At 42.7% G+C, this 71,244-nt stretch overlaps 3 protein-coding genes across 3 annotated transcripts; 2 read left to right on the top strand and 1 right to left on the bottom strand.

Annotated features, from left to right (window-relative positions):
- Nucleotides 1-2,370: 2,370 nt before the first annotated feature.
- On the top strand, nt 2,371-11,292 carry LOC104636762 (killer cell lectin-like receptor subfamily F member 1). The gene is made up of 6 exons (XM_010304007.2): nt 2,371-2,658; nt 7,189-7,287; nt 8,700-8,831; nt 9,416-9,567; nt 10,447-10,562; nt 11,020-11,292. The coding sequence occupies exons 1-6, from the start codon at nt 2,595-2,597 to the stop codon at nt 11,162-11,164; spliced, it is 708 nt and encodes a 235-aa protein (XP_010302309.1). The 5' UTR covers nt 2,371-2,594; the 3' UTR covers nt 11,165-11,292.
- Nucleotides 11,293-24,273: 12,981 nt separating this feature from the next.
- LOC104636761 (killer cell lectin-like receptor subfamily F member 1) lies at nt 24,274-36,428 on the top strand. Its single transcript, XM_075761743.1, has 7 exons — nt 24,274-24,423; nt 29,965-30,042; nt 31,195-31,293; nt 32,119-32,256; nt 33,262-33,410; nt 34,129-34,241; nt 34,900-36,428. The coding sequence occupies exons 1-7, from the start codon at nt 24,342-24,344 to the stop codon at nt 35,030-35,032; spliced, it is 792 nt and encodes a 263-aa protein (XP_075617858.1). The 5' UTR covers nt 24,274-24,341; the 3' UTR covers nt 35,033-36,428.
- An 8,152-nt stretch (nt 36,429-44,580) lies between these two features.
- LOC142602962 (C-type lectin domain family 2 member B-like) lies at nt 44,581-54,281 on the bottom strand. The gene is made up of 7 exons (XM_075761729.1): nt 54,153-54,281; nt 51,870-51,955; nt 51,540-51,767; nt 50,262-50,345; nt 49,363-49,547; nt 48,142-48,242; nt 44,581-46,465 (listed from the first exon to the last, which is right to left on the bottom strand). Exons 3-7 carry the CDS (start codon nt 51,604-51,606, stop codon nt 46,348-46,350), a joined length of 555 nt encoding a protein of 184 aa, XP_075617844.1. The 5' UTR covers nt 51,607-51,767; nt 51,870-51,955; nt 54,153-54,281; the 3' UTR covers nt 44,581-46,347.
- Nucleotides 54,282-71,244: the final 16,963 nt, after the last annotated feature.

Raw genomic sequence — 71,244 nt, 5'->3', positions numbered from 1 at the left:
TTGGATGTGTACTGCATATATGCATCAATTGCTTGGTTAATTTGGGGAAGGTGGAGGTGAGATGTTATTCTTTTTAGCCTGAAAAAGTGTTTTTCCTTTCCTTGGGTGGGCTTTCTGCAATTTTTATCTGTAGATATATGAATATATTTTCACTTATACTCCAAACTTTTGAGAGTGTAAAGAGGATTCAGTACAAGTGAAACAAAAGACATTCAAACAGTTTATTTACCAGATACATGACTTTTTAAAACTGGTTTGTTCCTGTGTAAGAAGATAATCCACCTGGGAAACAATTTCTGTTATTATTCCCATGGGTGATGTCTTGCTCATCTTTTTAAGAGCTTCCTGAGACAACCACAGGATCTACTGCCTTTGATTTACTGGAGTTTTACACAGCTTAGCAAATATATAAGAAAAAAAGAAAAATAATATAGACTGGTAACATTATTGTGGTGGCTTGACCTTGGCTGGCTGACAGATGCCCCCCCCCCCCCCAGCTGCTCTCTCATTCCTGCTCTTCAACAGAACAGGGAAGAAAGTAAAACAAAAAAGCTTATGGGTCATGATAAAGGCAGAGACATCACTTATCAATTACCATCATGGGCAAAACAGACTCGACTTGGGGAAAGTTAATTATTTATTACAATTTAAAATAGATTTGGTTAGTGAGAAATAAAGACAAAAAAGATTAAAGCAACACCTTCCTCTTGCTCCCTCTTCCCAGGCTCAACTTCACTGCTTTATTCCCGACTTCACTACTCTCATCACCCACCACCCTGAGCGGCACAGGAGATGGGAGTTATAACAGCTCCTCTCTGCTCCTCCTTCCTCCTCACACTGTTCCTCTGCTCCAGCGCTGGTCCTCCATGGGCTGCAGTCCTTCAGGATAAACCTGCTCCAGTGTGGGTTCTGTAAGTCCCACATACCTGCTGTGGCGATGGATGCAGAACAATCTAAGGCTTGTTTGGAGTTGTTGTGTCTTTGATTTGATGAGCTGCTGCATCTGATGAACATAAAAGCTATAGCTCAGAGCATGTAAATCATTCCAGGACTGTTCTAGAAACAGTTTAAAACTTCATATTCAAACTTTGCCTTCCAAGCATTTTCCGAGAAAATGATTCAGAAAGCTGGTAACACTGCAAGGCTTTGTCCGCACTGGGTATAGGAGGGTTATTTAGCATTGTGATGCTGCGCGGTTAAGTACGACCACCATGTAGAAACAGAATATATTTGTTGGTCGCTCAGCACCTTTTGTTTCATACTCATCTATCAGTCTCAAGTAGTATGTCCGTGTTTGAAAGTCTTCTCTGGAAATAACTTTATTTTTGCAGTATGTGGTTGCACTGCATACAGCTTGACCCTGGCTTTCAGGTACTAACCACAATATAAAAGCTGAGGTAAAGTTGCTTTTGTTTCCAAGCTTAAATGACCATTTCTAATAACCAGAAAGGTTTTGGTTAAGCAATCAGTGAATAATTTCTGTCTAGTGCTCTGGATGCGTTTATATTCCTCCAAACTGAGATAAGTGTTTAGGACACTAAGTATTTAATTGCACACTACAGCTAATGACATGATGGTCTCTGTCTCCCATGATGTATCACCACTAGACACTGTATGGCCACATTAAAAGTGAAGCCAGGATGCAGTCCTGACCCAAAGAACACTTTGGTGAAACCTGGTGAATTTGACAGCAGCCAGATATAATTATAACCATTTCAGAGAAAAAAACACTTTCAACTTTCTACTGAATCCTCAATTTCTAGGAAGAAATATTCCAGACTAGCACTTAAAAGATCACCAAGAACTTGCTAGAATCTCCAACTTCATTTTTTTTGGAAAAGACCTTGCATAGGATTTTAAAACTAAACAACTCCCTGCTGATGGAAAAAGCCCAGGCTTGTCCTTTCGAAGTGTAAGAAAGAGAAACATTGCAAATTGTAAGGTTTGAACAGATCTGCTTCAGTAGTTCCATGCCACACAAGTCTCCATTTAAAGAAAGGCATTAAGTCGCTCAAATCTACAAACAGTTGTTCAAGTGGTCAGGCACAAAGCAGAGCCAAGGATCAATATGTGTATTTACATGCTTTTTCCAGCTATTTAACGAGACATATGCACACAATCTTCTTATAAAGCAAGAAGCAATTCCCAGCATTTTAGAAAAACACAGGCATTGACACAGCTGATTTTAATGTAAGATAAATGAGAAAAGTCCATCAATCTGGTGAAATGGGCTTGTGGGGCTCAAATCTATTGTCTCATGTGCAGGAGCGTGTGTGCATCAAAAGACTCAATTTGACGACTCTGATATTGCATTGGAGAAAATGCAGTGTTAGAAGTATCTCTTAGAAGGCTCTGCAGTTTGTCAGACAGTGGAAGTGAAAAAGAAGAGAAAAAGAGTTCACTTGTCCGTGCAGTTCATACTGTTAAGTTCCTTTTCATAGACTTGCTACTGCATGGCTTCAGCTAAAAGCACAAATGGCCATCCGCTGTCCCCTTCCTGTTTATCATACTCATTTGAAGCATTTCCCTTAGCCTGGTGTGACACTAACAGTCAAACAGTCTTCAGTAGGAAGAAGTGATAAAAAGACCTTGAGATGGAGAATGAAGAGGGTTACACAGTACTTCATTTCAAAGGAAGGAAGAAAAACTCCAGTGCAGGTGAGCATATACTCATTTGTGCTATGCCTTCAGACTTGTTCTGTAAATAACAAATCTCTCCTGCTATATTCACCTATATTTGAGTTATCATAAGAAAACCCAAATGTGCCAAAATTTTAGTTGGTGTAACTGAAGTTGCCAATGATATATGGCAGTATACAGAGAAATATGATGGGAGGTAGACAAAATGCAGTACTAATAGTACCGCCAGGCTTGGAGTACCAGTGCTGACAGTCCCAGTACAAAATGGAGACTAGGAGACAGAGGCATGAGGAGATAGGAGGAAAACAGGAGGCAGTAGTTGTCAGCAAGTTTGGCAGCGGTTAATGGCTCGTTAGCCATTTAAGTTTTCTACTAGGTTTTTGTTTGGGTTTTTTTGTTTTGCTTTGTTTTGTTTTCAGGAATCACAGCTAAGAAGAATTTAAAAATAATTTCAATGAAAACTGTAAGAGAGATACTTACTGTGCAGTAAGCTTTTTTCAACAACTTCTGGGGATGTTGTCAAAAGTGTCAGGAGCAGCAAGGGAGAAAGTACAAAGATATATACTGGAAGGCTTTCAAGCTCACCCTTGCTAACCTTTATTTCTTTTAAGTGTACCAGGGAAGAGCTTCTCCAATCATAAATACCAAGTCCTCAGAGCAATTACACATCCAGTTTCCAAATGGTTAATTAGCTATGATGATCAGTTCCTGAGAAATCTGGGCTGCGCATTTATGTAAGAAAAATTTTTAATAGAAAAAAAGCAAGAGTCAACCTCAGTTACTCAGTATGGCAGGATAAATTGTGTGCAATTCTAGTGATGTAAATTGTGCCAGTTTGTCTATTATTACAACAACTTAGCTGAGAGCCTGTTCCCAACTGCAGTAAAAGCACAGAACCAGCAAAGTTGAGGAAAAAACCCCCAAAACTCCAGAAAACTGACCATAAAAGCTAATATTTATTTAACTAATACTTTTCTATTGTCTTAAAAATACTTGTCAAAGTGCACAAAAATATTGCTGTAATGGAGTAGATTGAATATTTCCATTTAGAAGAAGCAGAAAGTCAGACAAGGCATATGTGGCGCACATACAGAATAGTCCGTGACCGCAGAGCACACAGTGACAAAGCCAGGTTTAAAATGCTCTATCTATCTTCATCATCTACCTGCATGGTTGGGTAGCATGACACAAGGCAGCAGAAAGACTTCAGATAAGCAACTGAAGAGAACAGTGCTTTCATTTAACTTGTTAAACAACGCACTGCAAGCTGAGTCTCTACTTGTAGTGAAAGGTGTGTGCCTTGGCTTTAGACCAGACACAGACTAATCATGGTAGCGTGATATACCTGTGGAGTACAGAAGTGTATTCACTGGAGTGGTTAGACACGGTCGCAATATCTCATCAGCATAATCTAGTGCAATATCTGTGCTACTTCTTGCAGTACAGAAGGAAGACCACAACACAGAGCTACCCTTCCCCCCTTGCAGTCCCATCCGGTCTTGCCAAGTGGTGCAAGCTGCAGAGCTGTCTTGAGAAGCTGGGCAAACGCTGAGCTGTTAGCCCACGCTGCATTGTCAGCACGGCGGTATTGCTGCTACCAGAGGTCATGCTGGGTAGCTGAGCACTGGCCTGAGCATTTACACAAATCGCTGTTATTGTTTTGCCTGCAGTCTAGCCATTGTGCAAATCAAGGCAGAGTTAAGATTCACAGATATCCTAATTGCCTTTTTTAATGTCAAAATTACTGCATAGCACCCAAAGGAAGAAGGAAAACACACACAAATGCTTAACCATAATATGTTGCATAGCTAGCGAAATGTACTGCCTTCTGTTTACATATATTTGCCATCTGAATAGGGTGGCAATATAAAAACAGTGGGGATTAGCTGTTTGAATATTTAAAAATGACTGGTCACAGATACAGCATTTCCCAAGTAAGTATGGTTGAATAGACAAATGAGGAAAAAGATGTTTGACCTCTGTGCAAAATGATAATAGCTACAAATGAGACATGAAATGAAAGTATTAGTGGAAATGAGTTTATCATGTAGCACAAAGTTCAAGTTGTTTCATGATTTGAAATGAATGCTACATGCATTACGTTTTTGAAATAATAGTGTAGAAGCAGAGAACTTTTCAAACAGCTGATTCACATCTGATCTAGACCACCAGCATTTGTGGCTTTTAAAGGACACTTCTGTGGGGTACTTCCTGATCTTATTTACTACTTAGAGAACAAGTTCTCTACAAGGTACAACATGTTGGCACCCTGTTCTCTTTTCCAAGAATGGCCATTTCCATGAAACAGAAAATCATCCTGTTATTCTCTGACTTTATTCCTGGGTCCTAACTCAGCAAGTTCCCATGTAAAATCCTTTCTCCCATGAAGTTAAGTTTGGACAAAGAGAACAGTCTGTTATGCCTTGGTCTTTCTAGAAGAATATTCACAAAGTATTATTTCCTGAAAACACTGATGTTAGAAAGCTAGGAAGAAAAGTTAACATGGCATTTCCCACATAGCTGAGCAACTTCTAACTGTTCTCCTCCCTGCTCCAAGGAATCCTTTGAGGTATCATAGAACATCTTTTATGCCTCAGTTATTTTAAAGCGCTTTGCTGTATTGCAGCCTACATTACCTATATTACTACGCCTTCCAAGACCATGCTGACAACCTGCTGGAAAAAGTCCAGTGGAGGACTCCTGAGATAATGAGTGAGCTGGAGAAGTGACACAGGAGAAGAGGCTGAGATAACTGTCTTTGTGCAACCCTGAGAAGGCTGAAGGGAGCCTTACCTTTCTCTTTAACTACCAAATGGGAAGGTGCAGAGAAGACAGAACCAAACTCTTTTTCAAGGTGCACATTGAAAGACACAAGTTGGAACATAGAAAATTACAATTTGATACCAGAAGATTTTTCTTATTGTGGTGATGGTCAAACGCTAGGACATGAACCTGGAAAGGCTGTGGAATCCAGTCCTTGGAGATATTTAGAAGCTGGCTGGACAAAACCTTGAGAAACCTGCTGTAACCTGACCCACCTTAAACAGGAGTCTGAACTAGATGGCCTCCTGACATTTCTTCCAGCATATATTGTTCTTGATTCAAGATATGTAGAAATCCTGAAATAAAGTGAGTTAGCAAACAGAAACAGCAGTTGCACTAGGAATTTGTATGCCAGGATTGTGACAGTCCTACAAGAACAAATTTTAAGATTGTTGGGTAATACTGAGAAGGAAGATTCACCATGACTGTGCATTTCCAGGCTTTTCTGATTCTAATTAAAAGTAATTTTCTTTGAGTTGCAAGGGAGCTCATTTTTGTATCTCTATTCACTGATCCTAATGAAGCATCCAGGATGAAAACAACCCCTGTTTAATGCACTGCTACTTAATTTTTCAAACATTTTGTAGTAGTCTTCCAGGTGGGATTGGCTGAAGATCAAGGACTCAAGCTAGTCCAGAAGAGGGCCACAAAGCTGATCAGAAGGCTGGAGCACCTCTCCTATGAAGACAGGCTGAGAGAGTTGGGGTTGTTGGAGAAGGGAAGGCTCCAGGAAGATCTTATAGCAGCCTTCCAGTACCTGAAGGGGGTCTACAGAAAAGCCGGAGAGGGACTGTTTACAAGGGTGTGTAGTGACAGGAAAAGGGGTAATGGGTTTAAGCTAAAAGAAGGTAGATTTAGGTTAGATATAAGGAAGAAATTCTTTATTGTGAGGATGGTGAGGCACTGGAACAGGTTGCCCAGAGAAGTTGTGGATGCCCCCTGCCTGGAAGTGTTCAAGGCCAGGTTGGATGGGGCTTTGGGCAACCTGGTCTAGTGGAGGGTGTCCCTGCCCATGGCAGAGGGGGTTGGAACTAGGCAATCTTTGAGGTCCCTTCCAACCCAAACCATTCTATGACTCATTAAAAATAAAAAAAAAAAGTTAAAAAAGTTTTCCAAATTATAATGTGGAGTTTTCCAAACACCTTTGACTTGGCATCCAATGTACAAGTGATAAAACTAATTAGTGGGTCCTGGAGTTACAGAGTTTAATTTTCAGAGAATCTACTTGTCCTTTCTTGACGGATAATGTTGGTATTCATAGCCCTAGAACCTCATTTTTGTTCTTATATATATATCTTTCTCTGCAACTGTTAGGAACTTCAGTTCTTCATTTTTCACTAACTTTCTGAGGTTTTCTTTAGCAATGTTTGTTAAGTGTTTGCTGTGACATCTAACAGTCTTCATGATATCTGCAAGTGACATCCCCCTGCTATGAAGAAAGAGAAACTGTTCATTAGCCACTCAAAACCTCAAATGAAGTGGCAAACAGTGAAGACAGTATGAGAAAATTCAAGCCCCCCAAATGTTTTCATAAATGAAATTTTATTAGAAGCAAGAACCACCTGATATGCAGGAGGCAACCGAAAGGGAAAAAGCAACTGTGACAAAGCACAAGGCAAAGTGACAGTGATGGATGTTCTGTCTGAAAGATGTCTAGAGAAACCCAGATTTACGCCCTGGGTAGCAATTAATGCTCTGTTTGTAAAACCCTCTTATTTCTTGCAGGACGTCTCTCTCATTCTTCAGGCTTGCGGTATTTTGCTGCTTTCTCAGGATTTCTGAATGTTGTATTGCTGGGAGCTGTGATCACATCAATTCAGCAATGTGAGTGACCAAGTGAAATGTTTTGCTTTAATTCTTGTGAAATTGACAGGTATCAATCCTTAACTTTAACAGGTTTTGCAAATAAACTGTTTTGATAAGGTGACAAGACCATTCATGCTTTGTACTATTGTGTTTCTGATGAAGGCAGGAGGGAGTCATTGGCATTTTGAGGCTGTGGATCTGCAGAAGGTCGGTGACTTTCAGAGGACCATTGATGTTTAGGGTGTATGAAGAGGGCTGGAGTCTTTCTCACTTTCCAGTCCCCCAATCTGAGAGTCCCTTGTATTGCTTTCTAAAGCTGAACAAACCACCAAGGTTTCCAATGAAAGAATCCATCCATCCATCCATCCATCCATTCATCAGATTGGAAAAAGTCTTTTAGTAATGAAACAGAATTCCCTCCAGGTATATGGTACAACTGTAACCCCTGCTATCTCCTCCTTCCCTCACCCTCGCAGCCAGTCTTCACCTCCTGATGCCCTGCTTTGCTTACCTTAAGTCTCAGCCAGTCCTCCCCGGCATGTACAATGGGAATGTGAGCTGGACATCAGGGTTGGGTGAGATAGGAGGCTAGAAGATGGTACACATAGTTGGAAAAGACCTCTCTGAACAGAAATAAGAATGTGTGCCTCTAAGTTTATAAAAGTGGCCTTTGCATTGTCCACAGAATTTGTGCATAAGCACTGGGTCACTGCCAGCATTGATCATGTGTGTACAGAGCTTACCTATCCATCACAGATGTGTGCCATTATCCCTGAGCATCTAAACTTAGAGATCAGAGAGAAATGGTTGCAATTGCCCTGGTCAAGCAAGTTGAACAAGTTTTTAGGTTGCCATCAACAAGCATCTGAATCTTGACCAAGGAGTCTAATTTTAGTTTCCTCCTTTGGAAAATCTTGGCCTGGTAGTCCCAATGTTCAGCCTGCTTCTGGAAATCAAAATCACTTTGCACATCAAAATCACATGAGAACACAGGAGAAAAATGAGAATTCAGAAGCACTTCTGGGCATAAGTATCCTACAGTCCAGTTCTCCCTTTCTCTGGATGTGAGTCGTGCCCTCTCACATCAACCCATTCTTTTCTCAAATAAGCTCAATACAAATTCCAGGATCTGGAAAATCGAAGGCACAACCATGTGATTTGAAAGACAACTGTTGCATACCATGTTGTCAAAAGCATGATGATAATGGACTCCACACTGTCTTTGTGAAGTCAGTCACCTCATATATATGTTTAACATATATGATTTGGATGCTCGGCTCTCCATTTACCATTTACAGGAGAGCTGGAAGGATAAATGAGCAATCTGAGTTTCCACTTAAAGCTCCTATTATTATTGGAAAAGTACTATGGGGGTTTTTACACAGTTTACTTGTGAGCTTTACATTAAAATGCTGGATATTCTTGTCCAGGTGGCTTGCTATCAAGTGAAGTGTGGAAGCCCAGAGAAAATCTTTCTGAAAGTGACAGTATCTTTGAGAAAGATCTTCATGCAAACAGCTTACTGACTACATTAAAGGAAAGCTTATGCATGCATACTAATGGTAAGGAAATAAAGTCTTGCTCATAGTAACATAAATGGTTTGAACCTCTTGAAAAGATTAATGTAAAAATAAACACCTGGACAAAGGAATTGACCTTTAGATACTGGAATAAGTATGTTTAAATTGATAAAGATGTATGACTGATCTATTTTAGAGTTCCATCCTTGAAAATTTTAGCAAAAGATAGAAGTGGAGCAGTGTTACTGAAAGTCTTTGTTATTTCTCCATGGATGCCATTGAATTGTACTACTCCTAGTGATTTCAGCAGAGCTGGGATTTTTTTCCATGGCTTTTACCCAATTACTATGTAAAATATTTAGTACAATTATCCAGAGTTCTGAAATATTTAGAAGCATAGAAGGATCCCTAATCAAAGAATGACTATCCATATTACCACTGTAAAGCAGGGACATTGTGCTTTCTTAAAATGAGCTATACCATCACAATTTCTGCCCCGCCCTTGTTTTAAAGCTTCTTTATTCTCTTATTCAAAAGCTGCAGAAAAAGCAAGAGCCAATAATAATGATACTTGTAAAAAAAAAAAAAAAAGTGAGAAAAATCCCTTCATCCCAAACTCTTCACAGACTCTGCATGTGAACTCTGTCCCACCGGCTGGAAGCTGCATTATGGGAGATGTTATTTCTACTCAGAAACTCGTGACACCTGGGAGAATAGTAGAAAGTATTGCTCAGGAAAAAAATCTGAGCTCCTGATTATAGAGGATGATACTGAAATGGTAAGCTTGTAAGGCACTCTGTGGTTTAAACATTCTTTTTACTTATACCTTGTGAATCCACATACCATGGAAAGTATAGCTTTCCATGTATTTTTAGAAGCCATTTCTAGTCCAGCTATGCTCCTAAAAGGTATTGTCATTAGAAGGTGCTCTGATGATCGGCTTCTGCATGTTAAGAAACATATGTGTCAAACAGAAGACCAATAGCCTACATTTCATTTAAATAGATGCAATGATATGCCTAGAGGTTATCTTCAGCAAGAAGCAGCTGGTATTTGAAGGATTCGTGCATGTTTTATTCCAAATCAAACCTGTTCAGAACTAAGCTGTCATAAAGGCTGTTGCCTTTCTTTAGGGGATGGAGCTGTTTCTCTGTACTTTGTGTATTTTTAAATGTCAGCACCAGGTCTGTGGCAACAAAAGAAAACAGTTCTGTGGACCAAATTCTCCCTTTTGTGCACCTGATTTTGCTTAAAGGTGACCAGGTTTAGATAGTCACTTCTAGAGCACCCAGGAGGGTGAGCTGGCAAAATGATCTCCTCCCTTCTTTGTAGGGGTGAAAAAGAGAAGATACCTTCAGCTCCTGTTATTTAGATCAGCCTGATCCTCATCTAAAATGTGCTAGTGGAATGGGCCTGGGGCCAGCAAGGAGCCAAGGGTTAGCTCTTTGGTTGCTCCACTTACCATCATCAGTCACAGCACTGGTGTAGTTAATTTCCATGTGGTTATTTTTTTCCTTCTCGATTTCTTGGAAACATTCTCTGGAATCTTTGCGCATGAAAGCCTTGCTGGTTTTAAAATATTAAATACTACATTACTGGTGCTGGAGTTTTATGAAGTGTCTTTATTATGAGAGTTCAATGACATACCTCTCTCTAGGATTTCTTAAATAAACTGAAGGATAAAGACATTGGCTTTGTTTGGACTGGACTAAGCTTTGATGAGGAGGAAGGAAGATGGGTATGGGTCAATAATCCCAAACATCCAGGGCACAGGTAGGTTCATTCTGGAGTGAATCTGTGTTGGCTTCCATGACGCGTTCTCAACTCACTGTGCCTGGGCTGTTCAGCCATTAGACCCTGAGGAAGTAGCAGGGAGGTATCAGGGCCCATACTCCAGTTAGGCAGTCTATTCTGATTTTTCTCATCACAGAATTCTGATCAAAACATGCAGTTAAAAAAGTGAAAATCCTTGACAGGTCTCAGAAGAGAAACTGATTTTATTAGGAGGTGTCTATGCTATGTAAGCTTTTCACTTCCAGCTGTGTAACAAGTAGGGGAACAGAGAAAGGATGAACTTTATTAAACAAATAAAACCTGTCTGTATGTCAAAGAATCAAAAGAATGACAAGATAAAGACAAAAAAACCCCAGCCTTTGTGGTTTCACTCTTTGTACATGCAAACAATTTTTTTCAATGATCTTCATATCTGTGTGTTGTTTGGCTCTTGCAGTTTTACAATAAAAGGAAGGAAGAAAGAAGAAAAATGTGCTGCCTATAAGATGACAGAAATGCATGCTGATAACTGCCACTCCCTGTACAAGTGGATTTGCAAGAAGAGTGCAGTCCTTCTGGGAATCTCAGATATTGTAAAGTGAAAGTGAATACGGTCTTTGAAGGTTTCCACCACTTTCCAGTGGGTAGGATATCTGATGTAAAATGAAGGGGAAAGTGTTGACCTGAATTGTGATGAATCAGTGCATTGTGATTCTATTTGTCATTAAAGTCCAGGAAGATTTCAGGCTTGTGTCTCTTCTTTTCAGGATGATGGTATAAAATCTATGTGTCTGTGCATGCTGAGACATTGCCCTTAGAGCTATTAAAATAAGCAGCTTACTCATTTTAAGTAGCTTATAAAGTCAGTTGTGTAAACACAGGTAAAATAAGGGGTTTTTTTACCTGCCTGGCAACTAGATCATACAGCAGGCAAAAAGTTGTTGCTACTTAATTCAGGTGAAGAGGTGATAATCAGTGCTATGCACTTAAATGAGCCAGCAAATCTACCCACTGGAGGTCCAATATGGGAAGACAGCATAGCTCTACACAAAAGAAAGTCAACTCTGCGCTTGCAGCCCAGAAAGCCAACCATGTCCTGGGCTGCATCAAAAGCAACGTGGCCAGCAGGTTGAGGGAGGGCATTCTGCCCCTCTACTCTGCTCTCATGAGATCCCACCTGGAGTACTGCGTCCAGCTCTGGGGGCCCCAGTACAAGAAGGACATGGAGCTGTTGGAGCAAGTCCAGGGGAGGGCCATGAAGATGATCAGAGGGCTGGAGCACCTCTCCTATGAAGACAGGCTGAGAGAGTTGGGGTTGTTCAGCCTGGAGAAGAGAAGGCTCCGGGGAAACCTTATAGCAGCCTTCCAGTATCTGAAGGGGGCCTACAGGAAAGCTGGGGAGGGACTGTTTATCAGGGAGTGTAGTGATAGGACAAGAGGATGCCCCCTCCCTGGAAGTGTTCAAGGCCAGGTTGGATGGGGCTTTGGGCAACCTGGTCTAGTGGAGGATGTCCCTGCCCATGGCAGAGGGGTTGGAACTAGATGATCTTTGAGGTCCCTTCCAACCCAAACCATTCTATGATTCTATGATTCTAAGATCTAGTATTTTTTAAAAAAAGTTTAATTGCATGTACATCATTCAGTGTTACAGAATTTGGCAGTTAAAAAAACCATAAATACCTCTTCAATTTGGATGTGAGATTTAGTTGCCTGATATGATGTCTTTATTCCATTAGCATGCTAGAAATGGCAAAATCATATTCATGGGGCTACAGGGCTATAATCCTTCCTTTTGTTAGTCCACTTCACAGACACTTTTTACAAGTCAAAAATCGATGTTGTAATCCTTCTACATCTTGAGGCTACTGATCAGGACGAGGCAGCAGATCTCAGAGATGTTTCCTTTTTTCTGTCTGATCTTACCTTGAAATAACTTGTGCAGGTCTGAGAATAATCTGTAGTTCTTTGTTGTGTATAACCAAAACATACTTAACATTTTATTTTTATACCTAAGAAAAATCAGTATAATGATTAAAATGATGACTCTAGGATATAAATGCAACTCTTCTATTTGAGGAAGATTGCTCTAAGAGGCACTTCCACTGCACTTTGCACTGTGGATGTGGTTTAGTTGGTAATTTTTTTGGTGTACAGTAACCTCTCCCTTTGTGGCTTCTATACCACATGTCAGACTTCAGGTATAAGAGTGGGGTGCTCTAACATTTCTGGCAATTGTTTGAAAATTGTTGAAAATTACTTGGTAATTCCTAAAGGTATTGAGCCTAACATAGCACACAATTGCAGTGACTCCTGTGAGCTGAGTGTTGCTTCCATAGGTATGATGTAATCAAAACCACATCCTTCAGCAGATGTTACTTTAATTACACATCTGTTATCGGATAAATTATATACAATGAGGTAATTCACATTAATTTGTGGGCACTTGACGAACACACAGTTGCAATGGTGTTACACATTTTTAACATTATCTGGCTAGCTCCTTGATAACAAAAATTCTTTTTCATAAAATTGGTACATGGTATGCCATACTTGTATGTAGTTTTTTATATCTCTGTAATTGAGGAAATTCTAGTTTCCACCATGATCTGTTTTCTACCTAGCCCAGAAGCATCCATTTTTACATAGCTGTTTTATATCTCTGGCATCATATATAACACTACACAAACATGCAGTTGTCTCAATCCCAATGTTACAAATGTACACATAATAGCATACATTCTTCTAAAATAACATTTACCATTGTAATTATTTCCATACGTAATTGATTAAGCTTTGCTTTTTGTAGCACTTAAACTATTACATTTTATAAATACACAGCATCTCATCCACTTATGTTTATGCTGCATATAGAAACATCATATAATAGTGATCATGATTTCTCATTGAGAGAAACAGGGTTTCCTTGCTTGGAGATGGGAACACCTTACAATTGGTTCCATTTCCCCCCATTATTCATAGATGAATGTGATGGTCTTGATTTTAACTTCAGCTATAGAAATTGACTAAAAAACCCCAGTATTATACATTTTTAATTATATACATATACAACAATAAAAAGAAAGCAAAACCAGCTAAAGAAAATCAATGCAATCTATAAGTAGTGATACCCTTAGGGTTGAAATGTATTACTTGTTCTTCTGCACTACTCTTTTTTATCCTTCCTTGCTTTTCCATATGCAAGGTCCATACAACCATTGGGCACTCCTACTAACATCCTGCTTCACACTTACCTTCCTTCTCCAGTTCCACTGCTGCAGTTCACTGTTAGCAAATGCTACAGACTGGACTAATTCCAGTGTGTTATTATCCCCTTTCTCATTTCTCATAATGCTTCCTGGATTCCTTTTGCTAATTCTATCCAAGCAATAGTTGATCTCACTGCTTGATCTGATTCTGTTGCTCTGTTTGTTGCTCAAGCTAGATTCTTATATGTCAGGCAAGGGCTTTTCTTTAGTTTAACCATCCCTTCAATGCAAGTATCATCATTTAGGGGCCTTAACGTCTGCATTATTATACTAATCTGTTCTGAGTCTAATGTGATGGTGATTTGCTCTGTTCTGTTCTTGACCATATCTCTGGCCCTTTATGTTTTACCATGGCTTCAGAAACTAAATGTTCTCTCAGTTTTTCAGCTGGTTCTCTATTGTGGAGCTCTTTTTGCAATGAGGCAGATGGGAGTGGATAACCATACTCCTCCAGACTCTTCCTAGCACAATTGTTAGAATTCCTTGTCCTGGGTGGATCCCAATGTTGTCTAAGTTCCCCTTAACATCCCTTTCCTGCTTTATAGCTGTGTTTAATGTCCTTGGGCTAGGACATACACAACAACTGTAAATGCAACCTGGTCATAATTTGGGGCTTGTCTGCCTCTATTGTTTAGAAGACTATGGGCAGAGGCTGACAACTTTTTCCATGCCAAATACATTTCTACTGTAACAATTGGCTTGTGCTAATATATATAATACCATGTGATGTACCCACTTAGAATGATCATTTACTACTGCAAAGATTGCATCTGTATCAGTTATTATTCCATCAGTCCACCCAGAATCTGTAGCAGAGGCTCAAGAAGAATTCTCTTGATCAGTTGTGGTTAAACAAGTATTAGCATCTAACCTAAGAAGCCATTTAATGCACATGGTTTTTGTTTAAAGGATCTGCTTTTGGGGATAAGACTCTTAATTATTCTGGGGTCTGATGAGCACTAATCATTATTTCGTCCCTAATAACACAGTCTGACTCTGGCTGTGTATTTCTCCTTCTCTCCCATTTGTTTGTCCATCTTCTGTTTTTACAGTAACCCAGGCAGTGATGGGTGATACAGGTTTCACTTTGAACACTGGCAGCACCTCAGCATCAGAGGCATCTGGACTTTTAGCCTTATACTTCCCTGTGGAACGGTCACTATCTCCATCAAACCATTAATTGGTATCCCCTAAGTCAGCATCATCATGAGAGGGTGCTTTGGTAAAAGCCATGTCCATGTCTTGCTTTGCACATAATGTTGCTCTACAGCTTCAATTCCTTCTAGAGTTTTATTTTCTCAGTGTTTTAATTCAGCAGGCTCCTATTTCAGCTTTTAATTTCTTGCCTTTGCTTTTGAAGTCTGAATTTCCTGATCTAGCCTGTGTGTCACTGACCACATTGCCCTTATGCAATGTGATCTCTTTACAGGAAAGTTTTGTCATTAACACTTTAAAGTTTGCAAACTCTTAGTCAGTATCTGTGTTATGAAAATTGGGCTCTGACTGCTTGAGCAGCCCTGTTCCCCAATTCCAAAAGTTCTTATAAAATGGAGATGGAGTATAACCAAGATGCTTGCCACGAACATGTTAGCTGCATTCTGGGTCTTCTGTGATTGCTGGAAGCAGCTATCCACAGAAAGGCTTTCACAGAAAAGTTGTTTGCAGTCTTTGTTACACTCAGAGTCTTATTACGGTCCAAAAATAAACACACACCTTATATACAAAGTCAAGAAGTCATTGTTTGGCTAGATAAAGTTGTAATGGTCTAATCAGAAGATAACAAGTTATTAGTCCAGTTACAATAGTACTTCACAGTCCAAATTATCAGAAAAAGACTCATTAATAATACATTAAAATTACCGACATATACTTCCTAGTAGAGTTTTGTTCATCATTGCAATGCCCCATGAGTCCTATGGTTATGGTATCTGTCTTCCACGAGAATAGGATACCTAGCCAAGCCTGGAGAGCTCAGTAGCTTCTTTGCTTTCTCTGCTCTGCTAATTTTGCTGGAGCCCAGCAGGCCCACAGATGTAGAATGAACCATACTAAGTAAATATACTGTAACCAAAAGGAAATATTATGTCACCTGTCAACAGAAAGGTTCATGTAGCTAACCACATATTACTCTTAAAGGTGCTAACTAAACAAGCTAAGTAACAGATCAACGAAAGGTTATCACATCAGGGTATGGTTTGTTCTATAATGACTTTTGATCACATTATGTACACAGCATTTCAAACATACAACCAGTTGGGCTGTGCCCAGTAAACCAGAAGAATATGAAACAGCTTTTCTGTACATGTGGGGTAATTGAGATCCCTCTGACCAGTAGATTTTTATGCTGAAACCACAAAGTCAGGCTGAGGAGTCCTGATTCCTGTGAGCTGCACTTCCCTGTGAAACACAATGTGCCTTCTTCCCCGAGGATTTCTAGCTCTAGAAGCCATGCAGTCAGCCTTCTAGTTCATAGTAAACTGTTAGTCTGTTAGCTTGCTAGGTTCATTCCTCTGGAAAGTTTTACAAAGTGTTTTTGGAGGGAGCTAACCTTGCATAGAAAGCCAACCAAGATCCACGTTTTACTGCTGCAACTTCTCCAGGGGCTGAGTTCAGCCTCTTCTCCCTGTTCTGTGCCAGCCCAGGAGGCACACTGTAGTTCTGCTGACTTTGACTCCTTGCAGCTCAGAACTGGGCCACTACCTCATATTACATGTGGTAAGGCCATGTATTATATTCCTCGTCTTTAAGGCATTTTGATCACCATTTATATTCTGGGGTTTAAGCTGTTTCCTTTTGTTAGACAAAAATATATTTATTTAAAACTTATACAGAATGTTATGAAAAATATAAAAGGCATGGTCTTCTTAATGGGTTCCTAGCTAGTCCTTATAAAAAATTCTATCAAGACTAAAGCACAGTGTTCAGTTCCTGCAGAATTACTCGTGAAAGCTGGGAACAAATCCCTCAGCTTCATGTAAGTTGGTCCCAGGATGAACAAGCACTGGTGGTCTACAGAGTTGTAACTGAAAGAATTAACGTTTGAATCTTGAAGATGTATGTTCAAGAAAACTTTGTTCATGGTTGTTTTTCTGCCTTCTGGGGAAAAAATGTAAAGGTGTTGCATGCTTGTAGTTGTAAAGAAATAACGCTAGAGAGCACTGGAAGTTTTGCGGAAGGAAGTGCCTGTTGTACTCTCACTTGTTCCCTAAACTAGACTGAAAACCACATAGTAAGGGGTGGAGAGCGCCAAAAGGGACCTCCTGGTCTGATGTTGGTCATATGCCTCTGTGTTCCTTTAAACCTCTGGAGAAAAAAAAAATAAAAATTACAAAATCATAAAAACATCAAATAAATTGGGGAAGAAGGCACCTCTGGAAGTCTCTAGTCCAACCTCCTGCTCATAGCAGAGCTAACTTCAAAGCTAGACAATGTCACTCAGGGCAGCTATCTCGTCCTTGTGGGTTTTAGCCAAGGACAGTGATTACGCAGCCTCTCTGGGCACCTCTTCCGGTGCTGCATCACTCTCATGAAGGAAGAAATTTTTCCTTCTGCAGCACTGCAACTTGTGCCCATTGCCTGTTTTGAACGTCTGAGAAAAGTCTGGCTCCAACTTCTGTATACTGGCCTTCCCCATTAAGTGGTGGATGGCGGCAAAACCATCTTCCCCTTGATTTTCCCTTCTCCAGGCTGTCTGGACCCTGATTCTGGCACCCCCTCACCACATCAGTGGCTCACCACTGGGTTTGCACCAGATTGTCAACACCTCTCTTAAAATAGGACGCTGAAAAGAAAAGACAGTACTCCAGCTATGGCTTCATGACTATGTTGAACAAAGTGAAATAAGCACTTGATAGCTATGCTCTTTCTTGCCAGCACAGCCCTCCCTTATGCAGGTAGCTTTCCTTGCCATAGGGGCGCACAGCTTATTTACTGCTCAGCATGTTTTGCTGCATGGAATATGGTGCTTGTTTTCTGTGTTCAGATATCTAGTTACAGGGTGGGGGTTTTTGTGTGTGTTCTGGTGTTTGTCCTAGGCTTAATACCTGTTATATACATGTATTATATATGTACATATACTTTCATACTCTTTCTAAGAGATTTTAAACACTAATAGTCCATTTCCTGGTTTGCTGGTGCAGAACAATCCTATCATGATGAGACCTCAGTCAGATCTCATTTCATTTCCAGATTTCTGCCCTAATGATTGCAGCACATCCAGAGATACTTGCAGAGGGGGGAAATGCTCATCTTTTTGAATTTATATTGCAAGCTGATACTGTCTTTGTAACTGATGGAGAGGGAGGCAGTGTCAGGGCAATCCTTATCTCGGACACCAAGTTAGAATGTGGTAAGTCTCCTCCTGGGCTGCCTAGTTGCTTCCACTTAACTGCAGAGGGCAATAAGACTGTTACTGTAATGGAGGCTTAATGCAGATCACTAGACTTAGGTGAGATGCTCCCATGCAGTTTTGCTCACTGGTGCAGTCTGGGGAAGGTTAGCATACTGACACAGTATGTAAATTGCAATTCAACAATGCTGTTACTACTTATAGATACATTTGTCCCTATCATCTGCAGATTTTAGGAATATTAATTTAAACGTAGCTCAGTGGCAAATCTAAAATGTTTGTAAAGCTGCTCAATGGATATTAATTGCAATATCTTCTGGAAGAATTATAAGATGTCTGTGATCTAGCCACTTTTTGTCCATTCAGTCCACACAACTTATAGATGATTGGGCTTTTACAACAGCTTTGCTTCCAATTTCATAAGCAGAAAGAAACTTATTGCCAAAAAGCACTGTGACAGTAAATAAATATGTTAATGACCAAGGAATGTCTAACTCTACATGTATGTGCATTTACAGAAAGAGTTATGGAATACACAGGAAGAAGGAAGCTGATGTATCTGCTTGAATACAGATGGAGCAACAACCTGCAAATACACGATGTATCAGTAGTCAGCCTGGCCCACTGGAAAGGGTACTGTGCTGAGGGACAGGAGTGCTGAGCAGTCTTCCAGCCTCTGCCACTGGCCTGCTGGATGACCTTGGGCCAGCCTTTTACTTTTTCCCTTCCACCTGCGTCCTGGGAATACTGACATGCCCTTCTTTGCCAAGTGCTCTCAGACCCACAGGTTAGAATGCTACCCAAAAGGTAACTCTTGCTCATACATGAGGGAAAGACACAGGAGCTCTGCTCGACCTGAAGGAAGGCAGGCTATGTCTGTATGGCAGAACAGAGCACATCGTGGAAGGCCTAAACAAATAAACTTCAGTCTCAAAGTCCACATGGTGCAGTGCTGCACTGTGCTGTAGGGATGTATCCAGCATGCTGCATTGGAGTGTATTTGCACTGAACAAGGATGTTTTCCCTCAACCACAGCACTGTGGTCATGCCAGGGTGATCTGCAACTGTACCAACACCTCTGCTATGTCTCACCTTGCAGAGACATCCTCTGTTGTCTGAAGCACTAGATGTTGTTGTGTAGATGTATAGTTTGCAGAGAAATGCACCACTTTTTCCCCACCAATCATTCTCCAAGTCACAGATATGGTTCCAGAAGACCAGAGCATACCTTATAACATCATCAAGAACATACTACCTATGGAAGTGGTCCCACCAGGCTCACTGCTTCAATCCTTTGAAGGAAAGCTTAGAATGCAAGAGTGCAGAAAAGGAAAGAAGGCATCAGAGCAGTGTGCTGGAAGGGGTGTTCACCAGCTCCCAACTCCTTCCTGACATGCCATCACCAGACTGCTCAGGAGTCAGCACATTCTTCTGCCCACATATTCTCCCCACCACTGCTTAGTATTGAAAAATGCATCCAAGGAATACATGGCACTCAGAATAAATAATCTGCACAGCAATATCTTTGGGAACTAACCTGAAATTCAAAGAGTCAACATGCCCCCCAAAAGCTCCAAAACCCGGCATAGGGAAGAAACCTGTCTCACAGGCTTCTAACTCTGTTTGCTGCCCACCTACTCCAAGTCCCATCTGCTGAACATGAAACCACCAGCATAGAAACATTCAGCTCACAATCCACGAGCACTGCTGATTCACTGAGCTCTTCTTTTTTTTTCCCCTTTTCTTTGTAAATTCATAGGTTTGCTCTGTTTAGATGACATCTTGATAAATTCATGGGTTTGCTCTGTTTAGATGACATCTCTTTTGCTGCAGTGTGGGATAACAATGCATAGACTTTCATTTATGGCAGGAAGTGTCTTTGGTTGTAGCCCTAGCTCTGATCATGCCTTCTGGGTGCTGCTCTTGCACTGCATTATACATACAGACTCTGCTGTCACACAGGGTTTAGAATCAAAACCCAAATTGGAGATGTACTCATGGGATTCACTCAATTTAGCTTGGAAGTCTCAAGGCTTGGAAGCCTTCATGAAGTATAAAGGTCCATTTTGTTGTCAGAGCAGCAGTTCAAGTTCTTCAAAATGTGCACCACGAGGCAGCTGAAGTCCTGGGCTGAGCTGCCTGTTCTGTGGCAGAAGGTGCTGAATTCTGCTTTGCAGCCCACGTTGCTGTTTTCAGTCTAATTTTGCCTTTGCATGCAATGAAGAAAATACTGTCACACCCACAGAAGGGGTGTCATCTGCAGTTGTTATCACATTTACTCTGTGCATGACTGGAACTGGTAACTGTGATAACACCAGAACATTACTAAGCGACGTTACTCAGGCATGATGGTTAGAAGTGGAGAAGGTGTCTATGTGCAATCAGGAGCACGTGTCAAGATGGGGAAGAGTGTGAGCTCGCATTCATTTGCCTACCTAAACAGAGCCACTGAAGCTCCAGACTGCCAAACTGTAAATGATGTGCAGAGGAATCCTAGACAACAACCCCACCATCTTTCCCTGAGGCAGCAGATGCTCCAAGAAAGCCTGAACCACCAAATATCCCCATACTTTGGCAAACAGTCTGAGAACTCAAGGCTAACAAATCACTACCCCCTGCTCCCCAACACATGGCTGACTAATGCACAGCAAGCCCTGCTGTTTTACTGGCCTCACCAGCGTTCGTGTACTGTAAACTAACCATATTAACTGGGTGGCTGGGAGGAAAGAAGAGGGTGAGGCAAGGCTCTACTTGGTGAAGTCGAAAAACATGAGGTGAAGGTGGATCCTGGGAGAAGTTAGGTCACATGGATACATATCCCAGATTACAGCTGTGACCTAGGCTTACGAAGAAGCATTTTGATATTTAAGCAACGTCTTTTCCCTCAGGTGTAACAAACCGAACAAACTACTGAATGATTAGATGTGAAAAAGATGACAATGAGGGAATGACCAGGTTCTGGTTCTGAAGCATTTATTCTGCAAAATACACCAGTAGGCAGCAGCGTGTTGTCACAAGCAAAAGACGTGTTCAGCTTCTGGGGTTATTCAAATGAGAAAAGTGCAGCTGTGACACTGTCTGCACAAAGCAGAAGAACTCTGTTTAGCAGAATTTACAAAAAATGCCAACAATTTATTTTAAGATACATGGCACATAGTGAAAGAGGCTTGCTTTAGAAAGGTTAACGTTAGCCTGTTAGCTTGTCTGCAGTATTCTGTTAGATAACAAGAAGAGGGTTATGGAGAAGTCAGAGGCAGTCTCTTCTCAAAGGGGCACAGCAAAAGGAGAAGAAGCAATGGGTACAGGTTGCAGCCCAGAAATTGTGACCAGGCAGAAGGAAAAGATTTCTTCCTTCCTGAGAATGGTGCAGCACTCCAACAGGTGCCCAGGGAGGTCATGGGATCTCTGTCCATGGAGATTTCTAAAACCTACCTGGAGAAAGTCCTGAGCAAACTGATCTAGCTGTGGAATTAGCCCTGCATTGAGCAGGGATTGGACTAGAAGATCCCAGAGGTCCCTTCCTCCCCAGATGACTCCATGATCCTACAATACACAAGCTGGCAGCGCTGCTTAGCCCTGGACACCTGGCTTATTGATCTGAGTGGAGCTGCCACCCTCAGATACATGGGCAGGAAAGAGAGGGCTTTCCATCGTCTTTATGAGCAGTAGGTCATTTTGCTAACAACTATTTCTTGTTTCTATGGTTGCCATTTCCTACGACAGCCTGGATTTTTTCTTCTGAAAGTGCTATTGGCAATGAGATATCAGTGGGTCAGATGTGTGACCCACATCTGGGTATTCATAAATAAAGCTAGAATTTAAAATTAAAGCAAAGAAAATAATGGAAAAACTTACAGAGCTAAAATTATTAACACAAAAAAAAAATACTTATCAAGTGAAAATTCTGTAGCAGTGCAATATCCATTTTAGAAGTGAGGAAAAGAAAAATCATAGTCTTCCAGCAGGATAGAAAGAATTCAAGAAAAATGCCATGCAAAGGCTTCTACTCACCTATTCCTTCTAGAAATTAAAATTCAATTTCCTTTACATTACTAGTCCTAAGAGTGAGCACAGCATGTAGACTTCAAATCCAAAATAAAACTACTTATGGCTATTTTGTAAGTTTACTCTGGAAGATAACTGTGCATTCGTCATTTTCTTCAGGAAAGTGAGAATCTGCTAGGTCACAAAGGATATAATTGCCTAGTCTGCACTGCACTCTTACTGAGATTGCTCTTGTGTCTGAAAATGTGTTTTTCAGAGGAGAGGAGAGGAGAGGAGAGGACATGTTCCCTTAAAATAGAAACACTGTTTTTTTCCACTTGCTCAAAAAGACTCATGCTTACACTGACTATATGCGATTACATCTTGATGGTTTTGAATCATTTAGAAGAGAGTGATGTGAAAAAAGACTGCTTAGGTGTATATGCAGTGATGGAAAGAGAGACTGAGAGTTCAAGCAACCCGTTTGGCCTTCTAGCTCTCCTTTATGGACTAAAGTTTAAAAAAAAAAGAGAAGACCAAATAAGGAAAGTGGGGTTTGGTTTGGGGTTGAGTTTTTGTGGGGGTCTTTTTTTTTTTTTTTTTTTCAGAGCCTAAATATCCTGCTGTAAAGGATGATAAGTTCAGAAGGAAACAATGGAAAGTGATTCAATCAGAGGAGAAAAGTTTTGGTTTGGGTTAGGACCAGTCATATGGCTGGTATGTAGGTTGTCATGAAACAAACCTTATCAGTATCCAGTTAACAGTATCCACATCTGCATACTGATCACTTTGTGGCTGATGATAGAGCAACAATGATTTAGATATGTTGCATACAGACTGTACCTGAGCAGCACTTCTGAGTAATCTGTTCCATGACTATCAAAGGTTCATTTTTTTCCTTAAACCTATTTGTTTCTGCACTTAACACTGTTACCAACGTTGAAAGTAGGAAGGGAAAAGATCAGTAATAGAAAATCACAAAAATAAACTTTTTTTCATTTTAATCTAGAGTATTGTAGGTCACACTGAATGTAACAGAAAAGGTGAATAGGCTATAGCACAGAATAGAAACATTCTTTTCAATTGACCCATGTAGGTTTGTAAAGCCTGTATGTGTCAAACTCAGAAGGAATTTTCTAAGTGGGAATAAAGCACAAAAGCAATAGCGTAGCTCTTAGCAGGAAACGTCAGGACTGCATGCACAGGACTTCATGTCTGTGTGTTCTGAAATATATTTTTAGGGTTTAGAAGGGCTTTAAGTTTCAACTAAAATCTGTGGGGCTTTTGGTGGTGTGGGGGTTTTTTTGTGTTTGTTTGGTTGGTTTTTTTCCCCCAAAATAGATGACAAAAACACTGTCATCAAAATATGCTGTAGGAAACACATGGGTCATGAACAAGGCGTTAAAGACAACTCAGGCTTTCTGCCTGTGGAGTTGCTGGGTGAAGCCAGGGATAGCTCAAGCAACTTAGGAACAGCAGCTCTGGTCCTTGTAACTACTGTTACAGTAAAGTGTTGAAACGTTCTTTTAAAAGGCATTGATCATATAACTTTTAATTTTATTTTGAGTTAAATTTAATGCATCATTAATATAATCTGAATTTAGTTGTTAAATGATTATAGTACTTGGTGGACGGAGCAGGTTAGAATTTGAGTCACATTTTTATAGCTTTAACTATTGTTGCAGTTACATTAACCCCAAAACATTTTATACTGATATATATCTTGCTTATCTTCCTTTTAGGTGAATAGGCTTTGTAAGATCATGCACATGAGCATAATGCATCCACAACACAGATCGTACTGCTTTAGCTATTCTCATGAGAACCAGCAAAGCTTTTGTACCTGTGCCAGTCCATTTTTGGGTATTCCTTTGAAATTTTGCTCTGCTTTGGCCAAAAATATTTTTTAAAATATTAATAAAAAGAATGGTTTTTTAGTCTTCATTTTCTCCTGTATTCTGAAGGGCAAGAGATCACACAAGAAGAGACAGAATGGTGGCTGAAAATAGGCTTTGAAGCTGTATTGACAGAAGTAACTTCCTTCCTTCTATCTGTTTTTCAGCCTTCCTCAGAGTCATATCACAGTGTATGTATACTTCTGGAGGCTGGCAAAGCTAATACAGGATGCAACCCACTGTATTAAACCAGCTCTTTCCATAACTCAGAGGGACTTGCTCATCAATGGCAGGTGATATCACATATGTGGACGTGGCAATGCTACCGAGGGAAAGACCACAGATTCCTTCTCGGACATCGGTTTCAGGTAAAACATCTACTCGGCTCTTGGGCGTACACTATTTTTTCTTGTGTGCTCTTTCTCTCTCTCTCTCTCTCTCTCTCTTTCATTTTCAAAATTGTCACTGGTTAATACTAGAAGAATGCTAGAAAATGTTGAATGAAGAAGTTATGGGAAGGGTGAAATGTTGCAAATGGTGGAAGAGATCCTCACGAGATACAAACCACCAAAGCTACTCCTAAGTCAGTATCACTATGGAGTAGTGTCTCAGTTCTGGCCCCTTGTTTTAAATAACAGAATGAGAAACAAAAAATGTTCATTTTTGAATAATGAGCATAGGTTTTTTTTAACATATGAACATCATGATCAAAAACCTGTTAGAATATGCTCCACCAAATTACGACCTAGTCCAAAAATCAGATCAATGCATTTTACAATGTCTTCATGGAAAAGGCGTAGTAAATTAACTAGTCAATCAGAAAACTAGTGGCAGTCGAAAGTGCAGTCACTGTCACTGAAGAAAGTACCGAATGACTCCTAAAACCCTCCTGCTCTTCCTCTTTAATTTTCCAGTATTGATTTCCCAGAACCACATTCTCAATCTGTGATCACTTTACATATTGGTAACAAAAGACAAAGGATTAAGTCAATATTCAGGGTAAGGAAATTATTTAAACCAATTTTTTTTAAGAAATAAAATTTCCACTACATGGAAAAAATGTAATTCATTCATGAAAGCATTTTGTCAAAATTCTGGATCACAGCTAATATGAATGACAACTTCTCGCTATGAGCAAATAGGAAATGCTTGTGGTCAGACTAAGATGATATTTTCATGCTTTCAAGGTTCATTAGTAATTAATGTATTTAATTACTTAAGGAAACAACGGGTAACGAACATTTTTGAAGATGTTCTGCTTACAATGTAGATTAATAGTGATGATGGTGCTCTGAATGCATGTACTTAAAAGATGGGAAAAATTATTTTTTTATATTTTTACGAGACCTGTATCTAAAAAAAAAAAATGAGTTTACTCTGTTATATATCTAACAAAAAATACTACCTTAGACTGTTTGTTCATGCATCCATGGATGTTGGTTGTACTACTGTAACCTGTACAACGCAAAGCACAGAGGGTTTGCCTAGAATTTTACCCAGTTTCTAAGGTGATATCATTTATTTGCAGAGGGAGACAGACATCAAATCTTGTTTTGAAGACTTCAAAAAAATGTCCCTTGATCATGCTGTATAAAGGAAAAACTTGAATTTGAATAGGCCAGGCTTTAATTTCGAATGGAAGTTCTTGTTAACATCTAGATGGTTCTTGTTAAACCTTTGTCAAATAGATTTTAGCACTCAATATTTTCTCACATGAAGTTACTGGCCACACTAATCAAGTAATTCCTCAGTGTCCTTTTGCCTTTAAATCTTTCCCTCTAACTTTCTGAAGAACTTAAATTATTTTTTGGATGTTTTTCTGTTCATTCTCCAGTGTCTCCATCTCCTTTAAAAAACCTGGTTACTAGAGATATAACCAGTATTACTCTAAGTCTCAGTTATGCTGTCTCAGTTATACAGAGATAAAAATCTCTTAAATAATCTTTTGTTCACTGTTTATAACTCCCAGTATCACCTTTTCCCCGTCCTTATATCTGGTTACACTCGAACATGTTTTGCTTGACTGGGCTTGAACTTACTGGGCTGTCATTATGGCTGCCTTTATTTATTGTTTGGTTAACTGGTTACTTTCAGATTTTATTAGCAATTATTTTTCTACTTACTTTGAAACAAATGGAAAAAGCACCAAATAGTGTTAAGCAACATTGGACCTCATATCAGTATAGAACATGCTAGAAATATCTCCCTGGTGACAATTATTTCTGTCTTCATCATTAACATATATTAACATGGGGTGTATTGCTATTAAAATAGACAAGAACTTGAGCCATATTATCATGCTTTAAAAATTCAAATGAACAATTTCAGGTGCTTGTTCCTTCCTTGAAGTTTTAACGCTTTTACCGAAATTCACACGTACTTATCCAGCTGGTGAGTGTTCTTTTATTACAAGAAGTTCTCCAAAAAGAAAAGAGTTACTTTTACCATAGGAAGAATGGGAGAAAATGCGTTTTTTTCCACAGAATTAGTTCTGTGATTTTTAAAAGCTTGGTAGAAAATTCAGGAAAAAAATCCTGAAAGGTGACAGGCATGTTGAGCGATGTTCACAAAACAGATTTTAGCTCAGCATAAGTAAAGCAATGATTAGTGTTAAGGTTCCCCACTGCAGAGTGGACCCCTGCTGAGGTGCCCTGCGATTCTTGACAGCTAAAGGAGGACAATCTGGGATCCCAGCATGGCGAGCTAGGAACTGCCCAACGTAGCTAGTAGGATAGAGCAAGAACACAAGGTGCTGCTCAGCCAGCCGTTTCTGGGAGTTAGATGCTTCCCTGCAAGCCAGATAGAGCTGTCTCCTACACGGACTGGGCTCAAGGTTGCTTCGGACAGGACAGCTTCCGCATACCAAACACACATACAGCATGTCCCACTCTACGTGCAGAGGTTTCAGTGCTTCCTCCAGTTTGGAGCAGGAATTCGAAGCTGATTCTCAAAGTGAGGGTCTCAGCCCAAAGGCGATGGGACTCTCTGTGGCAAGGATCGCGAGCTCTCCCTTTGGCTCTATCCCAACTCTGTGACATACTGAAATGTCCGCTGGAGGCTGGCTAGTACCCTTTGCCAGATTTTATGCCAGTCTTGCTCTTGGCCAGGGATGTCTGACTATTTTGCAGAAAAAGAAGCAGCTTCAAGATGGGCATGAGGGGAAGCACTGCATGGTTAAAACTCTCACCCCAGGGGAGGGAGAGCTGGGTTTAATCACCGCTGCAAATTTGGCAGATGAATGCTCTGAGTGGTAGATTCCCAGACTTTAGGCAAGACTTCAAATCACTAGACTGTGGGGAAACGGAACGTGTCCACCACCTCCTGGCTGCATTTTGTGCAAGTTTCAGACCATTAGATGCAATTTTTTGGAGTAGATACTAAAAAACATGAGTCGGGGGGGCATAGCTAATTTGCCCTGCTAAAATATAGCTGCTGTCAAGATCTAGAGCACATGAGAGGTAAACACGTGGGGAGCTGAACTTCTGCCAAGGTTCTCTAGTAGTTGAGTAGGTGTTTTAAATATGTAAAATTTGGATTTGAGAATGAAAGTCCCTTTACAAATCCAGTGCCCACCTCTTTTTTTTTTTTTTTTTTTCTTTTTTTTTTAGCTTTTCCTTATCCATGAGAAAGGGACTTGGTTTGGCCAAATTATGCAGAGTTTGTTGAAGTTCTCCCAAATACTGTTCTTATCTCAAAGTATAAAAAGATATAAAAATCGCTGGTGGGACAGTTGCAAAGAATGTGTAAGTTTGCAATGTAATGAAAAGGAAAGCTTACTCATTGAAAACTATTGGGATGAACTTTGAACTTGACAGAATGCACTAACAGTGTTAAATAACATTTAACACAACATAGCAATACAAAATGTCTGCAGCTGTAAGTTTGGGAGGCTGCACCCAGAAAAGTGATTGAAATGGATTTGTTGTGATCCTGTTCCAATGGGACAGTCAACATGGTTGTTGCACAATCAGTTGGACTTCAGCTGCCAGTCACGTGCTTTGCGTTACAAGGACGAGGTGATTCTTGGATGCTCAAGCAGAGCATGTTGAGGAGGAGTTAGTAGGTGGTACTGTCTGTGCACATGCTTTGCTGGGCGAGCAGATGCTACTGTGGAGCATGCGTTTCAAAACAGATGTTCAAAAGTAGAAAAGTCTTCCAAAAATACAAGCAAGGATAAATATAGCCTGGAAATCCATTTTCTAATGAAAGGCTCAGACAGTTTTCACTTCCTAGTTTACTAAAGAATAATTTATTCCCCTCCTTAGCCTCCTCGGTCCCTCCAGGTGCTGACCAGGTCCACCTTCTGCCAGACCCTCACCAGCTTTCCCCATTCCCCCCCTGAGCAGGGCGGCCCACATCTGGACACAACGTTCCAGGTGTGGCTGCAGCTGCAGCAAGTGGAACAGCACGGGAACTTCCCCTGCTCTGCAGGCCAGGGCTCTCCTAACACAGCCCCGCTGATGACGAGGGTGCACTGTGGGCTCACGCTCAACCTGGCATCCAGTAGATTGCAAGAGCCCCATGGCTGTAAAGCCTGACTCTTCGAGGTTTGTGCAGATACTATTTTTTTTTCCATACAGTCTGAGAGATATTCTTTAAACAAATGGATATTTATTTGAGAGAGAAAATACTTAGCAATAGTAGCAGATTTTCTTAAGTACCTATTTTAGAAGAGTTGTGTCCCTTTATAAGGCTAGTGCATTTAAAAGTTTAAAAGCTCTGACTGTTCTTTGAAAATATTTACCTTCTAAGAAGAAAAACACTTATGAGCATTTCTTTTTGAGAACAGTGACTTATCTATACAGTTAAATATAATTTACAATTTTTCTGTAGTTTGTTGAACTAAAAAATTGTAACAATGCAAACAGCAAAGTGTATTAGGTCAGGTTCTCTAAAGCATAGAACATCTTACCTGCATGAATAAACCTTATTTGCCAATCAGGTCCTCAGTATTTTTCTTACTGTAAAACCTCTCCGCACCTTACCAATTCTCATATCAAATGCTACCTCATTTTAGCCTAATAAGAATCTCTTCTTCTGCCAAGTTTTCCCCTGATGAGTGAGATTTTACACAACACAAATTGCTTACTTCTTTTTAAAAGCCCCAATGATCACAAACTAAGGCTGTAGCACAGAAGCTTATTATTGATTCAGATTGATAAAAATCTCACCATTTATGGAAAGAAGATCAGCCTACCAAAGGTCCAAATATCTTCCATAAACCTAGCCAGTAGCTCTACAAAATACCCAGCTAAAACAAAATCAAAAATGTGTTCAGAAAGAATCCATGTGCATCTAATTCACACCATGCTAGTTTAATGGCTTCTTTGTTTTGTTTTGGCAATGTGCATCTGGAAAGGGATGTCTTCAACCATCAGGTCCATTCCTCTGCTATTACAGGCATCACCTAATATCCTGGCAGAAACATTCACAAGTCAGGAATGCCCCCAAGAACCGCCTTGCTGCAGAAGCATTTCTCTGAGTGGCAGTTTTCCCTTTGAGGTCTCCCTACTCCACGAAGCGGTCACAGCTCTGATGCCCCTTAAGCCCCTGTGATACCTCCTGAGATGGCTTAGCAACAAATAGGATGTTTGCTACAGATAGTACCCAGGTCTTACCCATCCGTCTGTCTGTCTGCCTCCTGGTCCAGACACACAGGACCCACGTAGTTCAAGCAAAGATTATGGAGGAGGCTTTTAGTTACTTCCTGACAGCAGCAGGAAATGATAAGTCATCATCTTGCCTGTTGTTTCTTAAAAAAAAAAGAAAAAAAGAAAAGAGCTGAACTAGCAGCTCTGGAAACACATGCCCCTTTTTATACAGACTCAGTCATCTATGTAATTCTTTATTGTTTCTCCACTTCATGGCTTGCACAACCACAAATGTCAGCGTTTCCCTACTCCTTACAGGAAACTTGATCACATATGCTGAGCTGCGCGTGAAGCCGAAACCCAAAGGGAGCAGCAGATCAGAGACTTCCTCTTCTGGTAGTGTGCTATTTTGTTTGGTTGTTGGTTACTAATTATAGATTTAGTCTTTCCTATTACCCAACAGTAAAACCTGTTATCAAAAGTCTTTACATGCAATCTCTTAATAAAGAACTGATTTATCTTTTTTTTTTTTTTTTTTTGGCTGAGTTCTCAGATTATACACTTTCCTTCTAAAAATAATACTGCAAGAGATTTTAAAAATAATTTTTAAAAATGCCTACATTAAAAATTTAGCAAAGGAAAGTAAGATTCCACATTTTTCGGTCCAGTAAGTGCCTCTGCAGGAACAGCCACAGGCACACATTTGGCTTTGGACGTAGTGTAACACCCAGCTCTCTGTGTGCAGTTAGTGCACTGATGATTGCCACCCTCTCTGTACAAGTACTGAAGGACACGTGCCAGACAACGTCAGGCCCACAGAACTCTGCGAGCTGTAAGGGAACATTACAAAATACATCTCAGGCAGCCAGAGAACGGTGCGGTTGCTCATCTCACACATGCAAGGTCAGGAAAATGGCAGTGATGAAAGTGTGACTCTGTGGCTTGTGGAAACACCTTGACCCCAAATTTCCTCAGGTCCTGCCTCTTCCTGACTGTTTCACTCTCACAAGCTGATGAATGCCAAACGGCTGGAGGGATGCTTGGTCATATGTATACTTCACTGTGCTATGGTGTTGGTATGGGATTTTTTTGTCTTTTCTGTGCATTCAGGTAAGTTAGCTTGCAGCCACGTGATAGGCATGTTAACACAGGAGACCGTGACCAGAGAGGAGGAACGCATCACAGACCGTCCCTGATACTTCCCCTGAATTGCTCTGCAAGGTCTTTCAGGGTGTGGGTGGGTAGGTGGGAGGATGCAATGCTTGAAAAAACTAACTCAAAGGAGAAAGAGAGAATTTTTGATGGAATGATTGATTGAAAATAATTTAATTTATCTGAAAAAAAAAATCTTTCTATTTCACTTTCATGTATGCCAAATGGATGCAAATTTTTACTAAGTAAAATGTCCCTTCATACTTCAAAGAGAAGACTGATGTCAGGCAGATGATTTCTCTGTTGTTTCCACGTATGAAACTAGCATACATAAAGGCAGTGTTAATTTTAATAGTGCAAAGACCTTAAGCTGCTCTTCTTCCTGCCTCCCTTCAGGTTGTCGACACAGGCGCTCAGCCTGGTTCTACGCGGCCCTGGCCCTGGGAGTCCTTGTGCTCGTCCTGCTAGGCATCATAGCTGTACTAGCCAAGCAATGTGAGTAGATCCTACCATCTGCTTCATCTCTTCGTTGCAGACACGGCTAAACCTCACAAGCAGAGTGATGACAAAAGAAAAATTCCCTTAGTGTCACATTAAAGGTGCCAAGTTATACACAAATACAGGAAAATAAATGTAATGTTCCAAAGGGAACATTTGCTACCTGTCATTTATCATATATAGCACAGATGAAGGGGAATTGCTACAATCTACCTTGTCATCAGTGATGCTGAAAGGCTGTAGAAGCAGATTTCAAACCATTATGACAGTCAAAACATTTGGTCTTCGTGACTTACAAGTTAAAAGTTGCATCCGTGATGCTACCTTGAGGCCATTTCACTTAATTACTTTGTAGGATTGAACAAATAAAATAAAAATCAGACTTCAAATCACTTCATTTAATCAGACTTCCCTAGTACCAGTAATATAATCCACAGCATGCTCCAGTTATAAAAGAGTTGTTTCAGAGAAGATATTAATTTCCTAAGAGAAAACAGTTTTGAAAAACTTCAGAAAAACCATGGACCTCCCAACCTTCCCTAAAATCTCACCAAAATATTGTGTATTCTTTATATATCCAACTATCAAAAATGACAAACTTATTTTCTTTTCCTGTACTGTCCATATTATTCAGCAGCTACACCCTTTGCCAGACAGTTATACTCACTAAGTATGCTCACAATTGAGTGTGTATACCCCCCCAGTGTACACACACCACACACACATATCCTCGCATTCACAATATAACACTGGATACAAAGACTACCTTTCCTTGACCCCGTTGTTAACCATAATATCTTGTTTTGTTTTGTTTTGTTCAAGTTTCGAAGGACAGAGCAGGAAAATCAGAAAGTTTGCCTCACTATCTAAATAACACCGGCAATCATATTTCTTCAGAGAAGACGGTCTTGGCTGTGCCCCTGAAATGGCTTGTGGAGGAACTGTGTGAAGACGGACGGCGTGAGGAAAGTTAGTCCTTTCACAGCAAAGAGGATGTGTTGTATGCACACTTCTGTTGTCTCTGTTCCCATTTCTATGGCACCCAGTGGCTTATGGGAACTCACTGGTACTACCCAGGGGCCATGGTGTTCCTGCATAGAAGTGATGACCAGATCTAACCTAAACATTTTAATGACAATAGTTTTGCTTCTCTTTCAGTATAAACAGTTTCCAGTACTTTCTTTACATTTTTTTCTGCCAGGAAATGCTGTCAGAAATGCCATATATGGTAGATCCTCCCCTTGTCCTGAAGAACACTTTCCAGACAATAATTGTTTGCAGAGTGGAAGGCAATTTAGCTTTCCCATCCTTTTGCAAGGATCAGGCAGGGGAAGATCTTCCCAGTCTTTTTATTGTGGATCAATTATTTGTTGGCAAATATTAATGTTTTTTCTAAAGATTGATTATAATGATGTTACTTTGAAACATTAGAGGAAGCCAAGACAGAAAATGTGGGGGACGTTCCACCCAGATGCTCTGCGTGAAATGGAAAGTAGACCTGGGAATAGCAGTGTTCCCCTTATTTAACACAGTTCCTTCCCCAGCTCCATGGACATAGTTTGGACATCATCTAAATGCCGGTGTTTTCTGGTCACATCATATGTCAAATCCACACACTCCACATCACGTCACATCGCACGGTGTCTCCTCACAAGGGCTGCATGTGGGAGGACAAAAAGTGTCTGCAGTTCTCTAGGTCCTCCTGGTGCTCTTCACCAGGCAGGTGCACAGGGAGGTGGAAAGCCCGATGTTATGCAGTGGGAGTGCAGAATAACACCATGGCAAGGGAGTGGGAAGCTGAGGAGGGGATTGGAGCCTTCAAAGCTCCCTCCACACTCAGAGAAGACATGCTTGGGAGTTGGCACTGGCTGCTTTTGGACCAGCCAGGCACATGAACGTAAAATGCTACAAGGCAACTGGAACAAGTCACAGTATGAGCTAATGGTTCCCTCTCTCCACCCACAGGAATATGTGAGCTGTGTCCTCCTGGGTGGCAACTACACAGGAGCAGATGTTACTACTTCTCTGAGGACGCTGTAAGCTGGCATGACAGCGAGAGAAACTGTCTGGCCAGGAAATCCCAGCTTCTTGACATTGAAGATGAAATTGAGATGGTGAGTCTTCCAGCAGCCCTAAAATTGTGCAACAGGCATCTGCCTCAGCCAAACATCTCACCCAGTGAACATGGCCCAGATGTCAGGTGTACATGCAGGCAAGCAAGAGCCCCATCAAGTGCAGAGCATGTGCCTCTCCATGGGCAGGAGCTTGTTTTGGGAGTGTCAACCGAGTAAAGCTGAAGAGGAGAAGCACAAGAGATGCAAGTGTGGAAGTCAGAGTAGTTTTGACTGGGAGGAGGAAACGCTGAGGACTTCCCACCCATTTCCATTACTTGGCTCTGGGAAGAGGGGTCTGATTCAACCACTAAATGGGAATTCAAAGAGCCAAACCTCCTTCTCATTTTCCTTTGGGAAAATGAATACCAAGGTATGACCAAATGGCTCTTCTGAGAAACTCATCATTCCTTGAGGAACAGGTCTTTTACCTTAAAGACCAGGCTTTGCAAGCTGGCTCATTAGGGTGAAGAGCATCACTGAGGGGCTTTTGTTGACAGCTGACAGGAAGCTAGTCAGCCTGAGTTCCAGCCTGAATCAAAACTCTGTGGCGGGTCACGTGGATATGGGCTGTTGTAATGGGCTGCTTTGCCTGGCTGGATCCCTACCCTTGCTCTCCATGTGAGGGACTACGTGAAAAGCTGTGTGTGAGACAGGACAGTGACCTGAGCACAGCAGAAGAGCTCTGCTGTTGGATAACATGCTTCTACTTGTTTCACAGGAATTTATAGACAATAAAGAGAAAGATACCAAATATATCTGGATTGGGACAAAGATTGAAGACATAAAGATACAATGGACTTCAGCTGAAGATCCTGGAGTAAAAGAAAACAGGTGATGATTTGTGGGGGGAGGCTGTCTTCAGCAATAGCAAAATTATTGTAGTCTGCATGGAAATACAACTCTGAATCCAAGCTAATTTCCCAAAGCACAGATCTAGTCCTGCAGCCTCAGGCACCTATTCAGGGTCTATTTCATGGCCAGCTCAGGTTAACTGGTTACTGCTGGGCACCTTTGGAAACAGATTTGTTTTCTGCCTGCAAGGCCAACCACAGACTCAGTTCATGTATGTATTAATGCAGAGGGATATTAATACACACTTCTCCCACTAAAATCAACAAACTCTCACTTTACAGACCATGTGTTGACTGTCTCCATTGAACATGATGCCTGTCACATAGCATGGGTGCTAGGATCTGTGCAGCTAAAGGGTCCTTCCCCTCCCCTTCCCATTACAATTTATCATCGTGGCTGCATGCAGAGGTTTTCTCATCATTCTTACACTAATGTTCCTAGGCATCCATCCCTCAGCAGCTAGCAGCCTCTGCTGTGGGTGCCCATCCCACCTACGCACAGCTGTTGAGGAACTGTGCTTCAGTGGGTGACCAAATGGGCGTCACCCAAACCCTTCACTCAGGATATTATCAATATTTTTATCCAGTACTGAATTTAAAGCAAACAACTCATTGCATTTATTTTGTTTTCTCACCAGGATACCTATAAATAGGATTGAGACTGACAAGAACTGTGCTGTTTACAGAAGAAAAAACATGATCCAAGCAGATAACTGCCAGACTTCAAAGAAGTGGATCTGCAAGAAGAATGCAACTTTGTTGATGCTCTGAGCCAAATTGTCGGACAGGAGGCAGAGCTTTTTGTCAGAAGACTCATTTTACTGATAAAACAACATGTGATGTAAATAATTTCATGAGACTTGCACAGAAATTTGCGTTTCACTGTTCTGTGCTCCCTAAGACTTTGTCTGATGCCAACAGGGAACTTGGAAACTGCCAGGTGTCAGTGTGAAGGTCATGCAACAGGACTGCAAGTCAGCACATGTGGATTTGGGGGTGCTGAGCCTTCCCACAGACAGACGTTGGCAGCAGCTGCCTCTAGGAAAGGGCAGGGGACAAGGGGTACTCACGTGAGGATGACCACGGTGCACATGAACTGCGTGATGTGCAGGAAAGATGTCATCTGGGGGGGCTGAAGAGTATGTTGGAGCCCACTGCTGTTGTACATACCCCTCAGGCAGCTGCTGCTGAGCAGAGGCACTTGTTATTTGGATTTCAATATTCTAGTGTTTTCTGAAGTTTGTGGGTTTTTTTTTTTCCTTACAGGCTAATTGCAACTTACAGAAGCCACTTAAGGGCTGGGAAAAATGCATTTATTAGATGGCGTCTTATTCAGAGTTGATCTGCACAGCTGCTGGGTATACAGACACCAGACCAAGCACGAAGTGACTCATAACACTTGTGGTTAATAAGCTGATGGCTCCTATCTTCTTCTGATGCTGAACCTTGGGATCTGAAAGAAAGCTCTTAACTAGGGAAGGGGCTTGGACCATAAGAGGACATTGCAATGCAAGGAAATGAAGATGATAGCCTGCCTTTCCACCTATATTTTGTCCCTTTACATTGCAAGTTCTTTAACGTGGAACCATGGTTACTGCCTGAAAGGTATGATGATGAGGTACTGAAGCTAAAGGCTGATGAAATTAATGCCTGTGGGTGCACTCAGTAAATACATTGCTTGGGCATTCAAGTGTCATGGACACACACTATTTCTGGATCTAGAAATCAAAAATGCTAAAAACAGTCTGATTTAGTGCCTTTATTAGATTCATGTATTTGAAAAAAAAAAAACCCAAATAATGTAATGAATTGATTTTTAAGAAATCAGATATGTCATTTGTTTCAGCTTTTGAAAACACCTTAGTCTAATAAAGGTAATAACTCCTCTAGCTCTGTAGTTAGCATCTGTCTTTGAAATCAGAGTGCCAAATGCAAGGCAAATCTTTGCACCATTGTTGAGATATGTCCAGCCACTTGTGTTGCAACAGTGAGGAAATCAAGTAATGTGTAAACAGGGAAATTAAAAAAAATAACATAGAGGACAATGGAAGTTGGGATGTAATAAACCTCCTGTTTGCAAATCATCTACCTCCTCTTGGGTATTGCCAGGGCCCTGGGTGCTCTGATAGGCCTTAAGGGTCCTCACCAGCCTCTACTCCTGAGCCTCTCTGGGTCTTCAGCCTCTGCCTGAGCTCTGTCAATGATGTACCTGCCTCCAGCCCTGTCCCATCCCCTGGATAGGACATCTGAGTCCTACCTACACGATGGGCTGGACAGTTCAACAGGTAACCGAACCAACATTTTCTTTGAATAAAGTATCAAACACTTCTGATGCAAAAGCTAATATTCAGAAAGTTCAAAAATTAGTCACCTTTCTAAACTCTGGAGCTCTAATCTCATATTCTCAGACTGTGGAGCAAAGCAGCTGAGGCACTCTCATACTTACATACTGCTGTTTTGCAAAGGTGTAAAATCTACTTATCCATGCTTACAGACAGTCTTGCTTAAGTAAATTTTCATTTTACCCACCATCATTCAATTTCAGGCAGGATTTCTTCAAATGCCCCTGAAGTTTACTATATTGTGCTTTCCACAATAAGAAGCTGAATTCTTACCTCATTTCATAGAATTATGCAATAATTTATAGCAGAAGGGACCTCAAGGCCCTTTTGGGGCCAGTCAGGGGGAGATTCTAAGTTCCCAGAGTTTTACTATAATTTTATGTACTTTTATGCTAGCAATATGGGGTTAGCTGTGTTTGGAGGAAAAAAAAAACAAACAACCAAAAAAAAGTAACATTAAAATCCAAGGTGCTAACAAAAAATGCACAGACTGGAATTAAAGTCCTTATTAGCAATGAGAGAGAAACAAGTCCATCATGACTTTTGAAATGTAGAGCCTTTAGCTCATCTTTGCTATGATACACATAAGTGTTGGTTTTGCGTGGCAAGGTTTTGGTAGTGGGGGAGCTACAGGGATGGCTTCTGTGAGAAGCTGCTAGAAGCTTCCCCTGTGTCTGATAGAGCCAATGCCAGCCGGCTCCAAGACGGACCCGCCGCTGGCCAAGGCCAAGCCAATCAGCGCCTCTGTGATCACATATTTAAGAAAGAGAAAAAACAGTTAGAGCTTTTGCAGCCAGAGAGAGGAGTGAGAAGATGTAAGAACATCTGCAGACACCCAGGTCAGTGCAGAAGGAGGGGGAGGAGGTGCTCCAGGCACTGGAGCAGAGATCCCCCTGCAGCCCGTGGTGAAGACCATGGTGAAGCAGGCTGTCCCCCCGCAGCCCATGGAGGGAGGATGAGGGGGTGTAGCGATTCCACCTGCAGCCCGTGGAGGACCCCACGCTGGAGCAGGTGGAGGCACCTGAAGGAGGCTGTGCCCCGTGGGAAGCCCGTGCTGGAGCAAGCTCCTGGCAGGACCGGTGGATCCGTGGAGAGAGGAGCCCACGCCAGAGCAGGTTTGCTGACAGGACTTGTGACCCTGAGGGGGACCCACGCTGGAGCAGTCTGCTCCTGAAGGTCTGCACCCCGTGGAAAGGACCCACACTGGAGCAGTTCATGAAGGACTGTAGCCTGTGGGAAGGACTCATGTTGGAGAAGTTCGTGCAGGACTGTCTCTTGTGAGAGGGACCCCACGTTGGAGCAGGGGAACGATGAGAGGAGTCCTCCCCCTGAGGATGAGGAAGCGGCAGAAACAACGTGTGATGAACTGACCGTAACCCCCATTCCCCATCCCCCTGTGCCGCTGGGGGGGGCAGGGGTTGAAGCTGGGAGTGAAGTTGAGCCCGGGAAGATGGGAGGGGTGGGGGAGGTGTTTTAAGATTTGGTTTTATTTCTCATTCCTCTACTCTGTTTTGCTTAGTAATAAATTAGATGAATTCCCTCTCTCAGTTCAGTCTGTTTTTCTCGTGACAATAATTAGAGAATGATCTCTCCCTGTCCTTATCTCGACCCATAAGTTTTTTTCGTTGTACTTTTTCTCCCCTGTCTAGAGAAGGAGGGGAGTGATAGAGTGGCTCTGGTGTGCACCTGGCCCTCAGCCAGGGTCAACCCACCACAACATAATTAAAGGCAGCTGTAGTTTCCCAGGTACATTGCCTTATACCAGCACTAGATGTCCAGTGCCTCCATGGAGGGCTGTGATTAATGTCTAGCAACTTGAGAAGAGTAACCAACAGATATGCTCGCACATGTGCTCTTGGTGTAAAGTACCACAGCTTTAGCACACGCATGACTGCAGCTGTGGAACAAAATGCTCATGAGCAATATGATAATACCAACATACTGACACCTCTCCATCTATGGACACTGACGGGTAACACCTCATTTAATTATGGACAGAGATGCCAGGAACATAGTAGGAGCTTATAAGTGAAAGTTGAAAAGGTGTAGAGATCTTCAGTGGAAAGAGACCAAGCATGTGATGCAGTCTGTTAGGTTCCACTGGCACAGCATGAGGGCTCTTGTACTGGGTTTGGCTGGGATGGAGTTAATTTTCTTCACAGTAACTAGTATGGGGCCATGTTTTGGATTTGGGCTGAAAACAGTGTTGATAACACACACATGTTTTCATTCCTGCTGAGCAGTGCTTACACAGAGCCAAGGCCTTTGCTGCTCCTCACACCACCCCACCAGCGAGGAGGCTGGGGGGTGCACAAGGAGTTGGGAGGGGACACAGTCAGGACAGCTGACCCCAACTGACCAAAGGGATACCCATACCCCTACCATATGATGTCATGCTCAGCATATAAAGCTGGGGGAAGAAGAAGGAAGGAGGGGACGGTCAGAGTGATGACGTTTGTCTTCCCAAGTCACCGTTACATGTGATTGAGCCCTGCTTTCCTGGGGATGGCTGAACACCTGCCTGCCCATGGGAAGAGGTGGATGAATTCCTTGTCTTGCTTTGCTTGTGCACACGGCTTTTGCTTTACCTATTAAACTGTCTGGATCTCAACCCACGAGTTTTCTCACTTTCACTCTTCCGATTCTCTCCCCCATCCCACTGGGGGTGGGGAGTGAGCGAGCGGCTGCCTGGGCCTGAGCTGCCGGCTGGGGTAAAACCACGACGTCTCTTCAGAAGGATTTTGGGGCTTCAGATTAAAAAGTGAACTGTACCTTCAGTTTGGCTGGCTGACTTGCAAATGAAAAATCAACACAGATTTACCCTACAGAATGCAGCATCAGCATTCTGAGCTAAAGACTCATTTGAAAAACTGCTGTTATTCTCATGTTAAAAAAACAACAACAAAAAAAATCCCCCAAACTCAGTGCAGCCAGCCTGTGGGGAGGAGTACTGGTTTGTTTATTCTAGACAGAGAAGTAAAGGCAAAGAAGGAGTCTGAAATGAATAGGATATATCTTTCTGTCTGTCTGTATGTGTAATATATATAAAGTAGATATTTATATAGATATAGAGATAGAGATAGATGTATTCCCCAATGAGAAAGTGTAACTTCAGGAGACTTAAAGCATACCCTTCTCCATGCATTGAAGATGCCTGCTAAATTGCTGGTTTTCTGGCAGACTTTTCTCAAGTCATGCTGAATTTAACAAGAAAAACTCCTGAGCTGGCTTCTCTCAAATTGGTTGTGGTATTTAGGTTTTAGCAATATTCATGAAACATCTAGTATTTGAGCATTCTTGTTATTACTAATGTAATTAAACATATTTTTGTAGGGCCTTACTGAAGGTCTTACCTACATTTTAAGCAGTCACTAAATCTTGAGTAATTGCACCAATTTAAAAAAAAAAAATAAAAGGCCACTGAAGTACTTCATCAAACCCCACTGTGAGTAAAGTGAGCTTGTAGCTTGACCCTTCATTTCTCTGTGTAGCACCAGAGAGGCTGAGGAGGAGTTAGACAGCTGGTTCCAAGCGCAGTCTGCAGTGGACCCACAGCCCATGGCCAAACGCCCAGTAACTCCCCCACTGGCACACACAGAAGGGAGGGGGGCCAATAATGCAGAAGAACGGAAGCTTGCGACAACAAGGACCAGCAGGAGGAAGACACTTCCCTCAAAGCCTGAGGTGCCCTTGCAGAACCGCTTCACGGCTCTGCAGGCTGAAGAGGAAAGACCCACCACATCAGGCGAGATGCTGGAGCTAAGCAAGGCAGCCCGACCTGCTTCCCGTGTAACAACCAGCACAACGAAGAAAAGGCAACAGGTGATAGCAGTAGGCGACTCTCTTCTGAGAGGTACAGAGGCACCATGTGCCGACCTGACACACTCTCTAGAGAGGTGTGCTGCTTACCGGGGGCTTGGATCGGGGATGTCACCCAGACACTACCAAGCCTTGTACAGTCCACTATTATCCACAGCTGTTGTTTCACATGGGCATCAGTGGCACAGCCAGGAGCACTCTGAGGAGTATCAAGGAGGATTACAGAGCCCTGGGAGTGGGGGCAAGGGACTCTGGAGCACAGCCAGGTTTTTCATCAGTCCTCCCAGTCAAAGGGAAGGGGTTTGAAAAGTCCAGTCAAACCTGGCGAATCAGTAAATGGTTACAGGACTGGTGCCACAGCCAGAGGTTCGACTACTTAGACCATGGGAGTCGCTTTGAGAAAGCTGGTCTACTGGGGGTTGATGGGGTCCATCTGTCAGAGAAGGGGAAGGGCATCTTCAGTCATAGGATTGCCAAGTCTTAAAACCAAAGTTGCTGGAGGAGGGGAACCTCAATTCATCCCACTACTATCAGTTTGATGCCAGTGTCAGCAATAGATACCCAGAGCCTGGAGAAGGATCACAGGTCAGCAGAACACCTGAAGTACAGCGCAAAGGAATTCCAGCCACTCCAGCCAGTAAGTCAGCTTCATCGAGGGCCCAACTTAAATGCCTCTATGCAAATGCATGTAACAAGGGGAATAAACAAGAGGAGTTGGAGACATGCACGCACCTGCAGGGCTGTGATCTTATTGGCATCACAGAGGCGTGATGGGATGGCTCCTATGACTGGAGTGTTAGGATGGAAGGATATGGGCTCTGTAGGAAAGACAAGCAAGGGAGATGAGGAGGGCTGTCACCCTCAACGTCAATGACCAGCTGGAGTGCATGGAGCTCTGCCTGGGGATGGATGAGGAGTCCACCAAGAGCTTATGGGTCAGGATTAAAGGGAGGGCAGGCACAGGTGACACTATAGTGGGGGAAGGAAGCCAAGTAGATGAGGCCCTCTATAGGCAGATACGAGCAGCCTCACATTCACAAGCCCTGGTCCTCATGGGGGACTTCAACCACCCTGACATCTGTTGGTGGGACAACACAGCAGGGCATAAGCAATCTGGGAGGTTCTCTGGAATATGCTGATGATAACTTCCTTCCCCCAGTGATAGAGAAGCCAATGAGGAGAGGTGCCATGCTGGACCTTGTTCTCACCAAGAGGGAGGGGCTGGTGGGGGATGTGAAGCTCAAGGGCAGCCTTGGCTGCAGTGACCATGAAATGGTGGAGTTCAAGATCCTTAGAGCAGTGAAGAGGGCACACAGCAAGCTCTCCACCCTAGACTTCAGGAGAGCAAACTTTGGCCTCTTCAGGGATCTGCTTAGTAGAGTACCATGGGACAAAGCCCTGGAGGGAAGATGGGCACAAGAAAGCTGGCTAGTATTCAAGGATCACCTCCTCCAAGCTCAGGAGTGATGCATCCCAACAATGAGGAAGTCAGGCAAAACCATCCAGAGGCCTGCATGGATGAACAAGGAGCTCCTGGACAAACTCAAACATAAAAAGAAAGCCTACAGAGGCTGGAAGCAAGGGCAGGTAGTCTGAGAGGAATACAGAGAAATTGTCTGAGCAGCCAGGGATCAGGTTAGGAAAGCTAAAGCCCTGATAGAACTAAATTGGGCAGGGATATCAAGGGCAACAGGAAAAGCTTCTATAGGCATGTCAGTGATAAAAGGAAGATGAGGGAACATGTGGGCCCTCTCCAGGAGACCTGGTTACCCTGGATATGGAGAAGGCTGAGGTACTCAATGACTTTTTTACCTCAGTCTTCACTGGCAAGAGCTCTAGCCACACTGCCCAAGTCACAGAAGGCAAAGGCAGTGACTGGGAGAATGCAGAACCGCCCACTGTAGAAGATCAGGTTTGAGAATGTCTAAGGAACCTGAAGGTGCACAAGTCCATGGGACGTGATGAGATGCATCTGTGGGTCCTGAGGGAACTGGCGGATGAAGTTACTAAGCCACTGTCCATCATATTTGAGAAGTCATTGTAATGCATTAAGGTACCCACCAACTGGAAAAGGGGGAACATAACCCCCATTTTTAAGAAGGTTAAAAAGGAAGACCCAGGGAACTACACGCCAGTCAGTCTCACCTCCGTGCCTGGCAAGATTATGGAGCAGATCCTCCTGGAGACTGTGCTCAGGCACATGGAAAATAAGGAGGTGATTGGTGACAGCCAACACGGCTTCACTAAGGGCAAATTGTGCCTGACAAATTTGGTGGCCTTCTATGATGGGGTTACAGCATTGGTGGATAAGGGAAGGGCAACTGATGTCATCTACCTGGACTTGTGCAAGGCATTTGACACTGTCCCACATGACATCCTTGTGTCTAAATTGGAGAGACATGGATTCGATGGATGGACCACTTGGTGGATAAGGAATTGGCTGGATGGTCTCACTCAAAGAGTTGTGGTCGATGACTACATGTTCAAGTGGAGACGAGTGGTGCTCATCAGGGGTCAGCACCTTTATCAGTGACATGGACAGTGGGATTGAGTGCACCCTCAGCAAGTTGTCTGATGACACCAAGCTGTGTGGTACAGTCAACATGCTGGAGGGAAGGGATGCCATCCAGAGGGACTTTTGCAGGCTTCAGAGGTGGGCCCATGCAGACCTCATGAAGTTCAACAAGGCCAAGCGCAAGGTCCTGCATGCGGGTCGGGGCAATCCCAAGCACAACTACAGGCTGGGCAGAGAATGGATTGAGAGCAGCCCTGAGGAGAAGGACTTGGGGGTATTGATTGATGAGAAGCTCAACATGAGCCAGCAGTGTGCGCTTGCAGCCCAGAAAGCCAACCGTGTCCTGGGCTGCATCAAAAGAGGTGTGACCAGCAGGTCAAGGGAGGTGATCCTGCCCCTCTACTCGGCTCTTGTGAGACCCCACCTGGAGTACTGCGTCCAGCTCTGGGGGCCCCAGTACAAGAGAGACATCAAGCTGTTGGAGCGAGTCCAGAGGAGGGCCATGAAGCTGACTGGAGGGCTGGAGCACCTCTCCTATGAAGACAGGCTGAGAGAGTTGGGGTTGTTCAGCCTGGAGAAAAGAAGGCTCTGGGGAGACCTTATAGCAGCCTTCCAGTACCTGAACGGGGTCTACAGGAAAGCTGGTGAGGGACGGTTTATCAGGGAGTGTAGTGACAGGACATGGGGTAATGGGTTTAAGCAGAAGGAGGGTCAGTTTAGATTAGATATTAGGAGGAAATTCTTCACTGTGAGGGTGGTGAGGTACTGGAACAGGTTGCCCAGAGAGGTTGTGGCAGCCCCAGCCCCCTCCCTGGAAGTGTTCAAGGCCAGGTTGGATGGGACTTTGGGCAACCTGGTCTAGTGGAGGGTGTCCCTGCCTGTGTCAGGGCTGTGCAACTTGATGATCTTTAAGGTGTCTTCCAACCCAAACCATTCTGTAACTCTATGATTCCTAGCGTGACAGACTTTGGATACTAAAGATGCCAATTGCACCCCTTAAGAGTCAGATGACAAAAGAGTTTTCATTATAACCCACTGTGCTCACAGTTTCCCCAAAACCTCCTTTAAGAACCAAAATTTCCCATTTTTTTTGAGTCGATCCATAGATGACACTGATGGGAAAAACCGTAAGAATGACATTATTTTGTAGTTAAAGGAAACATTCAGGTAAATCAGCTCATTAAGAAAGACTAAGACACAACATGGTACATAAATACTCCTGATCCCTTACAATTTCTATCAAATTTGTGAAATGTACCTCCAATATGCCCATAATGCAAATTCTCAGAAAACTTTGCAAGAGTGAACTGCGGAAAATTCCATGTTTCCCTCCAAAGTGACTGTACTGTGTGTCTTTCACTATGCGCATAGTACTTCAGCATTTCAGTTAAATGCTTTTACTGAAAGTTGACACATTTTGAAGTGTGAAAATGTGTTAGAAGTGAAAGAAAGTGAAATGCATTATTTTTGGGGGTCAAATCTCTTATGTCAACCCCAAAAGATTAAAGATCTTTTCATATTCAAAACCTGAAAATTTTAGTTTGCTGCAGTCTGGTGATTTCCCCATGCCCCCTCCCCCCCAAATGGTACCTAAGCTGAAAAATACTTTTAATGGCAAAATATTAAGACATAAATCACTGTAATTCAGAGGCTCTGTAAAGATATTTATTGAGTATCTTTTCAGGACTATTGCACATACCATATCCTTCAGAGCTAGTTAATTTAAAAAACATTGCAGAATACCCTCCCAAATAGTTACATATAAATTAACACATAGATTATTAGGCTATTCATACTGTAGAGTCCTGTTACTGTGCCTATAAAGAATACAAGCAATTAAAAAAAGTGTACTTCAGAAAAGTTAGTGATCATATATAAATAAATATCTTTAAGTCACAAGGTGTTAACAATATCAATACTCCATGGTCCTGTTAGCATAGAGTCTTATTGGTCACAGAAAATAACGAAGGCATAAACAAGACACTGATCAAAACTAAACAGCAGTTAAATTTGCATAAAAACACAGTGAAGGCAAAAATAATTACAAATAGGACAAAAAACCCCAACGAACCAACAACACTTCAAATGATCTGTCAAACACGGTAGAATTTTAACCTTAAAAAATGAGAAGACACAATTATCTTCCCTTCCCTGAAGCTACAGTGCACTCTAGTGGCTACTCCAAAATCGGCTCCACTTGCTCCACAAAGAAGTCCCACGGAGTGCACAGTCCTCTCTAGAGCACCCAGATCACAAGAAAACCAATTTTCCAGATTTTATTCGGAGCAGGGAAGTATTTTGCCCTGCTATGCACGTGAATTTCCCATTCCTCCTTCTCTAGAAACACAATAGGAATAGTCCTTCTGGGAAAATAAGCTGCTTTGCTTCCTCTAGGTCAAATGAGCGGACAGACTTCAGCGGGATTGTGCCCTAATTCTGTTCAGGCTCATAGCAATTCAACAGCACTGGGTGTTGCTGCTGACAATGATATGCACACAGAAGAAAACACTGATTGTCCATCCAGAAATGTACCACTTGCTTGGAAGCCTCACGCTCTGACAGGCACAGGACACAAGGAAACCATGGAGAAGCATCCTTTGCTATCAATACTCTTATTCTCTACTCATGATTTTGCCTATTTGCACTGAGGACTATTTCTAACTTTACAACATTAATGCCTGCAGCTTCACTATTACTTTTTCAGTTCAAACTTTTTCCCCATCAGTGCAGACACTCAGGTAAATAAATGTTCTATATATTCTGACTTTTTTTTTCTACGATACGTGCTGAGAGAAGGAGACCTTCAGGTGCGGTGCTAAATAAATAAATCAATCCTAATGATAGTACTGTCAAGCTAATTTAACAAGATTAATGTAAAATAGCATTAACAAAACATTGAATACAATGCAGTCACACAAAACGCATTCCATGAAACTGGGAGAGCGAAATCTGCAATGATCCTGCCTAAAACAACAGCGCTCATTTCTGCATCGCCCTGTATCAGAGAGGCCCTTGCCGACCTTCAGGCAGACCCACTTCCCAACCCATCCCTGCACACAGAGCTTGGCTAAGAGAGAAGCAGAAAAAATACCTCCAACTGCACACCGAAAAGGAAAAGACAGAACAGCTACTTAGGATCTTACAAGAGAAGAGTTAATGGAAGAAATATACAGGCTGAGCAGTAGCTAGAAAAATGGGGCAAGGAAATGACTTATCAGGATGCTGCAGCAAGTCTTTTAAATAGTATCTTTAAAAACAGAGGTTTCCTCCATGGACGGAGAATTCTGGCTACCAGAAAAGTCATTCACCTCCAGGCAGGAGATGCGTTCCCAAGTCCCAGAGCATAGACATGGCCTGTGTTTACATCATATCAGAGTGCTAAGTGTCAGGGGTGGTGGCTTCATCCACTTTTATCGTGCTAAGCTAATATTCAAGCTACAGACCCACTTCCTGGTTAAATAACATCCAGAGGCTGAGACTCCTTTTGACTCAAGATAGGCACAGTTTCCAGAGCCTTTTACTTCAATCCTGTAAGGAAGAATGAAAGACATGATTACTTTGACATCCACAATCAAATAATGCAATAGAGCAAAGGGAACTATGGGGATCACAGGTTCTCTTTGTACAAAGCCTGATTTACCACAGGCAAAGCATTGCAGGAAGATGATAGCTTGTGCTTTGAACAGACCACCAGAAAGATTGTCTTTTTTTAATGGAACCTGGCCCCTAGAATATAAAATCTAGGACTTGGAGTACTCCTGCATCTTGTCTAGTGGTTGCTTAACGCGAAATACACCCTTAGAGTGGAGACTGGAATTCAGGTTTGCCTTTCTGAAGGACACTGTGCTATCAGGACTGGCTCCACCTTTGACTGCCATATCCTCCTATACAGCTAAAACGTTTCAGCAGAAGCTGTGAAACAAATGCCTCTCTCATTTCCCTCTTCCTCAGAACCGAACTCAGCACTATGGTTAAGGGGGTGGTGGAAAACAGGAAGTGAACCTCAGTTCCCACACTGTTGGTGTCCCTATGTAAGAGGTAAGGGTCTCCTTAGCCAATTCTGTTTTCAAACCAAGTGTTACAGTGTTCTGTAATAGACCAACCAAACTAGTACGGTCTCTGGAAAAGCCACGGAACAAATCCCCACCAGTGTTAACATGACTCTAATAGCAACTGAGATTAGACGTCAAGGTGTTCACCCTTCTAATGACAGAAGGGGCAGTTTGAGGCAAGCACAGAGGCAGAAGTCTAAAAACATGAAGAACTTCATCACTGAAAATGAAAGCATCAGTGGTTGTTTGTATCACAGGCACGGGATAAGCAAGAGCAGGAAGGACTGCAGTTTTCAACTTGAGATGTCTACGTGCTGTTGACATCTCGCATTAAATGTGTAATAAGGTCTTTATCAGATCAAGCCCTCAAGTCTTGGGGATGAACTGAATATAGTCACGTATCACTAGTAATGTCACAAACTTAAGAGTATTTGAATTTCCCACTTTTTGAGTTTATTTCAGACTTGTGAAATCTCAATACTTTTTACTGTCACTGGTAACTCTACCAGCTCCTGCTGGCAGCTGCCCCAGGATGAGAAGCAGCAGTCTCCAAGAAGATGGGACAAACCTGACACTGCCCCACACCTGACACCAGTGGCATAGAAACAGGGCCATGACCACAGAGCAGCTTATGCAACGTAAATTCACAGCTTCACCTTTCCCTACAGCAGCCTTTTGTAAGCTGCTGTACGTGTAGCAGGCACATTCTATAAGAAGCATGAAAACATCTCTTAGAAGCCTCCCAAATATCTTTGCTATAAACATCATGTAGATTGCATGTAGGCTTGCACTTTTGCAAAATATATTCTATAATGAGGAATTTGTGCTATTGTAATCTTCCATTCCTCCCCACATTGCTTTGGTGTCTTGGTGGTCTCTTGGTTTAACTTTCACCTTGCTATGCTGTCTGTTACCATGAGCTCCTGTCTCATGCTGCTTCTGAGCCTGGCGTTATAAATTTATCTCCTAACTTTCATCTGTCACAGTTTTAACAATGCTGTGTGAAATCTTTATTGTATTCTATGCTCTCTCCATAGTCACTCCTTCATTACAGATACTTCTTTCAGGTCACTGTCTATATCTGAATTAGTTATTCTTTCTTACTCCCCTATAAACTGGTATCACCAGCAAAAAACCTCAACATTGACTTACAATTTATTGTCTAATGCTTTCCCATTTACCCAAAAGAACTCTTCATTTCTTTTACAGAGTCCAATCCATGGGTCTTGCTTTGTTATCTTCACCATAAAATTCTGTAGGAATAAACCCATATGAGACAAGAAGATTTGCATGTTGTTCAGTTATCAAAATACAAAGTCTTTGTTCTAGGGCTAGAAAGCAAAAAAATGATCTTGCCTTTCTCCCAAAAGCAAGCATATTAAAAAATGAATCTACAGAGTCCTGCAGTATCTGGATCTTGTACGATCCACATAACTGAAAGAGAACTTACAACTCAATCAGAAACCAAATGGATTAATTTTGAGACAGGACCCCTGCAGCACTTAGATATCGTAGTGACAGAAATGCCAACTATGAGAACACAAGTATACTACTGAATATTAAGAACTGCTATGGAACTGCAAATGCATCAGTTTACTGACTCTCCACAAGAGAGTCTTCAAAGAACAATGAACACCTTTGCAGCTAATGCATTTCTCCATTGCTGATATGTCCTCATCACACTGAGTTTTTATTATCAGATAGCAAGGATTTGTGGAAGACATTTTAGAGATTAGTTAAGGAAGATCCTTGCCCCAGTGTGTGCAACAGAATTGACACTTGCACCCAGTATGTCCATTATACTGGTGTCTGTGATAGCGTTGACTGACCTATGAGGAGGCTGTTTTAAAATATCAAGGTCTGCAACAGATATGTAAGAATATATTCTCCTAGGTCTTTATGCTAGATGATATCTGTCCTAATACTGTAGTATAATACAGAAGAAGATGCTCCAAGCTGTACTTAGGGTAACTATCTCCTAACTGCAAAGGTCAAGACTAACGTATCTACCATCTTGATTGTCATTAACCTATATTGCTAAGAGAGAACAGTTGTCTAATTAAAGACAAATGAGATGCAACCGTGTTTACCTCGATAGTTGCCTTCAATGTGAGTATTTATAGCTATGAGCAACACCAAATTTAACTCAGATAAGCTTCAGGCACTTTCTAAAACATCAACTGCGAAAACTGATGTTTGCAGTTTGCAGAGAGACGAGGCATGCAGCTTTTTGCAAGCTGTGACTTGTCACAGCCTTTGCATCAGCTTTCAAACCATTCAGCTTAAGGGGCTGGAAGAACACACTGGTTCATTGTGCAGCTCCCTAGAAGTAAGATGGGGTGAAACCAGGACCTCCCCCTTTTGTTCCCTTACCAGTTCCTGATGATTTTCAATCACCAGGAGGGAAGCATTGTACGAAGAGCAGAAGCTCTGACTGGAGTTCCAGTTGGCTTCCTTCTCCGAAAGGTAGTAGCATTTCCTCTGGAAATACAGCCAACCTGATGGACAGAGTTCCAGGGAAGGACAGGCAGGAAAATCTTTGGCCGAAGAACGGTTTACTGTGAAAAGACAAATACCATTCTACCTACTTTTTCCAACTGGAAAAGGTTTCTGGAGCTTTTTAGCTTGCTTTCTGACTGCATCATCTAAAATCATCTAAGTCTAAACATAGTGTTATTACTTCTGCCCACCGGAAATAATTATTGTAAACTAATTATATACTCTGGCTCCTGCACCTTTATGGTTGCTGACATACCTTTGAAGTGATGATCAGGGGCAGGTTTGTAGAAGTAGCGGAGAAGGTGATAGTAACGTATCCTCCAAGGACTCTTCTACAACTTAAATATTTCTGACAACTACAGTTTTTGCTTTGCAGTTTTCAGCTGCAAGGCAGTGTTGTAGCCTTGCAGCTGAATTAATAGCTTTGTTTATTATAGTGTCATTTTTTGAAGGACTACAGATTGGTTGCAAAGAACAATCTTCCATCTGTTATTTGTTTTCTTGAACTTGGATTAAGATCAACAGTGCGGTTATAAACTTGAATGCCAGAAGTAAACTAAGACTAAACTGAGCACTCCGTAATGCCACTGCAACTAGTGGGTCACTTCTCCAGCACTTGTCCACAATTTTAAACAATATGTCATGAGACATCTATTTAACTTGGAGATAAAGTAAGTTCTGAAAAAAAACTTTTGAGGGACTTCTGACAACCTAAGACTCTGGTAATTTCTAAGGCTAATTATATTTTCTTTTTAAATGACTTAAACGCTTACCAAACTGAATACATAAAATCAAAATGATAGCAGCAGTAAGGACTCCAGCAACACCTCGCCATAACCAGACATTTAAGAATAGACCTGAAAAAAAGAAATGTCAGGAATTAAAAAAAACCAAACAAACACAACCAGCTGACAGGGGAGTAGAGTCCAGGATCTATGAAACTGTTCCAAAAAAAAAGTCACTCTCCATGCAGAGCAGGCTGGGAGCAGAGCTGAAGACTAGGAAGTGTGTGACATTTAGCTTGTCATTACAAAGCTACTTAGCTAACAAAACCTCTGAATTACTCTGAATTTTAGTTACATCATCTGGAACTTAACCTAATAGTGAGGTAGTTCCCAACACTCCGAAGTGATCAAAAAAGAAAGAAATGAGCATGGAATGAATGAGGGTGAAGACAGTAAGTCTGAGGTTGGCCTGATGCCTAAACATGACACAGATAAGAGAAATAAGACCAGCCATCAGTTCTAGAGCCCAAAACTTCTCCTGAAGAACATCCAGGCTTATCCCACAGGGACAGCTTTTCAGAGTCTCCTTTTCTTCCCGCCTCCCTTCTAGGGGCCAGCAGCGAGCTGGGTTTGGAGGTGGGTAGGACCCACCAACTCGCCACGGCCACGTCTTGTGTCCAACTTCACAGACAGTAGCGGGGGATGAGGTGCCCCTGAAAGGCTGCACAGGGAGGGTCCCCTCTCACTGCTGGGCACCCTGCTGCCAGCACAGGGGTCTGCCCGGGCAGCCTCCTACCTCTGTGAAGAGCCACAGCACACAGGTGGGCTCATCTAGCCTCCACGCACAAGGTGAGCCCCACGGCATGCTGGCACGGAGCTGATTCCCAGCCGGCCCCACGCACGTCGCAGTCCACACCGTGCCCGGCAGCTCCAGGCATTTCTCGGGCGAGTCTGTGAGCCCGGAGTCAGCCCAGGGCTGCCCCGGGTGGCCGGCGCCCCTCGACGGCGAGACCTCCACCGGATGGGCCCTTCCACCGCCGGGCGGGCACCCCGAGCCGTGCCCCGGCCAGGGGGTGTTTCCAGCGGCCCGGCGGCTCCCGGGACGCCGCAGGGCAGCAGACGGCGCGCCCAGCCCCACGGCCCCGCTCCTAGACCGGGCGGAGCGGGCGGCGTCCCGGGACCGGGAGCTGCACGGCGACCACCCCCCCGACGGCACGCCGGCTCTCGGTCCCTCTCTCCGGCGGGATCTCCTGCGGCCACGGCGGCCGCCGCCACGTCCCGTCCCCCCCCTCCCCGCCCCCGATCCCTCTCCCTTTGCCCCTTCACCTTTACGCGCTCCCGTCCCCCGCTCCGGGGAGCCGCCGCGGTCGCCGTTGCCCCCTCGGCGTCCCATGGGTGCGGAGCGGCTGCTGGGATCACGGGGCCGGAACTGCCGGAGCGCCCGGCCTCGGGGCGGGGAGGGGTGGCCGGCCGGGCCCGGGGGGTGGGATCCGCTTCCCGCGTCCGCGCCTGCATCGTCACGGCGCGTGGGCTCGGTGCCAAGCGTACGTCTTTCTGATTGGGAAAAAAAAAAAAAAAAGGAAATGGGAAATGGTTTCAGAAGAACTTGGCTCCCGCCAGATCTCTCTGTGATTCTCTGAGATCAAATTTTGGCACCTCTGGGAAGAAGGAAAGTCCGCAAATTCCTCAGCACAGGTCACTACCGCCGGCATCTCTGGAGGCTCTTGGGATGCTGAGGACAGCTGTTCGGAAAAAGGGAAATGTTTATTTTTGCAGGAAAAATATGTCTCCCGTAAGACACTGCAAGGGCCACATATTTATTTTTTTATCTGCAGATTTGGTTTCATGAAATCTTCCCACATTTTATAAAATCAAGATTGAAAAAGAAGATAGGAATTTCTTAAAGGAAAAAGGCAAAAGACAGAGATACCCTCTGGATTAAATCACTGGAAAATTACTTTAAATTAGTGCCATGATATAGGGAGAAAATGCAAACATTCTAAGTAAAAAGCATGGCATTTTCCAAAAGAAATTGTTTTCTCTGGGGGAAAAAAAAAAAAGCCCCTGCAATACAAGGGGTCTCATGGGATTGACTCCAAAAGTTACAGTTGGATTCTGTGATGCCACCTCCTGTTTGCTGCTACCACAAATGATCTTTGATTACCTTTTATCACGCACTAACATGCTACCTCTAACTTTTCGGAAGAATTGCGTTCATGTGCTGCAAGGAGAAATCACTGCACGTCAGAAATTTAGAGTATACAAATAGGAAACACCTGTCCTGTGGTCACAGCAGCGTACTGCAGAGACACCCGCGTTCAACTGCCACCAGACAGCTCCCGCGCTAGTAGTGATGTCACTGTGATTGCACAGACTGGGGTGGACTAATTTACCCTGCTCTCGGTTGACTTTGTCAGTTCATCTCTATCTCCCTCCCCAGCCAATGGAAGAACTATTAGTGAGTTCAAAATCTTTAGTCAGACCTTGAGGCATTTGTACCCCAAACAAGACATTGACTTCTGATATTTTGGGGTGCTTTGGAAGCTCTCGTAAAGTCTACATGTATTAGTCAAGTGTTAGTTTCTTAAGGTCCCGCTGAACTGGTCCAATCCATTTATTAGAAAAGGATCTGAATAATGTTGTGTTTCTTTTTACATTTTTTAAAGCTAGTAACCCAGCACTGATCCACTGATAAGTACTTCACATGCAGCAAAAACCACTACTTATTTGTAGTGTTTAGATTGTACTCCCCCAAAGCCTCCTGATCTCAGTATGCCTCTGTACCACAGGAATCCTGACAGTAAGTAAGAAGGAGGAAGGTACTGAAAGATTAGGTTTTTGCTTACAGTTCCTTAAGTTTTTTTTCATTAGTCATATATGCAGCTGAACAAAAATACATTTCTTTCTTAATAGTTATTAAATTTTTACTATTCTAGTGCCTACTACTTTTTGAGGTGATATATTTTCAGGATAATATTGAGAGGTTCCTGCGATTCCCAAAGTGAAATTGTTAGACTGGAAAGGCAAATGCATTTGCTTATCTTTAAGTTGCAAACATTTCTGTCATATAACATGAAACTAGTCAGATGAGTAAAAATAACACATGAAATATCTACATGTTAGACAATAAAATGAAAGAAAAAGATGAAGGATGAATGTAGCAGAAATAACGTTGAGCGGCTTATGGAACATAAGTGTGCTTAGTAGTTTTGAACATTAAAAAAGTTAGTCTCCTTTAGACAGTATTTAACAGAGGTATTAGCAAATTGTACTTACTACAGAAGTTAAGTTAGTATTTGAGAAGTACTAAGCGTTTTATGAAGTCCCAGGTTGAGAATGTTGCATGTGTCAGACAACTAGGTCTTTTACACCAAAAAAGCTCAGTCATTCAGCTGCAGAAGTCTTGCAAAACATTATTTTGTAATGTTTTGGAACAGGAGGCACAAGAGAAAGGAATCCAGCTATGTTAACAGCTGTGTTTGTGTTTTTGGTGAGGCTAATATTCACTAGGATTGTTATTTACTTGCTTATAGCACTTACGCGTTGTTATGTAGTAGAAGACATAGCCCCCATCTTCAAGAACTGACAGACTTAACACTGAAAATGACGTGGAGGAGGATAGAAATAAGTAGGGAGGGTTGGAGTACAGAAGAGAAAGCACCACAGCATTATAACGACATGAAAAGAATTAACACTAGTAAGCTGAATAAGACAGATAAAAATATAAACATAAGCTTGACAGGGAGATTAGGGTGGAAACCTCAGATGATATAAAGAAGCTTATTTGGCTTTATCTACAGAACCTGATGGTCTGGCCATCAGTAACGATTAGTAGCTGTACTTCCTGTAAATGTTATCTTTCAGGAAAGTGCAGAATTTCTTTATACGTGACTCGCCACAGAGCAAACATCACGCTTAACACTTTGAAAAGTCACTCACCATTTGAAGCCTTTGCAGTCACAAACCAAAAAAGGTTCCAAAAAAGTCCAATTGTAGATTTTGCCAGTTGAGTTTGGTGTCATCATGTCCCCTGTACGGGTAGCAGACATCAGAAGTTTCTCCCCAAAATGTCTGCAGGCTGTGTATCTGCACCAGGAAGATCTTAGAGGCCTGAACTGAAACGAGAGCATGCAGCTACATCATCAGCCAGAGACCTCCATTGCTTTTACTGATAGGTCCATTCTCGACCAGAGAGAAGAAAAGAAGCGTGCGCAGCGATCACCTGTGACTTTTGAAATAGTGAGTCATCCTGATAGGAGTTTGCCAGAGCTACACAACTCAGTTTCCTGTTCAGCATCCTGTTGTCTCATAGCTGCAGACGGTGGAGCTGAGCACCTTCCACCAAAGGCATGAATAACATTTGGACTGCTCGAAAAGGTTTCTTTTCCTAATCTGTATCAGTTTAACAGCTTTTCTTCCCAGCATTGCCTGCTGTAGTGCTGAAGGTACTGTAGCGAGAAGTACGGTCCTCACTGGTGAACCAAAGCAAGGGAAGGATGTTGAATGACAAGTACAGTAAGAGACCCACAAAGAGATCAGACCATCTCATGGTATGATGAGTATGTGCTAAGAAGGAAACCCATACATCATTGATCTATAGGAGCACTGTAATATTGTCAGTGCCATCCTTCACCATATTCTTTATGTGTCCTGTAAGCCTGCTTGCAGTTTGGACAGCAGATCTACATTGGCAGTACATTATTACTGAACTGTCTGTCTGGCAGCGAAGTCCGTTTCTTGCATTGATACATTTATCATTTAGAATGATATAGATTTTTTTCCATGCACAATAGTGCATTAATTTCTTTTTTTTTTTGGACATAAAATGTCACTTGTCATTGTAAGGTCAATTCACATGTCTTGCATAGGCACCTGCATTTCTTCACTATCTGCTGAAGTCCTCAATCACCTAAATAATCCAGAGTAGCCGGAAAATTTTGCTGTGTCAGTACTGTCTTCTTCCACCTCAGATAATATTAAATGAGTATTAATAGTAAATACTTTAGCAACATAACCAAATTCGGTCTGGCGGTGGATTAGGCATATTATGGAACGGAAAGTAATCCTCATTACATATATTTTCAAAATCGGAATGAGATAGGGAAAAATAATCGGTGTACATAGCATATATGAGTACTACTTGACCTATTTCTGTTTAAAATACTTGTTTTCAAAGACAGTGGCTGTTGAGGTAGGGAAAACATGCTGCTGGTGGTTTGGAAACCAGGCATGGCTATAAAACTAGAGTATCTGTTTCTTTCACACTGAGGTCCTAGGCAAGATTCTGTATGGTAAATACTTAGAGCAACAGGTATCTCTGCCAGGAAGAGCTTGCAGTCTAAATAGAAAAGGTCTGTGTAAGGTCAAAGAGAGAAATGATTGTTATCCACATTTTACAGGTGAGAATGTGCAGAAGGCTACAGTCCTCATGGCTACAGAGGAGATCTACAGGCAGGAATAAGAAAGGAGAAGACCCAGTCTTGTGTGTCATCCTTCCTGTCATGAGATAAATATCCATAAAGTGATGTCTGAATGAAAAGGAAACTGTAGAACAAGTTGCTCAAAGTAGATTTGTTATTGAAGGACTGCAGTCTCACAGTGTGCAAGTAATTTGAATACTTTTTCCTCTCAATATAAAAATGCAGTTTAATGATATTTAAAGTTCTTGGCTTGGGATGTTAAACAAACAATTCCCCAATTTTAATTTCCTGTCCTTAATTAAATTCCTGTCCTTAATTTTCTTGAGTATTTGAAAGCAATCCAAGAGACTATGTTAGCAAGTTAAGAAATGTAACTAAATGACAACAAACTGTTCTTCCATCTCTTTCCCACCTACGAACTTAGACCCACAGAGAATGAAGTGGAAAGCAAACTACCAGAATATGGATTATTTCTTTAAATGTGGCATTCCTTAGATGCATAGGAACATCAGCGCAGTGCAGTCTGAAGGACTGTTCTTCAGTGAGCCTGGAGTTAACACCAGCCCTTTCTCCTCTGCAGAGGAAAGCTGCTGAGACAAATACTACCCTGTAAGGTCTATGAGAGGAATGAGAAATGTTTTCTAATCAACTGCCTAGTGCAAAATAGTATTTCTTCATTGTAAGGACAGAGTAATACCTTTTTTTGTTTCCTATTAACTGAAAAAAAAATAATAAAAAATGGAGGGGGAAGGGATCAAGAAGGGCAAGGCACAGGGCAGTGTGGAGCATGTGCTTGGAGGGGACTCCACTTTGTCCGTCCTCCTTTCAGTGTCAGCGTCTGTGGGGTGTGCTGTAGGGTATGATGGAAAGGGGTGGCAGCTCCCCATTCTGTGGGTGACGCATGGGCCAAGGTGACAGCAGGTAGTTGTGGCCCACAGCTCTGCCTGTGCGGGACGGCGAGCACATCACCGTGCAGGTGCAGATGGGGATGGAGGCACGGGTTGTGGCACTAGCATGGCAGTTCCTGTGGTTGTAGTGAGGTTGTGGTGGTGACTGCAAGCTTTCTTGCTTCTGCTTCTGTTTGTGCAGGGAGGATGGTAGCTACCAGGGAATGAGCTCTCTAGGGGCAGCAGTGCATGCTCCTGCTACTGTAGCACTTGGCTAAACTGTCACCTACTGAATTGCAGAAAGTAGGGGGGATCCAGTCCTCCTTCATTTCCTGGCCACTATCTCTACTGTTTATTTCCATCCATAGGGGTGATTTTTCCATCCATAACAAAAATAAATGCTGCCTCCTGCCTCAAAAATGGGGTAGGAGCAAGAAAAAAAGGGAGCACATGGAGAGAAAACGATTGCAGAAGAGAAGGGATAAAAACAAAGTGAGGGCAAGGGCCAGAGGGTTAAAAATAAGGAACTAGAGGAGAACACCAAGCAGAGCAACTCTCGCTGCACTTTTTTATCCTTGAAAGCAACCTAAGAGCCAGCAGACATTGTCCATTGATGCTGGACCCAGAGACATAATGGGGTTAGAGAACAGAAACAGGCCCCACTTCTGTCAGGATCTCACAACAACTTTCCCCCTGATAGAAGGCCAGCTTCTCCAGGATAGGAGGAACTTAGAGCCATATTCATTTCTGCACAGATTTCCAAGTGCCAATGGTAATGAATGATGCCATTATCTGCCAGGGACCAGAAGGGACACTCCAGCTCCTAGCACAAGTGCCCCATGTCTTCATCACCTGCAGAGCTGCTCAGCATAATCTCTTCTTAAGTGCTGATGTTCTCAACTACATTTGCTCCCAAGAGCACTCTGTGCTGGCTTCCTCTTTGAAGACCTACATGGCTTTGAGAGTTTCCTCTTTTCTAACGCATTGCCATTTCAGTGCAGCACTCTAGAAGCAGCAAACTAGAAGCTCTCAGCTTTGAAAAGCCTCCCTGAAGCAGCAGAAAGCTCTCCCAGAAGATGTTATATTTTGAACAGTGGTTGTGGAAAGGTTGATTTGCAATGTAGAGATGCAGTGCTTACCCCCCTACCTGCTACGTGAGGCATTTCAGTGCCAGCAATGCCCAGCATGGGGGGAGCTGCTGACGCTTCCCATCCCAAATGAGCATAACTCAGGTTTAAAACTAGTGCAGAAGCCTCCACGCATAAAGCTGCAAAGAAAAGACTGCCACTGTTGACAGTAAATACCAATACTGCACAGTTTACAAAACATTTTGAAATGCAGTGCCTGTGCCTTTTACCCTGACAAACCCTGAACTATGTTGATGCAATTTTGGGTGTCATTTTTGTATTCTGAGGCATTCTGATGCAGTATTTCGTAATGAGGAATGAATCTAGAATATACTTCCAGCACCAAACAACTGTGGAATTGCCACTGTAAATGTCACTTTCCAATTACATTCGGGCTCATACATGAGGAAAAATGTTCTTTTCTGCCATTGTGAAGACTCAGCTTCAAAGAGATTTTGAGCAGCTGGTATTCAGAGCTGAGCTACACGCATGAGTCTAGCAGTACGCACTGCATCGTTCTTGGAGTACAGTTGTTGCCATACAACTGATTGTAAATCAACTGATTGTTGATTGTTGCTATGCAATTGATTGATGTTATACTATTGAATGCTGATAGTTATTTGTAATGGCTTGAGAGAGAGATATATATATTTGCCTTCTTAACCATAGGTATACTTGCCAGAGGTGGTTTTTTGTGGTAGTTTACTTGCTAACCCAGTAAACAAAGCAGAGAAATTTAGAAGATAAATGCCTCCATGTCCTTCTGTATTACAGACTCCTGCGAACTCACGGTTGTGATCTTCACACCTGCGCAGACTGGAGAACCTTTTGGGTTGGGACAAAGTGTCAGCTCACAGGTGTGTCAGAAGTTACTGAAACTGTAAAGAAAAGTCTGTGGTGTCTCAAAATCTGCATAATAAATATGATGTCGTAACGACTGTGATCTGACCCAACCAAGGGTATCTGCCTAGAGGTCTGACTCCTGTGCAGAGGAACTGTTTTTAATTGGGGAAGCAGAGCTTTACCTGCTTTGCCAGGGACACCCCGCACAGCATTTGCTCTCCCATCCAAACAGGCGGTGCCCCCATGGGGGCCACCCGTGCTGCGTGCTTGTGGCGTTTGCTCCTGCTTCTACCAATTCCTCTTGCAGCATGATATGTAGGAGGAGGGAGACTTGTCCCCACCTCTGCTGTTTGCCACCCCAGATCACAGAGCCCCCCCACTTGTAGGAGGGAGCTGTTTGGGAAGGGGGACTGTCTGGCTGTGCAGCAGAGAGCCTGGAGCAGCCGGCAGCACATGCATAGTTGCAGCTGCCTGCATGCAAGGGAGGACCGGCTGCAGTAATTCTCGGGGGGGGGGGGGGGGAAGGGAAGTGGGGGATGGAGGGATTAGGGTTACTTTGGTCTACTTTGGCTTTGTTGTTGGGGAAACCACCAAACCCCATCAAACCAAAATGTGCAAAACCACACCTAACGGAGCTGAGTAGTTTATGGTAAGGTGTTGCTGAGGTGCACACTGCGGTTCAGGGCCTCGTTCCTGTATGGCTTTGAGTATCTGAGATCCGTATGCTGCAACATGGGTGAAGCTGGTGAGACCTACTGGATCACCTCTCAGTTCCCAGTAATGGCTCCCTGCCCAGTATTTTTGCTGAGTCTGGCTGAGAGCAGGGGAAGTTAAGGCTGTGGGAACACTTTGTGCTCTACTATGCAGTTATAGCTGGCCGGCACAAAATGTTTTGGGAGAAAGTTATCTTGTAATGTGTATTGAAAAAATACATGGTATGGACAGGGAGGTTTTTGATTTATAAAATAGTTTTACAGAATTTTTTTTAACACTTCGACAGTCTGCATTTATTGAAGCAACTAATCATAGTCTTAGACATGCAAGGGTGAGCAGAGATGGGTATATTAGAGAGTCCTTGGGTAGAGGAGGAAACCATAACAGAAGCTATCCCAATCTTTTGTTGAAGAAATTAACATTATAATGTTAATTTAATATCTCATCATCTCAGACATTTGGTGGCTGTGGTCTGCTTGTCTGACTGTCCTGACTGAAAATCCCTTTGCCCTCTCTGCTTTTAACTCCTTTGACAATGCACACTTAGGATCACTGAGGACTCCAGGGGACTCTTAATGCACCCCAGGATACCATTGGCCTTCTTGGCCATAAGGGCACACTGCTGGCTCATGGAGAGCTTGTTGTCCACCAGGACTCCCAGGTCCTTCTCTGCATAGCTGCTTCCTAGCAAGTCAACTCCTAATCTGTACTAGTGCTTGGGGTTATTCCTCCCTAGGTGCAGGACCCTACACTTGCCCTTATTGAATTTCATATGGTTCCTCTTTGCCCAATTCTCTAGTCTGTCAAGGTGTCGCTGAATGGCAGCGTGGCCTTCTGGTGTATCAGCCACTCCTCCTAGTTTTGTATCATCAGCAAGCTTGCTGAGGGTACATTCTGTCCCCTTGTCCAGGTCATTGATGAATATGTTGAATAAGACTGGACCAAGCACTGACCCTTGGGGCATACCCCTATATACAGGCCTCCAACTAGACTCTGTGCCGCTTACCACAACCATCTGGGCTCTGCCATTCAGGCACTTCTCACCCCACCTCACTGTCCACTCATCCAGCCCACACTTCCTAAACTTGCTTTTGAGGATGTTATGAGAGATGGTGTCAAAAGCCTTGCTGAAGTCAAGGCATACAACATCCACTGCTCTCCCTTCATCCACCCAGCTGATCATGCCATCATAGAAGGCTATCAGATTGGTCAAGCATGATTTCCCCCTGGTGAATCCATGTTGACCGCTCCCGATAATCTTCTTCTCCTCCACATGCTTATCGATAACCCCCAGAATAAGTTGTTCCATCAACTTTCCAGGGATGGAGGTGAGGCTGACTGGCCTGTAGTTTCCTGGGTCCTCCTTCTTGCCCTTTTTGAAGACCAGAGTGACATTGACTTTCCTCCAGTCCTCAGGCACCTCTCCTGTTTTCCATGACCTTTCAAAGATGATTGAGAGCGGCCTAGCAATCTGCTAGCTCCCTGAGCACCTGTGGGTGTGTCCCATTGGGGCCCCTGGATCTGTGGGTATCGAGACTGCCTAGGTGTTCTCTAACCCAATCCTCCTCAACCTAGGGAAAGTCTTCCTTTTGCAAGACTTTCTCTCCTACCTCCAGGTTCTGAGTTTCCTGAGGGCCAGCCTTAGGATTAAAGACTGAAGCAAAGAAGGCGTTCAATAATTCCACTTTCTCTGTATCCTCCGTCACCAAGGCACCCACCTCATTCAGCAGCAGGCCCACGTTTTCCCTAGTCTTCCTTTTGCTGCTGATGTATTTGAAAAAGGCCTTCTTGTTGTCCTTGACATCCCTTGCCAGTTTTAATTCCAAGTGGACTCAGCCTGAAACAGGTAGGTGTGTATCTGTGCTGTGTGTGCTGTAGGGGTATTGACTTCTGAGGGACTCAAGACTCCTGAAACCAAGTCACCAGACTGCCCATGCAGCAAAAAAGGCCAGCCACATACTGGGCTGTATTAACAAAAGCATAGCCATCCAGCTGAGGGAGATGATGGCTCCCCTCTATTCAACCCTTGTGAGACCACATCAGTACTGTGTCCAGTTTGGGATGCCCAAAGAAAGAGAGAAATTGACATACTGGAGTGAACCTAGTGGAGGGGTAGGGAGCTGAAGCACATGGTGTACAAGGAGAGGCTTTGGGACCTGGGTTTTCTCAGACTTGAGAAAGCTGTCTAAAACTAGGTAATGGGAGAGTGTGGAGAAGACAGAGTTGGACTTTTCACAGAGGTGTAGTTAAATAGGACAATAGGCAATAGACACAAGTTGGAACATGGGAAATTACAGCTTCATAAAATGGTAAAGAATGTTTCACTGTGAAGATAATAAGGAACAGATGCCCAGAATGGTTGTGGAGTGTTCATCCTTGGAGATACTGAAAACTTGACTGGATATGACCCTGAGCAAACTGCTCTGGACCTGCTTTGAGCAGGAGGTTGGACTAGAGACCTCCAGAGGACCCTTGTGACTTGGATGACCCTGTAATGCTTTGAAGGGTTGTGGTCAATTTCTCTGTGTACTTGTAATGCAGGCAGCTGAACCAAGAAATTCTTACCATCATTTCCTAGTTAGGTTCATGTGTAACTTCAGTGTTCCAGTTTGGTAAACTCCCAGGAGGCTTGAACCTGTTCCTTTAGCATAGACTTCCTTGCTTAATTTTGTTGGCAATAGCCATAAGATCTTACCTTCCTTGGGATGATTTTGTGAGTCATTGTCACTGTCAGGACTGTGATATCATTAAAGCATTAGAAATAAGTTCTGCAAGAGTGAATAGAGCTTTCAGGCCTTTGGGTCTATAGCGGTGCTGGCTATAGAGCTTCAGAGTCATCTTCCTCTCATTTGTACCTCCATAGTGTCCTCCTCCATGAACTGGCCTCCCTGTATACTTGGCCATATGGTGATACAGCTGAAAATAGAAGTGAGGTAGCTGGAAAAATAACTGTTGCCCTGTTTCAGCTGTTTTGGTTCCCTGATTTGAGACAGACTGGAAAATAAGTAGTTGTCGTGGTTTTACCCCAGCCAGCAGCTGAGCACCACGCAGCCGCTCGTTCACTCCCCCCCATCGGGATGGGGGAGAGAATTGGAAGAGTTAAAGTGAGAAAACTCATGGGTTGAGATAAAGACAGTTTAATAGGTAAAGCAAAAGCCATGCGCACAAGCAAAGCAAGACAAGGCATTCATTCACCACTTCCCATGGGCAGGCAGGTGTTCAGCCATCTCCAGGAAAGCAGGGCTCCATCACGTGTAACGGTTACTTGGGAAGACAAACGCCATCGCTCCGAACGCCGCCCCCCCCCCTCCCTCCAAGCTCCTTATAAACTGAGCATGATGTCATATAGTATGGAATATCCCTTTGGTCAGTTTGGGTCACCTGTCCTGTCTGTGTCTCCTCCCAACTTCTTGTCCATCCCCAGCCATCCCGCTGGCAGGGCAGTGCAAGAAGCAGAAAAGGCCTTGGCCCCGTGTAAACACTGCTCAACAATAGGTCCATAGAACAAAAACATCTCTATATTATCAATGCTGTCTCCAGCACAAATCCAAAACGTATCCCCACACTAGCTACTATGAAGAAAATCAATCGTCTCAGCTGAAACCAGGACAGTAGTGCTCATGACACAAGAGCAGGGCCATGCAGCTGAGGAGGACGATGACGGTGGAGATGCCTTCATAAAGAGCACTACCTAGAACGTATAAACAAGCTGCAGGGTATGGTTCTGCGATATATGCAAGTCAAAGTGCCAACTCACCATGACCAAAACAGTCTCGCTCCATTTTTGGCTACCTGCATGTACTTCTCTCTCTTCCCCCATTGCATCTTCTCTGTCACTCGTCTGATTGTGCTATAAACTCATGCAGCTTGCTAACACAGGAAAAGAAACACCTTGCTTTTTCTGACTTCATTTCCTGAGGTGGTCAGCAGAATCAACTCCACATATAGTCAGATAGGAACGAGAACTGTCTCAAGGTAAGTGGCAAGAAGAGGGGAGAATATAGGATGAGTGCATAGGATCTCCTCATTTTGACAGCAGTGACCTGTTAAATTAATGCATGTCCGATTGTGAAACCTTGTTCTAAGCCGCTTCACTTAGTTTCACACTTTAACCTCTGTTTAAGTAAGGAAATCGTGAAGGGAAAAACCCCTGTGTTGAAGAATCAATAGGATCGTCCTGCCCATTCATTAAGTGTAGTCTGGGAGTTGTTTCTTGTAGTTCCTTTACATGGTTATTCCAAAGGCAGGTGCTGCTCTGAGTTTTGATGCTTAAAAGAGGTAAATAAACATGATGTGGATGTGTCATTGCCTGGCATCAAGCTATAGCTTGAGCTATATGTTAAAAGGCTGTGTCTGGATCACCAGGGAACATCCAGGTCCAAGGGAGGAATTGTCTGGGTCCTGGTGTCAAAACGTTCAGGTGAATCTTTTCATACTGTTCAGTATTTGAAGGATGGAGGGAGTATGTGTGCAAAGTGTGCTTCACTTTTCATGAAAGCTTTGCTTTCAGGGAAGACTGTTAAGTGCAGTTCCACAGCATGTTTCGTTTCTGTGATCCTCCAAGTCTTGCCAGGCTATTTACATCTCTCTTGGCTTTGTTTTGTCTTTTTCTTAATCTGGGCATGTGCATACATAGTGTTTACCTGCCTGTCCCACTTCCTTCCAGTTAACTGACCGTGGAGCCCAGTAGTACTGGCTCCTATCCCTGAAAGGTCCAGGATGTGGAATGCAAATGCAGAGTGTGTGAAGTGCAGGTGGAAAGGTCACCTCTAGGAACATGGCACTGAAGTGATGGATCCACCTGCTTCACCCCCTTCCTCAGATGTGAGAGTATCAGCAGGTGAGATTAGCAAAGAAGTGGTATTTTTTAGCTATCATTGCTATGGATGAAAATTGCAATACTTTATTTGGCAAGACATTTAAATCTTTGAGCCTCTTGCAGCCTTGTATGTCTTCTCTGTTTGTAGCTGAGACGTATGTGCAAAGCCTAGCACAGAAGAGCAGAGGTGAAAGGTACAGCTATAGTGGTCAGCGCCTCATCTGTCCTTTGCAGTACTGGCGTGGAGAACGGCAAGTTTGGGATCAGGCAATGGCTGTTAGAGTGGAAGATGGTGGAACAAACTAGTTAGGTGAAACAGTGATAAGACTTGTTCTTATGCAATTGCTGAACTTGGTTCACCATTTCCCTAGTAAGTGGTATGTCTTGATGTAATATGTGTTTAGCTGAAGAGCAATTTTAAATATAGGAGATCCAACTCTTTCAGCCCATACTTATGCTCTGGTCACATGAACCTGCAGACTTACAAACATCTGATTTAGATGAAATCCTGGGGGAGGCTGAAGTGAAGAAACTTGTTTCAGTAGGTTTAATGTAGAGTTGATGGAGAGGAGAAAAGGACAGCAAACAACTAGAATTAGGTACCCAAGTTTGCTGTCTAAACCTGGGCAATATGAGTATCACCCACCATGTTAATATTTTTCTGTAAACTGGTGCATGTGCAGCACTGAAGCACTTCTGTGCTGTTACCCAACAAAAGGTTTTGTTCCTTAACATGGCAGACACTGGATGGATTTTGTTGTTCTTTCTCTTTGAGTTGCAGGCATCTGAAAGTGAGGAGACTAGCTCAGAAAACAGTTACCACACTCTGGTAAAACAGGAAAAAAACCAACAGAAGCAAGAGAATGAACTAAGTGCGACAATCTATGTAAAGAGATTATGATTTAACTGATTATCTGTGCTTCTTTTACTCAACTAATGAATCTGGATCATTTTTACAGATCTTTAGGGTAAGCCTTTGCACACTTACTCCTTTATACAGAGTAGCTCTTTAACTGACCCATAGGACCTCATACTCCATTCTTGTCTGCATTGCTTGTTCTGTGAGGTTGGGCAAAAAGCTTATGACATTTGCATCGTGCTTCTGACCCGCTCCTGTGCTTGCTCTGAGTGCCATGGATGGCCAGTGCTAAGGACCAGTGTGTTTGCGTGTGTGCAGTATACCTGAAATGACTCCTGACTTGTGCATACACAGCTCTGCAAGCATTAAGACAGGTGTCAGTGATAAGAGATGAAGGAATATGGCCACCATTCTAAATTAAAACTCAAATGTTGTATTAAACTCCCCTTGTCAGAGATACTGCAGAAATCCTAGAGTTTGTCCTTCAAATAATGCAGAAGAAAATGGGAAACAGTAGGTGGTGTATTATAAACCTGTTTCCATCTTGCTTTGATTTCCAGAAATGTTTTCTGTACCGTATGAAAATGAAAAGCCTGACAAAAGTTCAAAAGTTTCTCCTTCCCTGGGACAAGAGGAAGTATTTTGAAACAGGACAACAAAGAAAGCAGTGGATGAATGGGGAATAAGGGAGGATCCCATTTGATACACACACAAAAATAATATTTTCTCTGAGAAGTAGGCAGAGTAGTGAGGGAAGAAACTATGAGTGGAAGACTACAGCCAGACAGTGTGAGTGGAAAAGAGAGAACCGTGTATAACCAAAAAACCCCCCAAGCCCTAGATCAAGGCTCTTAGAAGCTTTCGGAGAAACGTGAACATTCAGGAATGCAAGCACTGTCGTGTCTAAGGGTCAAGCAGGAATTTGACCTCACATTAGAGAAATGGCAGCAAAACCTGGCCTTTGTGGTTACAGTCTAAGCAGATCAAATAGGCGAAGGGGTGCAAGCAAATTTAGCAGTCACTTGGTGGCAACTTCGGGGAAACTGCAGTTTTGGGGAAGGGTGAAATAAGTCAAGTAAAAGTGCAGAAGGCTCTGAGTTGCTGCAAGTCCTTTCCTTGGCTTGTTGAATAACTGTTTGCAGAGCCTGCAGACTGCCTGGCTGCTCTCTGCAGTTCTTCCTCTGGGCAAAAGAGGGAAGAAGAAACTATCCAGCTGCCTCAAATTGAGGCAATTTCTTCTGTGCAGCACAGGGTCTTGAGGAACTGAAGGGTGACATAGGAGGGGAACCCCTCTGTCCTCCACAGTTTGCGCCTGTGTCACCAGAAAGTTAATCTGAAGTGAAGGCAGAAGAGCCTGGAGAAGTGAGAGGTCATCCACTGTTTTAATTTTGTCTGGTTGTAGCAAAGGATTTGTGCCAGAAATGCTTTTTCTGAACTGGCTCATCAAAGGCCAGACAGCTGTTTGTTAGAGTGTTTTAAAACTAGCACTAGTTGCATGTTTTCTTGAATTACAGAAAAATATATGGACAGCTCCTTTCATGTTCTTATTTTTTTACCTGGGTTTGCATTTTGATTGGAGAAGTTAAAATAAAAAGCCTCAATATGTAGTAGGCATATATTTTGACATGTACAAGTATTAGACGTGTATTAGAATATGTCTCAGCTGTAGTGCTTTCGGATAGCTTAGAAATGAGCAGTGATTTTAGGGAATGTGGCACCACCTCCACAGACCCTACCCGCCAGCGAGAGCTGTGCAATCATAAGAAGTTTAGTACAGTCCCAGAGTGGCTGTAACATCTACTACTCTCTTTCTTCAGCATAAGAGGACTTGACCTTGTAGGCTTTCCATGGCTTTCAGGGTTCTCCGTGGTTTGCTCACCGTTGGCACTGGCGCGTGCAGTGTGCATTGCTGTAGAGAGCCAGCTCTGCAGGGTACGGTACAGATTTTCTGAGCACAGGGTGATACCACTCATAAAACATGCTAACTCCAGTATAGAGTAGCATGTTGACTCCAGAATGTAACAGCTGTCAGCATAGCCTGATGCAATTACCCATCAATTTAATTTTTCTCTTGCAGCTCCAAATAAGGCCCCTCACCTTTTTTTTCTTCTTTTTCCAGTGAACCCATTCAAGGCAGTGGCACATAGCAATGCACCCGTCATTGCTGTTCTGGTGTGGATTTCAGACATTGCTTCATCTGCAGCTTTGCAAAGTGTGGCATCAGCAAGTATATTGCTACTGTTTTGAATGACATGAGTGCTGGTTTGCTGGGTCGGTGATTTCAGTGGGGCTGGTCCAGCGATCAAGATGCTTGAGAGTTCATTGTTTGGAGGAACTTGAAATGCTTTTATTCTTGTAAGATGTTTTCAGTACTAGCAAATCAGTGTCACATTTTGGCAAGAGGACTGGTTCTTTGTTTGATGACATCTTTTATTAATGGGGTAGTTACATCTTTCTTTATTCAGTTTTCATTCCTGTAGAGTTGAAAAACACTCTGTTCCTTTTTGCATTGGCAATATTGTGTTTCTTTCAAACATTTAAAAATGTATTTTGTGACTTACAGGTTTCTGCCATAGATCACTTATGCACTGTGTAATAAACCAGTTGGTCAAAACACAATTGAGTTTCTTTCTCACTCTACTTTTCTCACTTGGCTGCCAGGGAATGAGTGAGGCTATGTGTTATTCCAGGTCCCTGCACTGGGAGCCTTAGGAAAAGATACAGGATGTGGTGTGTCCATCTGTATTTTGTGATATAACTTAAAAAAAGTACAGAGACTGTATCATTGTATGTGCAAATGCAGACCTGTGCTCTCTGCATGGCATAATCTATTTAACAAAGTGTACCATAATTGTGATGGGCAATGAATAGAGCTCTTAATGGTGAAGAATTAATTTGTGTGGGATGGCGTGTTTGCATGTGTCTGTTTTGCTCAAGATATATATCTTACTATGTTCTGGAAAAACAAATTTTAGAAGCATGCATAGCCTCGAAATGTACTAATATAAAGCCAGGAAATGCTAACAATTTCTGAAATGCTCATGAAAGTTTTGTTCCATTTTACTTCACATCGATGAGTCAGTGATCATATCACTGGAAACTTTTTAACAAGATTCTTCTTTTGTGTTCAGAAATGCCTCTTTTGTGTTCAGAAATTGTTAAGTTCTTCTTGTTCTACAAGGGCCCTATTTTGTCTAGATTTTATCATTCCGCCAAAGTGATCTGCTTTCACATCAGCATGAACTCAGACTAATTTCTTGACTAGACAGTTTCTTACTCATTGTGGTCATTGTAAATGATACCTAGCTGAAAGCAAAGCACAGAACCATATGATTTTTATTCCATTTGCTGTAAATTCTGTGCTGAAGTTCAGTGGTAATAGTAGGGCAGAGCTATAGATAGGGACACGATTGGTGCTTGCCAAACCTTGAGATTGGCCTGCAGTCACTGAATTAGTCCAAAATGTAAAGAAGCTTCTTCCTTTACCATAAAGTACTGATGCATTTAGTTGTACGAAAGATTGTCTTTCTATATCTCTGACCCACCATGGTTGGGAGGAAGAGGTGAATGGCAGCCCAGCTGAGGAGCGGTAACTCAGCACGAGGAGCTTCTGCAAAACGGTGCAGATTGTGCACCACAGAAGAAAGGTAATTCTTCAAATTTTGGAGAATGGCAGATGTCACAGATTCTTTGCTGGGGTAGACAGCAGCGATGTGATCTTCTATAGAGACAAGATTTGCCAGATAGGAGCTTGTAAGAACAGGGGTTTGTGACTTCCTGTATCTTCTAATAATGCAATTCTCTTTGGTGGATAAATGAAGCAAGCACATAAGAAACCACCCAAGTGAGTTCAAGTGATCTGCAAAACCGATGAATGTAGGGTATTGCATGAACTTCACTGGCAGCCATGAGTGAGTGACAGTGTGACCTTCAAGAGGTACCAGATCACAAAAGGTTCTTCCTGGGTGGAAAAATAAAAGGGCTTTTAAATCCTTTTATGTCTTGGTGTCATAAACAGCTGAAGTGATAAGATGGCTTGCCCTCCCCATATGCACACCAGCTTTCATGCTCTTTGGATTGCTCTGAGACTGGATTTATTCTGTCAGCCTAGAAAAAGATGATGCATTGTTTTCTTGGGTTGATTTTTCTGCTGAGTTAGTGAGCTGTACGGGCTTCCTACAACTCCTTCCTGGTGATGGGGAACTCTTGGTTTGGCTCATGCCATTTCTTGAATGTATCTTTGTCTTTCTTATAAAACTAGTAACAGAACATGAAATTCACCTGTAGGATTTCTGAAAGGATGTTTGTTGGCTTTCCTGTTGAAAGATAATAGCTGGTTTGCAGATGGATGAAGAATTGTTTCATATCCATTTATACCAGTGTTTGGACAGGATTATATACTCACAAAAGAGAATCTGGAGAGACTTGGACTATAGTCTAAAGGGAAGAGCTCTCTTCAATAGTAATTTCAATGAAATTAGCTTTTCTTGTCTGCAGCAATAGAGTCTGGAAGATTTTTCTAGTCCTCCCTCAAAGTCCTGTCCTTGAGCAGAGGACATTTGTCAATTTTGTGTAACTGCAGTTTACACTATCAAATTCTTTATACTTGAAACATAATAATTAAGATTCAACAGAGAGCAGGAAAGACAAACACAGTAGATTCCTGGCAATTACGTTGTACAAAATGTTTTCTTAAACTGCAAAAGGATGAGATAATTACATTAGGTAGGGCTTAGTATGTCAGAGCTCTTGGTTGTATACCTTCCGTTTATTCAAATATTTTAACAGTAAGCCAGAAAACCACTTCAAAATTTGACAATCATGGAAATGCCTTCAGCATTTTTTTCTCACTTTTTATGAAATATTTGGTTGCTTTGCAAGCCTTCTTGGTGTGTCCAGACTTTGAGGTGCATGTATACCAGCTAGCAGACCTCCCTTTTTTCCCCGAATACACTCACACACAGGCTATCATACCCAGCCTTTAGCTCTTGGATGGATGTTTTTATTTCTTTCATGTATTGACTCAGGCATCTAATTTGTAGAGTTGGTGTCCAGACACAGCCTTGTGCTTTAGCGTGGTGATTAGCAACAAGTATTTCACACCCTGTTCTAATCCACCCAGTTCTTTTCATGTGCTGTGCAGGGAGCTGAGGTGCTCTGGATTAAACTGGAAGTCAACAACCTGATGCTCAGATACTTCAGGACCTTGTATTTCTGCAACGTGCAAGGAAGCACAGTCCAGATATACACAAGCTAGGACTGTCCAGACGTGAGTATTTATAGGAGGCACTATGAGGATACATTCCGTGCAGCATGAAAGCAATTTAACCATGGCAGCATGGGGCTGTATTTGAGATCGCCCTTCCTCTTTACTGGGCAGTATAGCTGTGGCTGCAGGCATGTGGCTTGTGAAGCTGGCTGGGACTTTGGCTGTACATTATACAGTGGGGTTCTGGCTTCAACTTTTAAGTCCAACTTTGTTATGTGCATCTTGCTAATGTGATGGATAGATTGCTTGCAGAAGCTTTGAGCAGCCCCTGTGCATTGTTTTTGTTGTCAGTGAATCAGCGCAGATCCTGGTGTCTATGTCTGTTCGGAAGAGTGTCCTAGCCATAATGGCACCAGTATTGAAAAGAAGCAATAGGGAAGTAGAGAGGTGGTGGAGGCAGGGATGAGGCTTCACCAGGCAGGTTATACTGAGTTTTGTGCTAAGTGCTAAATAAATGCAGGAAGAAACAGGAAGTCAGGGACAGCTGCTGTATGTGGTAGGCTGGACATGACGTATCAGTCAGCATATGCTTGGTAGAAAAAATGCTATGAGTATCTTGGCAAGAATCACAACCAAGGGATTTAAATTTTTAGGAGGAAACAGTGAATGAAGGCAAGGTTCTTAAAAAAAATAAAAATGAAAAAGCCCCGAAGCTGTTCTATAGAAGTAACTAAGCAACAAGGCAGTAGTACGCTAACAGAAAGCAAGTACAGCAGAAAGTAGATGAATAGCAGCCAAACCAAAACTGTACACAAACCAGAAAGAACAAATCAAACTTACACAAAAACAAGATGCGGGGAAAAAAGAGGGATGGGGGTGGGGAAACACATACTTGTGTCTCTGTGCTGAAAGCTCTCTGAGTACAGGTCTCTTATAGATCTGAATTGTTCGTGTGCTCTGCATGTTTTCCTTCAAAGGATCAAGGAAAGCCCAGGACCCTCTGCTTCAGATATTCTCATACCATGGTATTTATTTTGTTGCAAGCAATTGTGGACTCCTGCAAGAGCTGCATTTTGATCATCCAGGTGCACAGTGCAACTTGCTTCCAGACTTGCACCTCTACCTACCCATCCTACTTGGCTGTCACAGAGGA

Source organism: Balearica regulorum, chromosome 1, assembly GCF_011004875.1.
Source record: "Balearica regulorum gibbericeps isolate bBalReg1 chromosome 1, bBalReg1.pri, whole genome shotgun sequence".
NCBI lineage: Eukaryota > Metazoa > Chordata > Aves > Gruiformes > Gruidae > Balearica > Balearica regulorum.
The sequence above is the reverse complement of the archived record's forward strand: the minus strand, read 5'-3'. Positions and strand labels throughout refer to the sequence as shown.

Coding starts and splice junctions, on each gene's coding strand:
- LOC104636761 (XM_075761743.1), top strand. CDS start 24,342: ATGGCAGGTGATATCACATATGTGGACGTGGCAATGCTACCGAGGGAA. Junction 32,257..33,261: donor ACTGTGTGAAGACGGACGGC/GTGAGGAAAGTT, acceptor CTCCACCCACAG/GAATATGTGAGCTGTGTCCT. Junction 34,242..34,899: donor CCTGGAGTAAAAGAAAACAG/GTGATGATTTGT, acceptor TTTTCTCACCAG/GATACCTATAAATAGGATTG.
- LOC142602962 (XM_075761729.1), bottom strand. CDS start 51,606: ATGGGACGCCGAGGGGGCAACGGCGACCGCGGCGGCTCCCCGGAGCGG. Junction 48,243..49,362: donor TTGAAAATCATCAGGAACTG/GTAAGGGAACAA, acceptor TTATTCCTACAG/AATTTTATGGTGAAGATAAC. Junction 46,466..48,141: donor AAAGCATTAGACAATAAATT/GTAAGTCAATGT, acceptor TCTTCCTTACAG/GATTGAAGTAAAAGGCTCTG.
- LOC104636762 (XM_010304007.2), top strand. CDS start 2,595: ATGGAGAATGAAGAGGGTTACACAGTACTTCATTTCAAAGGAAGGAAG. Junction 2,659..7,188: donor GAAGAAAAACTCCAGTGCAG/GTGAGCATATAC, acceptor TATTTCTTGCAG/GACGTCTCTCTCATTCTTCA. Junction 9,568..10,446: donor TAGAGGATGATACTGAAATG/GTAAGCTTGTAA, acceptor ACCTCTCTCTAG/GATTTCTTAAATAAACTGAA.